We start from the raw sequence: 72,089 nt of genomic DNA, 5'->3' as shown, positions 1-72,089 counted from the left end.
GCACACATTTCTTGAATACACTATTCAAGAAAACCTCCTTTACTTCAAACAAAAATTGTGTGCGACTAAACCTTTTAGTACATTAATTATTCAAAATGCACAAACCACCCTATGCTGGACATAGAGGATTTGCTGCAACTTTTAAAAATTTATGTCATGATTTCTATTGGCCTACTATGAGAATTGATGTTAAATAGTATGTTTCAACTTGTTTGATTTGTCAAAAGATCAAATCAGCAACAGGTAAGAAATTGGGACTTTTACACCCTCTCCCCATTCCTGAAAGACCCTGGGAACACATTTCAATGGATTTTGTTACTGGTTTCCCACTCACAGTGCACAAGCATGACATGATTTGGACTCTTATTGACCGTTTTTCTAACCAAGTGTATTTCATTCCTTGTAAGAAATCACTCACAGCACATCAAGCTGCACTTTTGTTTCTTAAGACTGTTTTCCCACATCATGGTTTGCCTAAAGTCATTATGCTACAAACGGAAACGTCGCGGGGCTTGTAAAATAGCAAAAACAATATACTACAAGCCATGAAACGAACAAATCTGCATACCTCGAATCACACGACGCCTAATCCACGTTGTACACGAGCAGAGAGAGAAAGAGAAAGGATAGAACGAGAGAGCACGTGCAGGCGCACCTCCTAGAATGGAGTGCTACACGAGCACGGTGAGAGAGGAGGGAGGAGAGAAGAGAAGAAGACACAAGCCCTGGGTGTGAAATCTCCCCCCGTGCAAGAGTGACCATTTCCCTCTTGCACGTATTTAATTTATAGATTCTTGAATGGTCAAAGTGAGTACAAACTGGCCGGCCGATCATAAATGGCCAAAGCTCATAAAGAGCACTTGAATAATCAAATATACATAAAATATAATATCCTTATGCATAATCCATTATCTGCTAATGCTTTTGCCACCTGTCAGCTGCGATAAATAGATAAATATCAATTCCATAACATACCTCTCCGTTGGAAATCAACTATCCTCAGTTGCGAAGATAAAAATCTGCAAACAGTACTTGTCAAAAACAATGATTAGAAATCTGTATCAAATAGTAAAAAATTCATAAAATTAGACAATATTGCTTATGCTTGCCGTCATCCACATACTACCTATTCTAGTGTCCCATACCACTAGAATAAGCAATATATGTCATACCCTAATGAATCAGGATATCATTGGTCACGCTCATCATTAATCTCATAATGTCAAGTCTCATCACATAAACACTGCTAAATAATCACCAGATACCAAATCCCAATCCAATTCCAATTCCACAATATAAGTAAAAATCCAAATCACTTTTCATTTTGTACCCGGGTAACAAAATCATACCAGTTACAGTGGTGGCCAGCCACTGCAGCATGATTTTGTGATCGGTGTTGCCTCATCCGGCGAGTCTACACCAATAAAACGTGCTGCCTAAATCGGCGAATCTGCACTAATGCTGCCTAAATCAGCGAATCTGCATTTGGTATAAGTTTAAAAATCATGAATCTACAATTTATCAATGTGCTGCCTAAATCGGCGGATCTGCACCAAGATGAGTATCTACACACTGCCTAAATCGGCGAATCTGTGTGTTCGTGACCAATGGACTAGGCAAGACATAACAGGAAAAAATAAAATAAAAAATATTTACAATGTTGTTGACATCACAGTGTAGTATATCAAAGCACTTAGAAATTGTTGTGCACTATCCCAAAGCACTGTAGGTCACATGAGTAGTTGCGTAGCTTATAGACAAATCTTCTTTCAATACAATTAGAGGGTATGACCTTAGCAGTTTCAGGAGGGTTTGGAATGGGTGTCCTTGAGTATGCGTGTCGAGAGAGTCGTGTTTGTCTCTTTGACTGGTATTTGGAAACACAGCTAGGAGTTTGGCACAATCTTGTATGACAGAGACGGTATAGTCAACCACTAAGGAATAAGGTTTAGATGAGTATAGATATTTGGTTGATAACAAGGGAGAAGTGGATAAAATATGATTAGGACATTAGTACGTAAGCTGTAAAAATGAGTTTGCAAAATAAAGTAAAAAGGTCACTTATCTGACATGCTCGCATTATGGTCTGTATAGGTTTTTTTTTTTTTTGAATCCTTAAATGAGTTAGAGAAATGTAACAAAAACAAATGAAGATCGTAATAAAAATCATAAGTAAGACAGATACTATAATTTCGTTTAAATTGTAGTAAACCAAATAAAGGTCATGGTGTTGAGCAGTGCTACTGTACAACAACCAGTAAAATATAACAATGTGCCATTCAAAGAGGAGGAAAACTAGAAAATCTTCAAAATTTTAAAAATGATAATCGATACAAGAAGCTGCAGAAAGATCATGCAATTTAGCCCAACCGGAATTAGATGAAGTTGCAAAAAGTGGTCACCGAGCAAGTTGGCAGTAGGAGCATAGAACATTTTGTACCAGGTTGTGCTGATTAAAACATTAACCAACTGAAAATAAAATGGTAACAACTGCATTGTTAGGTATTGCAAGAGATTTAAAATATTGTGCTACGTCCCGAAAAAAGATCATGCAAATCATGCCATAAAAAATCCACAGATCATAAGTAAAATAAAGTCTCTGCAAATAGTCTGATGGAATCCATTGAAGATATATAAACATGTCTTATGATCACTTTATGAAGCTTGATTGTGGTCGTCTCCAACATATTTTGTAGTTGTGTTTCAAATACTTTCTGCCATGACCCATCCTCGACTCGATCAACAGAAGGATATTATATTTTATGTATATTTGATTATTCAAGTGCTCTTTATGAGCTTTGGCCATTTATGACTGGCCGGCCAGTTTGTACTCACTTTGACCATTCAAGAATCTATAAATTAAATACGTGCAAGAGGGAAATGGTCACTCTTGCACGGGGGGAGATTGCACCCAGGGCTTGTGTCTTCTTCTCTTTTCTCCTCCCTCCTCTCTCACCGTGCTCGCGTAGCACTCCATTCTAGGAGGTGTGCCTTCACGTGCTCTCTCGTTCTATCCTTTCTCTTTCTCTCTATGCTCATGTACAACGTGGATTAGGCGTCGTGTGATTCGAGGTATGCAGATTTGTTCGTTTCATGGCTTGTAGTATATTGTTTTTGCTATTTTGCAGGGCCCGCGACGTTTCCGTTTGTAGCAGAAGGATCAGAGCTAGCAATACGCTCCTATGAGCACAATAAACATGGACTTGAAGCAATTCATGATGACCAAATACTGAAGCTAAGTTTTTTGTGTTTACTCTATGTGTTTTATTAACCTGATTCTTGATCAAAAGTTATATGTTTGTTTTGTATTTCCCAACCACTTGGATCGTGATGTAATATAGAATTAGAACATGGTTAACTTAATTAAGATCTCGATTAGGGTAAATTAAAATAAAGCGGAGACAGAGATTGTAGAAAGAGGAGAATGCGGAAAAGAGGATATGTTTTTTGTCATAGGGATCACCCGAAGGGACATTGCGAGAATCGTTTTAGAAGGAGAAAGAAGAAGAAAAATAATAAGTTTTGACGTGGGAGGTTTCTAAGATTAATTAGATGTGCTTTAAACTGGCAACCTCTCATCTGAGAAGAGGAAATCGAGATCCTCAACAGAATGGCAAGATAGAGAAATCTTCATGTTCGAAAAGATAAAAGCCATCATTTTTTTAAAATTTGTTTTGCACCCTCCAAACTACCGCAGGAGCCACCCCGGCATGGAGATCAGTACTATCTTATCTATTCTTTTTTTGGCTCTCAGCATAACTTCGCATCATGCAGGGTTGGGCTCGACCTTAGCTTCATTAAGTGCTGAACCAGCACAAGACGATCGCAACATGCAAACCCAACAATGCCCATCACTGTTGCAGCAACAGTTGGAACCTACCCGTCGCCCATGGCATGCAGCTGTAGCATCACCTCCGACTACACGTCACCCACCATCCCCCGTGGTCAAGAATTACCGTACTAGCATGTAGTGGTAAACCCACTCTCTGATCTTTCTTTCTCTCTCTCTCTCTCTCTCTCTCTCTCTCTCTCTCTCTCTCTCTCTCTCTCTCTCTCTCTCTCTCTCTCTCTCTCTCTCTCTCTCTCGCGCGCGGCCATCTACTACCACCAGCTGTGCATGTGTTGCTCCCAATCTTCTCTCTCTCTCTCACTCCACCTGTTCATCCCTCTCTCACTCTCTGTCACTCGTCGACAACTCCTAACGACCACACCTTTTACACCCGTGAACTGCCCATAGCTGGAAACCTTTAGTGAGCGAGACTCACGTGATAACTAACTCTATCATCCGGACGTGGCCCTTGTGGTGCAGCACTACCAACCACACCAGTCAACATCACCCTCTCTCTTATTAGAGCCACCCAGCACCTCCTACTGTCGTCAACCACAGCTGTGACTCCCAGAGGTGCCATACACCAAACTCACCAACTAGATAAGAATTGGTGGCACCATGGGCTCTTGGACCTTCAACCAACCACCCATCTCTACCTCTCTTTCGACCAGTCGTCCGCGCCTTCTCCCTATCTCTCTCTCTGAGTCTCTCTCTCTCTCTCTCTCTCTCTCTCTCTCTCTCTCTCTCTCTCTCTCTCTACCCTAGCTTTAGCCGCCAAACACATTCACTCTCTCTCTCTCTCTCTCTCTCTCTCTCTCTCTCTCTCTCTCTCTCTCTCTCTCTCTCTCTCTCTCTCTCTCTCTCTCTCTCTCTCTCTCTCTCTCTTTGTCAACTAGCGACTGCACACAACCCGTACCCACCCCATCAGCTCGTTCTCATCCGCACAGGTCACCCGCCGCCCTGCAAAAATCTGCATTACGGTTGTTCATGTTGCTACAAACGGCTACAACTCAACCTTTCATCTCCCTCACACATTTTGCATGCACCACCTTTTTACTTCAGTTTGTGAGTGAATGGACCTCATAGGACTACCACCCACTCTACATGCAGCGGCTCTATCTTTCGCCTTCCTATAGCCAATCGACACAAAGATTTAGCTATGGAAAATTCTACCACGTGCTGCAGTGCAGAGATAAATTGTGAGGATAGTGATGATCCTGATATGGTCGACACTGGGAATCTCAAGGAAGTTTCCAAAAGCAGAGCAGTAGGCGGCAGTTAGTGGATTACGCATGCACTATGCACCACAGATAGAGGGAGGCGTAGAACTATCTCGCCCTGACATTCCTACAATGTTGGAAGCTCACGAGCCTGTACTAAAGCTGTGGGAAGCTTTGAATCGACAGCCTCCTAAGTTGCAGCCAAATTTTCATGAGCCTTAGACATGTCAGTATCTGTAGACACTTCTTGCACACCAACTCGGCTCGCATGCAGTCGATTGCACCCAGTTTTGGGTATTTTGTCAGACTACTCCCTTGTCTCTTTCGATCTCTTTCTCTTTCTTTCTCTCTCTCCCGAGATGACTAAATCTCTTCACCAACAACTGCCACACCTTCTTTGAAGACGGCTGCTGAAGGGTGCATTCACAACGATGAGGCTCCAAGATTAGTTTTCAGTCGTTCACTGTAATTAATTTTATTTTGGTACCCCGGTATTGGATCGGATTCACACGGGTTGTCTTGGATTTGCATCATATGCACTCTTACCCTTTTGAAAATTGTAAATATAACAAATCATTTCATTTCTCTCTCCCCCCCTTCCACTAACGGATCCCTACAGAGGCGGACAATCACAGGGTTTTTATTTTATTTTATTTTATTAGTGAGCAGTGCAATACTCTCTCGGACAATGCTTTCATCTTCACAATCTTTCATTTTACTTCATTTTCTTTTTCTTTACCCGACATTAGCTTAGATTCATAAGATTGTATTAGTTTATTCCCATAGTCCTGTCAAGGACGGGTCATATAACATTTCATTTCAGTTCTTGTTCTCTCTTCACCCCTGCTACAAACGGAAATGTCGCGGGCCCTGCAAAATAGCAAAAACAATATACTACAAGCCATGAAACGAACAAATCTGCATCCCTCGAATCACACGACGCCTAATCCACATTGTAAACGAGCAGAGAGAGAAAGAGAAAGGATAGAACGAGAGAGCACGTGCAGGCGCACCTCCTAGAATGGAGTGCTACGCGAGCACGATGAGAGAGGAGGGAGGAGAGAAGAGAAGAAGACACAAGCCCTGGGTGAAATCTCCCCCCGTGCAAGAGTGACCATTTTCCTCTTGCACGTATTTAATTTATAGATTCTTGAATGGTCAAAGTGAGTACAAACTGGCCGGCCAGTCATAAATGGCCAAAGCTCATAAAGAGCACTTGAATAATCAAATATACATAAAATATAATATCCTTCTACATAATCCATTATCTGCTAATGCTTTTGCCACCTGTCAGCTGCAATAAATGGATAAATATCAATTCCATAACACATTATTTCTGATCGAGACTCAAACTTCTGTAGTGCTTTCTGGACTACTGTGTTTGAAAATCTTGGCACTACACTTGACTTCACTTCTGCATTCCATCCCGAATCTAATGATCAAACTAAAGTCACCAATCGCACTATCATTGATTTGTTAAAGGCTTATGTTACTTCTCAACCTAAGCAATGGAATGATTACCAGCATATTCTACAATTTGCATATAACAACACCACTCACACGGCCATGGGTAAATCTTCATTTGAAGTTGTATGTGGTCACTCTCTTCCTACTCCTGCTACACGTCTTTCTAATATTGTGTCTGTCGTTGATGATTTCACTACTGACTTTTATGATGTTTATGCAAGTGTGCATTCTGCCATTAAACAGTCACAAGAACTTTACACTAAACATGCTAACAAGCACCAAAAGGCACACCAATTCAAAGAAGGTGATCATGTTTTACTTCACATTGAAAAACGAAGGATCAAGTGTGTCGATACCAATGTCTTTGTTAAACTTGTTCTTATGGACCTTTTAAAAGTTCAGCTATCATTAATGATGTTTCATTTCGTTTAGACTTAACTGTACATTGGTACATTCACAATGCATTTCACATTAGTCTTTTACAACCATTCAGAGGACCCCTACCTACACATCACATTTATGAAGAACCACCTTCACTTGTAGACCAAGAAGAACAACTCATCCCTGACAAAATAGTTGATCACAAGACCACCACTACACGCACTGGTATGCTTTATAACTGTTACCTTTTGACTTTCAAGGGCCACCCTAGAGAGGATGCCAAATGGATGCCTGAAAAGTGCTTTCGCAACTTCCCAGACCTTCTCCACAATTTTCATCACTCACGGTCCAGTTGATTTCTCTATTGAGCAACTGAGGACAATTGCTATCCTTGGTGGGAGGGATGTTACAAGACTGGGCACCCTCATGTTGTAGTGGTTAGTTACAATTGGGATAACTGGCGTAATGGTTAATTATGTGTTGTCTATTTTATTTTTGATGATGATGATTTTGTAGAGTGGAATACGGGGACTTGACGAAGAGGCGTCGGCAATTACTCTTGGCCATTTATACTCGCACTGTATTTTAAATTTTCATTCAAATAAGCCACTATGGATCTGTAAATAATAATTGTGGTGGGAACTCCCCTTATGGGTCATGCAAGAACTAATGAGCTTCACTCCTTTACAAAAGTGAAGTGGTTGTAAAAGAGGGGCCTTAAATTTTGGCACCTTAAACTCACAAATAATATATTAAATACCAACTCAGCAAGAGAGGTGAGGTGGAGTTTGGGGCTAGATTTAAGCCTTTCTCTTACAGATTTTCTTCCATACTCTTTTATGCTATGCTCTATTTGTTGTGTACTCTCTAATCATACTCTTTTATGCTATGCTCTATTTGTTGTGTACTCTCTAATCAAGTCTATATCCCTTACAATTCTCTTACACACTCTTACAGTCTTGTCTATGTCAATTCCATGTTTTGTGTGTGTGTGTGTGTGATAGTTAGGTGTGTGTGTGTGCTTGGAAATTGGTAAAAGAGGTGGACAAGTTGATGGTGATATTTGTGAGCATGTGTTGAATAGTTTAAGCAACCGGTCTCCCCCTCTTCTTCTCCCAACAAGGCACATTGCAAACTAGCTTACTAGTTAGTTTGTCCCACTCCACGAGAGAGAGAGAGAGAGAGAGAGAGAGAGAGAGAGAGAGAGAGAGAGAGACGACAAATAAACACATCACTAAGGAGAGATTTTTCAAACAAAATAAAGTTCTTGTTTTCAGCATGAAAATTTCAAGGGTTACGTTACTTTATTGGCAAAACGGTTATTGACATATATAGCACTCTCAATTACGCTATTTCAACAAGATTAAGATATTGACTTTGAGCTCGACACACTTCTCTTAAATCTATAGTATATATATGTATAGATGGAAAGGGGGGGGGGGGGGGGGAGGGGCGCTATAAGCCACATTTTTTGGGTAGGCTCATCTTGACATTTTTCCTTTTAACTTAAACCACCAACCACGTGATGGAAACTAGATATTGCGACTTTATACGTGCCGGAACATGATGACTAATCTTTGTTCATTGTTAATAAATATGCTATACCAGGATGACCAGCCAGTAATCTATGTCCATTGTCAATAAAGATGCCATACCAAGAAAAAATAAAAAGGGTGGGGCACTGGGCTAGTCTCTTTGTTTGTGTCTGATACACAGATGGATACATACATAATTAGCAAACAAATATGGTTATGGATTTATTACTAAGGTGAGACACACACACACACACAGAGAGAGAGAGAGAGAGAGAGACGACGTAGGAACAATCCCAAAATAGACCTCGCATTTGATAGAGAGAGAGAGAGAGAGAGAGAGAGAGAAAGAGAGACTACGGACTAGTAGTAATGAAGACGAGTAGGCACAATACGGTAGTCTTCTCTCTCTCTCTCTCTCTAGACTCTCCCTCTCTCTCTCTCACACACACGCACACAGTTCTTACATACATGCACAGATCTCTAGAGCTAGCTAGGGCCGCATGAAGGAGAGGATGGAGAAAAGGCGATGTAAATCATCATCATCGCCGTCGTCATCATCAACGGCAAGCAAGGGCGGTAGAAATGTGTGCGCTAGTCGAGTGAGAGAGGTGGATCAGGCCAAAGAGCAGGCCGGGGGAACTAACAAGCTCGAGAAAATGGCGGGCTGGGTGGGCGCTGGTCTGCACACAGCCTTCTTCTTGTCGCTGGACAGATGCCAGTGCGTGAAGCTGGACACCCTGGAAGAGCCCATCTTGCTGCGAAGGCCGTTGCTGCAGTCACCGGATCATCACAACCGGCACGTGGAGGTAATTCCATCCTCCACCACCACCATTGCGGAAGCGCCCCTTCATACTGATGACCGCAGTAATCGCTCTGATGCCCTCACGACCAATCCAAGCGAGACACGTCCCCCTTTTGCTCACTCCCCTCTGAATGCCCCCTTAAATGCGATACACACAGAAAATTAGTGCCTCTCTCTCTCTCTCTCTCTCAAACACACACACACACACACACAAAAAAAAAAGGAAGGTCAGATCTCGATCTCTCTTCTGTATGTATATATCGACAGAGTTTGTGATTATTGCTTTCCCAAACCCTTGAATAATTTCCAATTTACCGTGTAGTCCTTCAATTGGACTCTTTAAAGGTATCTTCCATGGCTTTCTCAGCATCATCAGTCTTCTTCTGTTCAAATTTATTTGGCTCCATTGCTTGATCAATTTTTTTTGGTTAACGTTAAACTTGGGAAAGGTAGAAATAAATTTATTTTGGTAAGGCTGCCCAAATTCGTGATTATGGGATTAGGTCTGATGAATTGTGATTGCTGACTTTGGTGGACGTCGTCCGATCTCATGTGAACTCATTGTCACCTATTTGTAAACTCTGTCGACAGGAAGCCTGCGTTATTACGCTTAAACTGTGAGCGAACTACGTGTAAACTAGGGCGACGAAGTATCATTTATTCTATGTCGACGAGTAAACTGTGTTATTACGTAAACTGTGAGCAAACTATGTGTAAACTATGCCATAGGTGAATTTTAAAACGTTGTTGATGAATGGTGTACATTTGCCTTTGCATGTGCATTGTGAAGACTGAAACCTTCTTACTTCCTGATTTCCGTGTAAGTGGTACACATTGTGAAAAAGAAATTGGGAGTAGAATCTAAGGAGACTCTCTCTCTCTCTCTCTCTCTCTCTCTCTCTCTCTCTCTTGGCGTTGTAAATCCGCGCATGCAGGTAGATTTGTCGATGGTTATATGGTATCTCTCATGGTATCTGAGAGCCACAGGCCGGAGGAAGGCAGCGTGACTTCTATAGGTTTAGTGTTGCCTTAACTTGCGTAGAGTTGTCTCTCTCTATCGTAGAGATATAGAGACTAAAGGGAGTCAGCATGGCTTTTGTGAATTGAGGCCTGCATAAGCCGGCAGCGAGTAGTTTGCAACCGAACAGAGGAGGGGGGCGAGAGAGAATATTAGGGAGAATCTCGATAGTAATGGATTTTTTTTCAAGACGAGGAAATAGGGAAGACTCTTTTTGAAAAATGCATTTTTCATTGGATCTTTGGTGGTTCCCTTTTTTACATAATCCTTATAATCATGCAATTCTCTCTCTCTCTCTCTCTCTCTCTCTCAAGCAGTTGGAGTGGGCTCAAAGCGAAGGATGAGGTGTTGGTGGGTGGGTGTGTAGTGTGTTCACCATATGGGAAGAGAAGAGAGAAAGAGCTAGAGTAGAGGGTGGAGCAAGAGCACGCAACACAATACAAATGTTGAATAAGATGTTGAAGAATCTTTTCGATTAATGAGTATATTTTTTATAAGGAAGACTCAGTAAGTAGGTGCCCCCGATTCATTAATTTTTTTTAAAAAAACTCTTGATTAGCTACGAACAATTCATGCTTCCAATTTGATGTGGGTGTTTTGCATGAGACACGACTCTTTAAAAGAAACTCTTAATTAGTTACCAAGATTCTAATTCATGTTTCCAATTTAAATGTGGGTATTTTCCATGAGACACGACTCTCCCCTTTTGTTTGAAAGATGCAGCTATCGGGAGCCCTCCTAACCGGCCACACCTAACAAACCTTAAAATTTTGATATAATCCATACCATTTTTTCGAAAAGCCTTGTAAAAGCGACATTATGATGTGTGAGCTGAATGTTGTACATTTAGAGAGTTGTATATTTTTCATCATTAGCCTAAAAGCCTTGTAAGTTCACCATTGGCCATAGGTATAAAGCTCAAAACCCTTAGTTTGAATGTACATTGTAACATTATCTGAAGTTTTGAAGAGCTTTTGAACGTACGCTTGTGATTGACTACTAAACATCAACTTGTTACTGATTTTCTCTTCATCTGGTAATCAAAATTTTGTTTCAAAAATTGCAATGTGTTCCTTGTTTCGTGCTCTTTCATTTAAGTAAAACCATTCTCAATTTTGTTGTGGATCACGATTACTTGTTTGTGAGCTAAATCAGTAGATTTGAGTGCAAAAAATGGTTGTTTTTTGACATTAGGTGAGTGTTCATATACCATAGAGCGACTTATGTGGATTGTTCTATTGTAGTTTTTAAGACCTTGACAATGATGGATCGAGATTTTGGTACCTTGTTGGTCTAGACTTTGTAGATTAGTGCTCTTATGCTTATTATAGCTCCTCTTAAAGTTTCGTTGCAATTCAAGTTCGTTTGGTCGACGAAATTGCGTGATGACTTAGAGCGGTGAGATAGAACATAGCGGATTAGAGAGTGATAGTTTGTTGGTTGCGTTGACGTCTTAGTTCACTAGGTTCACTTCTTGAGGTTGACATCCTCAAAGAGTTTTCGTGCCACATCCGAGTCACTTCCCTAAGTATTGACATTATGTTAGTGCTAGATAGCTATGCTATAGATGTCCGATCGTGGTGACCCCCTAATATTGACATCGTTGCTGGGGATATGATCCTTATGCGCTAAGTGACCTAGTCGTTTTCATAGCTTTCTTTTCTAGAGACTTTATTACCCATTCCATTTTCACCTTAGCAGTGAAGTAGCTAGACATAGGGTTTAGTGCTTGGTAGAGGCTAGAATTCAAGGACTTGCTAAATATACTCTTGATAGGCAAAGAGAGTTATGAGTGAGATACAAAAAGCATTTTATTCTTTAATTTTTATGATGCTTTGAAAGTATTGTTTTGCAATCCATTTTACCTTCAAATTTCATTGTTTTGTCTATTTTTGCTCATAGATTCATTTCAGTACCTAGAAGTAGGGTAAGTGGCAACTACCACCATCAAACATGGGTTGAACGATCGGAGCAAAAACAATCAAAAACCATGCTTTGGTAAAAGAGACCATAACTTTGAAAAATAGAAAATTTGATGGTTAGAGCATTAAAGCTGATCAAAACCCAAAAACTTGGTACCAAAGGGTATCAACAAACTCACAAGAAGCAAACTGAGAATTTTTACCCAGTTTTGTCGAGGAACATGGATCGCAATCTATGTGTCTCTGAGGCTGTTTGAGTAAAAACTGACATCATTTGATAGAGATTTCTTTCATACAATAGAAACTATAATTTGGGGTCAAATTTACATAAAAAACACACTCAAAATAAAGAAATTGGGCAAAACCTTCAAAATCTTGAGACTTTTGGTGATCCAAATTCAAAAAAATCTGAAAATTAGTATCTCTAGGGTATAGACAACCAGTTGATCAAGTTTCATGCCAAAACGTCGTCAAACATAGATTAGAATTCATGAACTTTGTTATGTTTTTTAGTTGAAATTTAGCAATAGATAGCTGAGACCATTTAGAACATTTTTCTCAAAAGGCACATTAGCAAAAAAGTTAAAAAAGCTGGTCAAAAGAGCAAAAGTTTAGAAACTAGTCAAAAAATGCAAAACGGACACAAAATTTGACTTTTGATTGGCAAAAAGTGATCCAAATCCAAAAAGTTTTTGGCAATAGACTATTGAAAACATAAGTAACCAATATGTCAAATTTCAGGTTCAGATATGACGGAACATGGATCGCGATCTATGTACCTTTTTTGAGTTTTTCGACAGAAACTGTACCAACCTATAGCAGAGATCAGTGTGAGCAATACTTTCAAAAACTAGGTGGCCAAAAGAGTTCAAAAAGTGGGTCAAAAGGGACAAAAACACTTCAAAGCCAAAAATCACCAAGATAGACCTAGGGTTTGACTTTTGATTGACCTAAACTAGTTCAAATCACCTAAAAAGCATATAACTAGGGTCAGGTACCAAAGGCAAGTTGTGTGTCAAGTTTCATCATATTTTTCCATAAAAGTACATGGATCGTGATACATGTTCCTTTGTTACAGATTGAGACAAGATTTGCACCATAGCTAGAGCTAGTCACAAGGAGCCAAGTAGTCTTTTTAAAATTGAATTTGGACTTGATTTGAGTATTCTGCAAGCAAAATTGGATTTTTTTACCAAAAGCATGATAAAATCTTGTCGACTTCAGATTTGGACTAGTGTAGCGACTTTAAATTCATAGCCACCAAGTGTTTTTCTTTACAAATTGCAAGGGTTAGAGTGTGTGGCTTAAGGTAATTCAATTCCAGAAATTGGGAGCAACCAAAGAGGTAATAGATCAGGGTTTTGCAACAATGTTTTCTTTGATATATTTGCGATCAAGTAGATTATATTAGAGTAAAAACCTTGTTGTAGGAGACTAGGTTAGTCACATTTCCATGGAGGGGAGTGTGAACTAGGTTTCATCGATGACCTTAGAGCCAATTCTAGAGGAATTTTTTTTTTATAGTTGCTGAGCTTCTTAAAAGTGTGAGTTTCAAAATGGGAACCAGGATGGGGGCAGGACCATTCCAACCCGCACCAACTATGAAACTATTGCACTTGAAATATTAGTTTGAAAATGAAAAAAGTGAAAAATTTACAAGGATGTTATGGTCCGCTATTGCATAAATTTAGAAGAAAGACCTAGTGAGTTCAAGGACATAGTGCCTATAGACTACAGTGGTGATCGTACTTTGATGATTGAGGATTGCACGCACTAAGGAAAATTTTGACTTAGAGACTGAAGATAAGCCGCCTAAGCTAGATATCCTTAATGCAAAGCTAAGGCAAATGAACGAGACAGCTTGAATCAGCACAAACAACATGTATGTGGGTTATACAACATACTTTGTTGTAAGTGTGACAAGCCTTATATTGGAGAGTTGTCAAAGAAAAAATGCTTGTAGATTTTTACATACAAAGAAGGTAGAGATACTCATGTAATCATGCTTGATAAGTATGGATGAAGATACTCCGCTATAGACCGTAAAGAGCTAGAGACATATACATACTTTGGAGGACCACTCTACCAGTATTATGTCATTCCTAGCATGTTGAGGCCTACTATCTCAGATACAAGGCCAGAAACAAAGAGAGTGAATCATGTTAGAGCCAAAGTGCGAGAAGATTCATATAGTCGGTCACAATTTTCACTACCAAGACTGATGGGATCCTTAAGTTCAAGGTTTCCAATGACCACACACCGGGGCACTGAAGCTCCAAGCATAGTCCATACTACAAGAGTTCCAAATACTTGGACTAAAGCAAAGGATGTGCGGCCATACAAGAGATCTATGAAGAGAACTCTAACTAGAGTTCCTAGCAAGGAATATGAAGCTAGAGATGTCATTTTAGGAGAGCCAAGAGTTATGAGAATGCAAGCCAAAACACAACGGATACAACCATCTCAAGTGGCAAAGTGTGTTGCTAAAAAGTACAACGGTTTGGGGGATCCATATGCACATGTTTCACTCTTTAAGCAAGTCTTGAGAGCTTAACAAATTTTCACACTCAGTACAAGGGTTTTGGGCTAGCTTTGGAAGGAATAGCATTGACATGGTTCCAGTCATTGAATAGTAGGAATTTTCCAAATATAGAGCAACTCATGCAAGAGTTTGCAAAGGAAATTTAAAAAGGGGAGTAAAGCATAACATGGTTTCCCAAATCTAAGAGTTTAACAAAGAAAACAAAAAGGTGAAGGAAGCTTCAATTCGCTTCAAGCAATACATCGAGATATGTCCTGTTAGAGAGTTACCACCAAATGAGAGATTATTAGTTCTCTTTATAGAGGGCTTGAGAAACAAAACTCTCAACTAAAAAAGCGTTGTATCTAGTTGAAAATTGCAAGATTTATGGAGAGGTTTTGAAAGATGCAGATACTATCACAGTAGTGCCTCAACCTTCCAAGTGAATCATCAACAAAGCGGAGTGTTCCAACTTTAAATGCACCAAATGTGGACCAAATGGTCTAGGAAGTAATCAAAAGAATGAACCAAAGCTATCCATAAAATCTAAATCTACGACAACAACCACCATTGGCAATTAATATAGTGTGAGCTTTGAAGTGGTGTATGATCAAGAAAAAATATACCAATTGTGAGACAAATGAGAGTTTTGGAGCAAAACTTACGCGAGGAAAATGCTATATAGACCTCTTGGGGTGCAACCTTTGCCACCCCCACAAAGGTACCAAAAAGACCCAAGTAACACAACACAAAGGGGAGATAATCCTCAACTTGTGTTAGGCCAATAGTCTCCTCTACCTCAAGACAATAAGGAAATTGTTCAATATAGGTAGCCTATAGAAGCACTCACAAGTCAATAAATATTGCCACCAACTTCGTGTTATGAAGAGCCATTGGAGACATATGGAAGAGAGCCATAAGGAATGGTGTATGCAGATGAGAGATATCCTTCTTGGATAAGCTCAAACAAGGCAGCATAGCCTTCATACATTGCTCAGCCAACACAAAATCATTATATGATGGACAAAAATACGCTCATGTTCATAGCAAATCAGAACTACAAACTGACTCCTAGGATACGACAGCCAATGGGGGCACGACAAGCCACTCAATCAAAAAGTCCTTGCTATGAATGTTGAGGTAACCACTAGGCAAGAGTTTTTCCACATAAGGGTGAGTGCACAAAGATTTTTGGGTTTTGTGATAGTTGTGCGACAAACCATTTACTTCCAAACTACCCCAAGAATCCTAAAAATAAACAAAAAGCAACTATGAATATCATTGGAGTTTTGCCTTGTTCAAGTGGATCAAAGATCAAGTCAACAATTCCTATCAATGTGGTAACTAGAGCTCAGGCTCATGAAATTGTACAAAAAAGTGCTAGAGCCCTTAGAGGCTCTATTGCAATCATGTGAGACTAAACTAAAGACCAACCAAACTTTAGAGAAAAGATGGTTGGCATACTGACATCTTGAATTCAAAACAAAGAGATTGGAAATGTGTAAACGGATGATAGAGACAACTCAAGCTCTAATACAGTGAGAAAAACCAAAGGATAAGGAAAGTGAGCACAAGGAAAATAAAGTGATTGATCAAAGGAGACTTAGAATCAAAACACGATTGGACACAAGGATAGTGGAAAATAACACTAATGATTCTAAGTCACAAGGGTTGATGCACATTCCAAAAGTGGAGGAGCCATGGATGCAAGCCTTATGATAAATGATCAAAAACCTCAAAGATGGGAGTGCAACTTTTAAGTCTTCACCTATCATAGAGATTAACATGGATAATGAGTTTTATCCTGGGCATATACAATCGTTGTATAGTGATGGAGGGACTCAAGTATCTACAAAGAGAAAGCCTGAAATGTTAAAGACTCTATTGTCTTTTATAGGAGAGCATAAAATAAAATCACAGGTCAAGATTGTGCCCTTTCAATGGAAGCCACTTATAAAGATGATGGATACCAAGAGCCTCCATGAATTAATGTTGACTCCTATACAAAATAAAATAACTCTCTCAAAACTTTTGCAGATCCAACCGCATCTGTTGAAGTTGACAAAATCTTGGAAAAGATGCCTCAAGACGTTCTTGTAGATGAACACATGGGTAAAACTTTTCTAGAGAAACCAAAGGCGAGACTTGTGCCTATAAACATGGTGGGTGATTACTGTGAAGGCGAAGAGGGAAACACCACCTTGTTGCTAGAGCATCAGGGAGTGAAAACCATAGCTACAAAAGAAATATGTAAAAAATGGGGAAGACTAGCTCTCAAAAAAGCACGAATGAACTTGTAACGAGCAGATCATCGTATCTTCATGCAAAATTGAGTATGAGCATACCTTCATTGTAGCAGACTTTGAAAAGAGAAACAACTTTGACGTGATTTTGAGGCAACTATTCATACATCAACTTAAAATAATGCAAGATTGGCTATGACCATCTCTACTTGCAGCATAAGGATGTTACCACAAGCATTAGCATCAAGAACTATAGTTCTCGGGGGGGGGGGGGGTGTCGGTCAGTCACTATGTATAAATTGTGTATATTGCGTGCATTCAAGGACTATTTCTAGAACTCTTTATCTGTGAATTTGTAACAAATAAAATGCCACCCTTTTCCCATTCAATCTGTAAATTTCTTTTTCAATTCTATTTTATGGGACCCTTCTGTATGTGAAAATGTGAGAAAAAATAAAATTTTATTAACCCCTTCTGCTGCATGCACGTGATAGTCACATAATTCTTAAGTGACCCCCTCAAGCTATAGCTATAGGGATGTTAGTCAAGCTGTTGTAAAAGAATTTGACTCAACTACGATCCATAGAAAGTAAATACCTGATTTGTTGCACAACAAAGTGTATATTTGAATATTTAGAGCACATGAATGTGGGAGCATGATTAAAGTAGATTGCATCCTAGATGGATCAGTGGAGGATAAGGAATACTTCCACGAACCATTTTTTGAAGAGTTATTTGAGCCTTTTGGATGGGACCAAATATTGGCTACTATAGATGTGTGCATAAACAATACAAGCCCAATGAGTTATTGTGATGAAGAGGATTTTAAAAAAATAACCTTTCATATAATAAGTGTTATCTTGGAATCTAAATAAAAAATTGAGGACAAAAGATCTCAAGAAATGGTTGAGTGCAAACTCATAATTGATGAGGTTTCCATTTGAGATATGAAGAAACAAAAGTGATGAGGAGTTCAAAGACTCACAAGACAATGATGTAGAGATTGATGTTGAGGACGAGCTATAAAGTAGATCCAATGATGAAGCAAAACCATTTACCAGAATGAGGTGTTCTTCTATTATTTCTCCAACCAAAAGTCTAAAAGAAAAAAGAGGTATTGAGCAAAACAACGCGAAGAAACAAAAGAACGGGCAAGAAAAAACTAAGCCTCTTTTAAAAAGCAAAATGTAGTATTTGATGCTCTTCAGAGAAAACGACTACGTGAGGGACAAAAATACATGAAAACTAGTGAAAAGAGCTTAAACAAGGACAAATCCAAAGAAATAAAACAAAGGAAAACCCAAAGACACAGCTGAAACATCATCCACAATAACCAAAAATGAGCACAAATGTAAATACCAAAAGCTAAATCAAACCTTGAAAGAGGTTTGGACCAAAAAAATGGAAAGTCAAGAGGGACCTAACACCATTAAATTTGATGCACCCTCTCACTACAAAAAGTACACATTACAAAATAGAAAAATCATAGTTCAATAGCCAATGATGGAACTTAAGGAATCAAGAACATCCTATGATAGACCTAAAAAAGCCAAACGCATTCACCTAGCTGAACCAAGAGAAGAGCCAAAACCAACATATATTTCCACAGATCTCACTGAGGAGGAAGAGCAGCTATTGATTGCTACTCTCAAACAGCATAGAGATGTGTTTGCATGGTCATGCAAGGACCTTAATGGAATGGACCCAAGAATTTGCCAAAACACGATACCCCTTAAGAGTGATGCAAAACCTTGCAGGAAAATGCCTATGCATACAACAAAACATTCAACAAAAAGATCAAAGAGGAGAGACAAACTTAAGGAAGCGAGTTTATCTATGACATTAAAAACACATAGATTGCGGGTCACTGATCATGGTAGTGCCTAAGAAGAATGGTAAATTGCAAGTTTGTGTCAATCTCAAATAGGTAAATGTTTACACCATTCAAGATAACTATCCCCTCCCAATTATTGATCATGTGATTTATAGAGTTGCGGGCAAGGAAGCTTACATCTTCTGGATGGCTTTTCAAGCTACAACCAATTTTCCATAAAGCCGGAAGATCAACATAAGATGGCCTTTGTAATAGAATGGGGCATTTTTTCTTATAGAGTGATGCCATTTGGCTTGACTAATGTACTTGCCACATTCCAAAGGCTGATGAATCATGCGTTCAAAGAGTATCTAAGATAGTTTCTAGAAATCTACATGGATGACTTATGCGTGAATTCTCTCCTAAGAAACGCGCATTTAGAACATTTAAAGAAGATCTTTGAGAAATGTAGGACTTATTGTATTTACTTAAATACTGAGAAACATATCTTCATGTTAAGACATGAAAATATTTTGAGATATATCGTGTCCAAAAATGGCATTCCTATAGATCTTGAAAAGATATAAGTGATTTTTTCTCTTCAAAGATCCGCAAAAGTTAAAGAAGTACAAGCTTTTATGGGCCATTGTGGTTACTTAGAAGATTCATTTATATATTTGCAATCATTGCTAAGCCTCTCCATGCTCTCATCAAAAAATTTGAGTGGACTGATGAATGTGAAGAAGCATTCTAGAAATTGAAGCAAAGATTGATTTCTGCTCCAATTTTGAAGGCTCTTGGACTAAGATATTTCATGTCCACGTCAATGCATCAATATATGGTATCTATTGCATTTTAGCATAGCCTAGAGAAAACCACTACTCCAGTAGACATCTTAATAGTGCAAAAAAGAATAACATGATCATGGAAAGAGAAGGATTAGGAAGGGTCTATGAGGTAAAACGTTTATACACTATCTTTTCATGAATAATTTTTTATTCTTTGTGGATCATTAGGTACTATTAGAACTGGTGAACAAACCATGCAATACAAGACGTATTGTTTGATAGTTTATCATATTGCTTGAGTTTGATTTCAATGTGGTAGTCAAAAAGGGGACTACACATCAGAGGGTGGATTATTTGTTTAGACTGACTTACGGGAATGCACTGAAGGGAGTTAATGATGACTTGCTCAACTCTTATCTATTCAATATCAAGAAGGTACCATGGTGTAGTGAACATGCCATACCTTTGCCTACCATTGGTTCATTGCAAATTGAGAGGCAACCATCAATCATTGATTAGACACGAACATTTGTGTTAATAGTTGGAAGGCTATATAAGCAAGAGAGTAATGGATTATTGAGGCTATGTATAGAGACAATAAGAAGGAATGTGTATTTGAGTCATGCTCATGTGAAAACAACAAGAATTCACAATGGAAAAGCATAAACATTTTGAAGACTGATGCGACTTGGTGTATATTGGCCTAACATGCAACGAAGAGTTTATGTGTACATAAGTTCATGTGAAATTTGTGCAAACCAGACACCTGTAGAACATGCAACACTGTACAAATTTCACCAGACACCTGTAGAACATGCAACACTGTTTTGCGTGGTAGTTGCACCCAAGTGGAGTTTGTTTATTGTGGATTACCTAACCAAAGATGAGTTATTAGAGGGGTTAAGTAAATCCAGGAGCAGATATGTTTAGGCCAAAATTGAAAGTCACATGATAATCGAGGGTCACCTCTACAAGCAAGGAAAGGATAACCAATTGTGAATGTGTGCCACGGAAAGTGAATATATACCAATTCTTGAGCAAGCTCATACCGGACATGCACGCTTTTGCCAAATGGAAAATTGTCTTTTTTGGACCTATCACACCTCCCGCATCTAGAACGCATACTCAATATATCATTGTGGCCACATACTATCTAACCAAATGAGTAGAAGGCAAAGCAACACAAAGAAACGATGTAAAAACGATAGAACAGTTCTTGTATAAAAATGCCGTCAAAGGAATGGAATAGTGAACAAATCAAGAGCAAATTGAGAACAAAAGTTACATTTAGCTCTTTCGGCATATCAATTTGATTACAAAATAGCAATAGAAACAACACCTTTCAATATGGTGTTCGGGCTTAACGCCATATTGCCCATGGAATTTTTTATTCCTGCACTTTGCGTAGCCAAGAACTTAGAGTGGAAAAGACAAGAAGTATATGTCATAAATATTAATTTCTAACTTTCTAAAAGTATTTTCAAACTTACTTAAGTCCAAGAAAATTAAAAAGTGAACAAGTGAAATTGATGAAGTGCTAATGGACCAACCTTGACAAGGCTTGAGATTAAAAGTGAAAAGTCCACAATAAAGCAAGGATAATTGCTAATTAATTCTCTCAGACAATGTCTAAATTTTGCAAATCTAAATTTAGTAGGTTTTGGAAGTAGCTTGGCGGCACCTCCAAAGCAATGTGCTAAGATATTTCACAAGAGGTGGAAGTTTTAAAACCCAAAGGGTGAGTTTTTCTTTTACCAAAATTTTATCCTAATTTAGCAGGTCCTAAACTAGTAGGTAGGTTGTAGCCCTAGGTTAGCTTCATAAGCCTCCAAAATTTGTGCAAAAGTCTTAAACCCAAGATAATTAATTGAAAATTAAGTTTATGGTTTTTATTAAATAAAAGTAAAAAGCTAAGAACTAAGGTTAGATCAGTCCTTCTTCATTTAGTAAGTTGACTCTAGTCTTTGTTTACTAAGCTTAGCTAGGCAATATGTTTGCAATAGCACACACTTGCTTTGTGTGAACTTAACACAGGTGTGTAGTATGTGCACTTGCCAAGAAGAGTCCAAGAGAACTGGAGACAAGTTCTAGCATGCAAGGCAAGAGGGGACAAGTGCTAGGCATGCTTGAGTTGCATTAGGAGGTGTTCCCATCTCATTGTTCAAGTGTGAATCATTCTAAAGACTAGTTGCACACTTTCATGGCTATATAAGAGAGGGCTCGTTGGATTTTTGAAACTCTTGCTCCTCTCACACACTCTTTCAAGTATCCAAGATTGGCAAAGCAAGATCTCTCCCTCTCTCATGGGAGATCTTGAGACGGACTCTATAATCAAGCTCTTGGCTATGGATGCAAATCCAAGCCTATGTAAGTTTCTTCTTCTCCATCTCTACTATTCTAATACTATGCTATGCTAAGAGCTTAACCTGCAAGCGTTTAAATATATCCATTCTCTTGCTTGCAAAATACTTCTCAGCTCCACCTTTATCTTCCTCTTTCCCCATAGTTCCTTTCTCCGTGTTGGGGTGTTTCGGGTTTGGAAAGGAGGGTTATACCATGGAATCTTGAAGACAACATCTCCTTGATTCAAGAAAGGCTCTACAAGAGCACAAACATGTATTGTAGCAAAGCTATCTTTTGAGAGGATTATAATACAAGTCCTTTTGGAGGGAAGACCGGCTCCAAGAAAATCAATTGTCAATCTTAATTAGTTAATCTCTTTGAATTATGTGCATGGCTAAAGTGTTTTTAATGTGTGTTTGTATAAATAAATCATCCCAACACAACCTATGGTCTCCTTCCTATCCCTCTCTTTAAGGAAAACTCTCTCCTTTCCTTGCTAATTTCCATTGAATCTAAAAGTATGTATGTAGATTCTTTCACATAGGTATCAGAGCCAAGTTTCTCTTTTCTTGCCTAAGAAGAGAGGTCCTTGAGTAATCTAAGAAAGAATTATCATACACATTTAAAGAAATTTAATCATGGCCCAACATAATCAAGAGAATGTGATTAATATTGGCAATCTAGATCTGGCTCATGGTATAACATTTGATGATGGTTATAGAGTCTTCAACTACCTTGTTGAAAAGTTACAAGAAGCAATGGGAAACACCAAGTTGCAAGCGGAGGTTCTAAGACAAATTTAGACTCTTCAAGCCCAGGTTCCCCTAAGTTCCCAAGAAGAGAGAATTCTTGATAGGCCTCCAAGTGAGAACTCCAAAAGAGGAATCTCTTTTTGGGTAATGAAGAGGAGATATTGGAAGGACCTCCAAGGCCAAATTCTCAAGAAGAAGAAGTGGGCCATGAACTTTCAAGGGAGAGGTATGAAAGTGACACTCCACCTACCTTTGAAAGTGATGTTGTCCCAAGAAGAAGAAGGGCAACCTGAACTTTCAAGGGAGAGGTATGGAAGTGGCACTCCACCTACCTTTGAAAGTGATGTTTTCCCAAGAAGACGGCAGGAATGGCGGTCACCTACTCCTCCCAAAAAGAAGAGAAAGTCTTCAAGAACTCCCTCATATGCCAATCCAAAGAAAGGAGAAAGAAAACTATGTAAGAGGAGGGAAAGGAAGTGGTACCATCTTTCCTTCTTCCTCCTCTTCCTCTTCCTCTTCATCATCATCACCGTCTTCTGACACAAAGGATAGCGACTTGCCACCCAAGAGAGAGAAGATAAGGGTAAAATAGAGGAACTGTGCAGCATGGAAGAGGTCACGTAAGTTGAAGAAATTCAAAGAGGGAGGAAAGAACAACATAATTCTTACCTATGATGGAACTTGTGAAGCAACTGACAAAGTACTAGCCTTTATCCACAACAATTTGATGCGTCTTTTGGAGATGAAGATTTCTTGAAATCGTCAAAGCTCCGAAATGTTTCTATGCATTTCCAAAAGTCAACCCATCTATGGTGGGCAAGTCTACGTAGTCAAGGTGAGGCTCCAAAGACTAGTAAAGCTTTGAGGATTTCTATTACAAAGCAATTCCTTCCCAATGATGCCAAAGAAAAAGTCCTCACGCAATGGTAAATCTTGAAGATGGCCCCATATGAGTCTGGACAAATTTTTTGGGAGTTACATCTCAAAGCCATTGTCTACAAAAAGCTAGACTTTGAGAAAAAAAATCAAGAATTTTGTGCTGGCCTATCTGAGGAGATAAGTGAGTATGCCAACTCACATAGACCTAAAACTATTACAAAGGTTATACATCATACTATGGTCCCTTCAAGGAATCATTTCCAACAAGGGACCAAGAAGGGCTCAGAGCCAATGGAAGCCAAGGAATCCACTCAGCCAAAGGGAAAGAACAATGCCATGCAGAATTCTCCCGAGGCTAACAACAACAACAAAAAATCAAAAGGCAAAAGAAAAGGGCTACAAAGGTAAAAATAAACTTTCTCCTAGAGGTTGAATGTTATCATAAAGACAACAAGTGTTTCAAGTGTGGAGAGCACCCGAGAGAGCAAGGTCATATTTCTCATGCATGTCCCAAGTGAAGTGAACATAATGACTCTCCTAGAGCCACCACGGTGGAAGCTTTAAAAGAGAAGGCCATTGGAAAGGAGCACCACTCTCTTATTCTTGGGGAAAAGTAAGAGAGCATAATGCTTTCATATTCCTTGACCGTGGCTCTATCCACAATTTTTATTTTTTTTGGAGCTAGCTACCAAGCTAGGAATTCATGACTTTAAGATGGGAGATGTGCTACAAGATAATTGAGCTTTCAAAGGGTAATAAGTCTCAGCTACTCCACTGAAATGGAATCTAAGGCTTCATGTAAAGCTATGTTGATAAAGAAGATATCTTCATCTGTCCACTCAAGCATGCAGATGTTATTCTAGGGGCAGCATGGTTTGATTGCATCATCGCTACCACTTTGAAATTTCTTGAGAGAAAAGTCCTCTTTTCGTATCAAGGATTTTGTGCTTGATGTTGGTAGTGTGGGCAACACTATACCTCTTGCACAAACTCAAAGTTTAGACAAATTTATAAAAATTTCTCTTTCTTGTTACATGGTTTTAATAAGAAGTCTAAGAAAGATGCATGTGTTCCTAATGAAGTTAAAAATGAAACTAAAGAGGAGCTGGAACTTTCTAGTTTCCTAAATGATTTTCAAGATGTGTTTATGGATGACATTTCCAAGGACCTACCTCCCAAAAGGGGACAAAATGATCATTCCATAGAGATCTACCTGGTAGCTATTGTTTAATAAGCTATTTATGGTCAAGTTTTATGGTCAAATTTGTGCTATGTTGAATTTTCAAGAAATTCTCAACCAGTTTCCAGGCCTAAGCAATTGAATTTTTGGTAGCATGATGTCTCATCGTAAGGTTCAGAAGGAGTGGAAGGGGCCCCGTACAAAGTTGCGGTTTGGAAAAGTTTAGGCAGTGAATGGGACAAAGGTGAAAACCAATTTTTTTCCTAAAGAGCTATGGACCTTGCATCAAAAGAGAGAGAATTAATTGAGGGAGAAAGATGCCTATAGCTAGATGGATTTTTCAAACTACTACCTTGGGGAACATACTATGAGAGAGCCCACGAGCTAATGATCTCAATACAACGCAATGGTGAACCTATCCTCATAGATAAAGATGGGGAAACTGTCAAATTTCAAGATCACAAACAAAATCATCAACCAAGCCCTCCACTTACTAGGTGGGAGCCACTCTCCTACACAAGACAAAGGCAATAGTCAACGACAAAGCCTTTGTGAAGTAGGAGGGGCATAAATTGACTTACAATGACCTTTTCTAAGCAGAGAAGGATTTAATTGTGCTAGTTGAGCACTGAGCATAGGTTATCAAAATAAAATTTTGAAATTTGCTATAGAAAGACAAGCTTGGGGACGATGACTTGAGGTGTCAAATGCACACACCTGCTATATTTAGCGGTTTGGAGCAAATAGCTATTTTCATGGAAATTCAAGACAGGGTAGATTTAGACGAGACGGTCGCGTCTAGGTGGGTGTAAGCACCTCAAAACTTACTATATTTGGACAAAACTCACAAAATTTAAATTTTTCATTTTTGAAAATCTTACATCAATATATTCATCATTAGCTCATCAAAGGTGGAAAAATTGCCAAAATTAGAAACTTTCTATTTATGACCAAAATGGCATGATATTAATCCTTTGCATGGGAATTCCCTCTCCAAGGGTGCCAGAGACCTTACATTAGTGATTCCAAGCCTTTCTTGCACCACTTATACCATTGCTAGTGCCTCTACTAGTTCAACAAACGCACCTGCTACTACATGAGAACCCATGATAGAATACTTGTCATTGGTAGGGTTGATTATATTTTCATTCTTTTATAGATTCTAGAAACTATTATAGTAAGGTAATAGTCCTCTCTCAAGTCAAAATTTTATGTTTTCATTAAGGATTACATTATGATGATCAAGGAAGGACATTTGTTGGCAAAGCTCCTCTCAAAGTTAAACACCCTATGAAACATGGAAAGCACCTCTTGGTGGCAACTAACTTGTCACATGTGATTCAAGGATGACTACTCTGTGCCTCCTTCATTTTATCTTGGTGGAAACACCAATTCATCACATGTGGTTGAAAGCTGACTACCCTCAACCTCCTTTGTTGTATCTCGGTGGTTGTTTATATTCAAATTCAAAAAACAGTATGAACTCGGCATAGTATCCCGCCACACACAATACTTTTGATTATATACAAAACATTTGATGCCATTCGTATGTCAATGCACTGGTCGCTTGAGATTGCTCACGTAGAAAATATTTTTCTTAAAATGGTCGGAACTGATGTTCTTTAGATAGACATATTGAGAATCCTCAAACTCAAACATGTTGTTTGTCCAGAAGCCACCCACTCTTGCAGTGAGAAGACAAGGATAAAGATTGGCTTTATACCCACTGGTTAAGGTCAATTCAAGAAAGAAAATGAAAGAGTTTTTCCTTGGGTGCCCCATTAGAGCAAGGCAACTCTAGGAAAGTATTGGCTATGATAGGAGAGTACAAGGATGTGAAGAAAGAATCTCATATTTATAGACATCTCTTAAATTCCATCAATTCATGCTAATGATTGAGTGAATATCGGTGCATTAAATATGCTAGCACGTAGCCCAAGGCATGCTCAACAATACCACATGACACATGTATTCCTAGGGTGTGTTATGTAGCCATAAAAGTAGCTTATAAATTACTAAATCTCTAGCACATATAAAGCACCTTGAGTGCACAATCCAAGCCTTGCCCAAATCTACACATAGGGCAAGAATGGAAAACAAGAAGCAGAGAAATTGGAAGCTTTCTGAGAAGATGATGAAAAACTTAAGGGAGGTTTAGAAAATGCTATATGTGGCAAAAAAAATTCATAAGGATATAAAGAGAAAGATCAATGAATTCCAAGATCATCTTTTGTACTTGTTTTATACCATAATGGAGAAGTGTATGTAGATTTTTCTTTGAACCTATATCATATTTATATCAGCTTGTTCCTTTCTTTGTTCCTCAGTGTTGAATTTTTTGGTCCTTGGTGATGATGTGAAAGTTACTGTTAATTTATGTTGTACCACAATGTGAGAAGGACTATACCTAATAGACCCCCTCTAGTCTCGTGTTGCAACATGAAAAATTAATTATTGTACCATAACACGAAACAATCATTGACCCTAGGAAGACTACCCTCTATGTTGCATTGTGGCATGACAAATAAATGTCACGCCAAAACATAGGAAGGATTTGTACCTGGTAGAGCCCGTGCATTCTCTCATGTTGTGCTATGACAAAGTAGTTGTTGCACAACACAAAACAAATATAGACACTAGGAAGGTCACCCTCCATGTTTCATTGTGGTATGACAAACATATGTTGCACCACAATGCAAGAAGGATGTATACCTGCTAGACCTCCTCTAGTGTCTCGTGTAGTGGTGTGACAAAGGTTTGTCAGAACACAAAAATAGAGAATTGATAGAGTACCCCCCATTCATATTGTGGTGTTGTAAATAAATGTCATGCAAGAATGTGAGATTGAGGTGTTTCTACAAGACCCCCTTATTTCTTTTGTATTGTGCTATGAAAAAAACATTTGTCGTGCCACAATAAAAACTAAGTGGTTCAGCTGATAAGTGCCCCACAAGTTTTTGTGCATGGTGTATGTGGTGCACGCTTTCCGATGCAATAGACCTCCCCAATGAACAAGACTACTAAATTCAATTGCCACCTTTTAAATACCCCTTAATTTGTAATGACGATGATGTCCACTTGCATATATAGCATTGCTATTTCCATAGACCCCATTGTTGCTAGACTTCCACCCTCTCCTCTCAGAGCTGTCTTTTGCAGTACTACTCTCTTATTGCTCAATTATTTCCCTTTTATCTTTGATTTCTATTTTCAGCAAAATTTGCACTTCTCATGGCTCACGCAAAGCAAATAGCAAAAAACATATACCCAGATCCTAGCCAACCTTCTTCTTCTCGCACTATAAGCAAAAATCTACCAAATCTACATGCAACCATGCAAATTCAAAGGTATGAGAAGATTTGAGCCATTCTACAAGAGATCCAACCTCAATTTCAAGTGAGACACAAGTACAATGGGTAGCCTTCATAAGAGGCAACCTCAATTTGAGGTGGTCTAGAAGCACAAAGGGTCTCCTTCACGAGTCTCTGGTTGCCCTTACAAGGTAATCAAAGACTTCCTTATTAAGCTTTCTCAAATAGACTCTAAGCCCATGAGTGATTGTGATGCCTTCAGATATTAATTTCCGAAGGCTTTTTTGGTTCAAGTATGACAAGAACCTTCCACTAATGTCAATTTTCAATACAAAAACTGCCACCATTTTGACAATATTGCCGATAAGTAAAGGGAAGGTAATGGATGTGAGTACCACCCAGCACGCTTATTGCGCACGTCTAAATGTGGAATGGGTCCAAAAACCAATAGCTAAAGAGTCTTATGTTGAGTGAGAAGACATAGAAATGGTGACAGCCATTGATGAAGACAAGAGGCAAGCCCTGGTCTTTCTTGGTCCCAATTTTGATGTTTCCTTTTTTGTGTGGGGAAGCATTTTTCTATTTCCCTTTCCATTACAGGATTTCCATATTGGGAGACCGTAGAAGGGAGCTAACATACTAAATTATAAATTTTGGTCCATGATCACTTGATTGGAAATCCCCTGATGCATGTATCATATCAAGCTTCAAATCCAAAATCGAAGAAGATATCCTTAAGGCTATGTCTCTAGGTAGGATTTCAAGAAGGACTAAGGTTCAGTGGTTCTTGCCTATACATGTCTTGGTGGCATGTTTCAAAAAAATGGATTTGCAAAGGACAAGGAAGATGTGGCTTAACACTAGAATGGTAACCTAACAGGACATAAAAGTGTCCTTTCAGGGTTTTGGAAAAAAATTCAAAAACCATAGTAGATCCACTCATTTAGAAAAATCCTTTCATGAGCTTATAGTTCAAGGACTACTACATATGGAAAAATTGAGAAACTTGTAAGATTTTGCATCTCTGGTCACTATAAGCCTCCAAAGTTGATGGGCCAGTGCATTTTGCCCAAAACAGAAATTTCTTACGGTTGATTGCATATAAATAAGAGTGGAGATTTTTGTAGGACATGAGATAAAATCCCCTGTTAACTTCAATGGGTTAGTGATCAAAACATATGGTTGCTTTCACCTCACTAATTTTTTTCTGGGCAAAAGAAAAGGTACAAAAAAGTTGCATTTTTGCCATTCTGCGGACCTATCATCAAAGTTTCTATAGTCACGCTGTCGGGGAATAATTGTGTGAAAGGTGAGTCGGGAAGGCACCGGGCCCCTGGCTGTGAGAGGTGCGGGGAAAAAAGGTGTAGCAGATGCAATTAACGACAACAGACTTTAAAACAATTAGTCCGTTTAATTTCTAGCTAATCGACAAAATCCATGTTGAATCAAACACTAATGGAGGTTTAAATCTCCTTACAAGAAGAAACCTGGCTTAATCCAGGTGCTAAAAAAGAAAGTGAAGATGTTCTGCTTACTCTACCTTCTGCTTCCCGATTCGAATGGTTAATGGGCTTCGAGCAGGTTTAGGATGGCTAATGGAAGTTAAGCTTGAGGGTTTAAGGTTGAGGATTCGAAAGGCTAATGATGGCTTTCAAGCTTTAGTTGGGATTAGGGAATCGGCTCAGAGAGCTTAGAGAGGTTTGGCTTATGGGGTTTAGGATTAGCTTGATTAAGGGCCCAATTAAGCTAAGCACCTTGTCTTAAGAGGTTAAGAATATGAAGTTAGAGAGGTTTATGATGGCTTATGAGGTTAAGGTTATGGAGTTCGAGAGGCTTAGGCTTGATGTTGAGAGCTTTTGATTCCTGAATTTGAGAGATTTGGATTGCTTAAGGAAAATAGGATCAGATTGGGCAAGAATACCCATGTGGTTTGGCTTATGGAGGTTTTAGAGCTTTGGTCCCTTCTCCCCAAAGAGAGGATGCTCCACCAGATGATCAAGAAGAAGCCCCCAAGAGCCGCCCCTTTTTCTTTTTTAGTTTGCATGGGCCTCCCTTCTTGCTAAAAAAAAACGCCTACCCATTAGCGATATCGCTAATGGGTAGGAGGCCCTGAGCATTCTTCGTGTCTCTGGAGGGGCCATCCGAGCAGTCTACTTGCCGGCGCAAGAGAAAACACTAGTGTCTTTGCTACCGCTACGGCTCAGCTTGCCTTGCTTATCTTCTCTTCACACCCTTTATAATTAGGGTGCCCATTGTTTAAATGGGCGGCCCTTTTTAATGGCACCCCATTGCCTTGGGCGGCCATTTTGAACTCGGGTAGCCTTTGCCTTGGGCGGCCATAGCTCCGTAATGGAGGGCACCACATTTGACATGCATATCATGCTTTTGTAAAGGCATCACAGTCGCACATATTGGGAAAAGCATCACGAATCTCAACAACTCCCTCCACAGTAGGTATCGACTAACATTATCATCGTGAGTTTTTGTTGCCCATTTCAGTGTTGCGGACATTGCCACAGCCCATTAAGATGCAAGTATAAGTAATTGCTTTTGCATCTGCTTAAAATAGCCAATTTCTTGGCCTTGCCTCTGTTGGGTTTATCCCACAATCAATGCATTCCAAGAGATCGTATTCCGAACATGAAGCTCTTCAAGCACTTTTTTGTACTTTATGAGAAGTACACCAAATTTGGCGTACATGTAAACTGTCGTAGTGCCGCTGGTGGCAGTATACCCTGCTTAGCAATGCATTGCAGAGATAACATTTTGGACAGATTCTCTTTGAGCACTTACTCTTTTGCATTCCAAAATCTCGGCTGCAGCTCATTGATCGAGCGGACCGAAGTGGTACAGAAACGGCCCCCGGTGCATATTTACCGGCCAATATCTTGGTAACCGGAACTCCGATCACTGATCTGAAAAGACCGACGCGCTCCAGAAAGTGAGAACTTCAAACCCATGCATTCATTTCAACTCTGTCTCCTCAACTGCAGTTGCCCAATCCGGTACAGATCTGCAATCGACTTGAACTTTAAACTACCATAACTTCTTCACAATAGCTCCAATTGACGAGCCGTAACGAGCGACAGGCCGGTAGAGCACATCGAGCACTATAGTTCTAGGGCACAATACCCCATCCATGTTCACTTCAAGAATAACACTTTTTAACATCATTAAGGCATGTTTTGGCCCTTTCAGCCGCATTTGACAAGTACCCAGTCACCATCTTTGATAGAATGTGGTCGTAGTCTATGCTTTCCATCAAATGCTGCCTTATTCTTCAATCTTGCCTCCTTAAGCTTCTCTTTAGCTTGCTCAATATACTCTTGACGCCTCTCAAACTTCCGAATACGTAGAGCAAGCAAGTCTTCAGTAGACATACCTTCTTCCCATGGCATTATGGTCCAAGTTGTAACTGCTTCCTCAGTAGGCATAATAGGTTTTTGCCGATGCATCAATTCAAATGGCATAAATCCTGTAACTGAACTGTGTGTAGTGCGATCAGCTCACAAAGCAAATGGCAAGAGTTTAGTCCAATCACCAATATGTCCTTCACACGCCTTTGCTAAAGCTTTAGCAATAGGCGGATGTCCTCTTTCACTTTTTCCGTTACCTTCTGGATTATATGCTGTGGTGAGGGCGAGTTTAATGCCCATACAAGAAAAAAACTCTCGAGCTTCATCTACATCCAACTCTCCTCTATCTGTAGTAATTCTGCCAACACATCCATACTTAGAGATAACATCTTCTAGTAAAAACTTGCATACTGAACTGGTAGCTTTGGTACGCAAAGCTCTGCCTTCAACCTGATTTGTAAGATCTTCGCTGGCAAGGACAATATATCTCATCTGCCACACTCCTACTGGCATTGTAATAAGTTCCACCACCCACTTGTAGTGCATAGCCAACAGATAGGTGGGATTCAATCCGTCTCTATATCGCACATTAGAGTATTGTTGACATATGAAGCATGATTCCACAAATTTAACCACATCTTTGTACATACCTCTCCACCAATATCGGTCTTTAATCTTGACAAAGGTTGCCCAGACTCCTCTGTGTCCAGCCCATAGACATTCATGAAACTCTTTAATCACCTTCTGTTGAGTTGCTTTGTCGCAAATAATTCGTTGTGGTACCCCTCCTGGGCGCTTCGGTTGCTTCCATAAATGTCCATCTTTCAGGAATTATCCATAGGCCTTTTTCCTGATCTTCTTGAATTCTTGATCACTCCATCCTTCTTGTCTAGTGAGAGTACTTAGGTAGCGGCGGCCAATCATAAGCCACTCTCCATCATAAAACTCTTCAGAAAAGACTTCAAAAACATGAGCAATACTACCACAGTTGGCATGTAGATAAGAAGACGTGTAGAACTTCAAGTCAGCATCTCTTCTTTATCTTCAAACCTTGCTCTTGATAACATATCTGCAACAGGGTTATCTCTACCTGCAATATGACAAAATTCAGGGTTAACGGATTTAATATAGGCTATCCATCGTAGCATGGCAATATCTGGAGTAGAGCAGTTTGCAATCATCCCCATCAGTGGCAAGCAATCTATCTCTACCACAATAGAAGCTCCAATAAAGTATTCTTTATTGGTCCTTAGAGCAGTAGCAACGCCCCAAAGTTCCCTCTTCACCTGTGGATATCCTCGTTGACGAGCATTGAGCACCTTGGCTCCAAATCTCACTGCATACATGTGTCCTTCAGCATCATCTTGACCTATAGACCATCCAATACCTATCCGGCTAGTGTCAACTGTTAAAATAACTGGCCTGTCACATTTATAATCAACTTTCCTCAAGGTCGGAGCCTCAAGAAGCATCTTCTTTAATTTCTTAATAGCTTGTGTGTGAACTTCTTCCCAAACAAACCTTTTACCTTTTCATAGCAATTGATACAGTACCTTTGCAACATGAGCAAAGTGTGGTAGCCAAATCCGATACAACACACATGCGCCTAAGAATCGACGAACCTCAGTAACCGAAGAACATGTTTCCTTCATCTTTTGGATTGCTTCGACTTTTGCTGGACTTGGCCTTCTTCCTTCAGAATTGCACATGTGTCCCACAATTAAGACCTCCTTAGCTCCAAAAGAGTGCGAGAAGAAGAGCACGACGATATGGTGAACTCACTCTACTGTAATGTGTAGAGCATAGTGAGTTCTTATTAGGTTTTTACAAAAGAATATGTGTACATACCTGGCAGCCCGCCCACTTACCTGGGCGACCACATTGGGCTTTATACCCCAACAACCTCCCACTTAAAGTCCAATGTGGTACTTTAAGTGTGAGAGAAGCTACTATACAAGCTAATATACAAGAGATGTAGAGAAGTGATGTACTACCCTACACCTAACTGCTTGCGAAAATGCGCAAAGCTCTCTGAGGGAAGTCCTTTTGTAACTAGATCAGTAGGATTTTCTGTGGTGTGAACTTTGACAAGCTGAAGTTGCTTATCCTCGAGCATTTCCCTGATGAAATGATACTTCACATCCACATGCTTTGTCTTTGAGTGATAAACTGGATTGCGAGCCAATTGTATAGCACTTTGACTATCACAATATAACACAGGCATCTCTTCTTTGATTCCCAAATCTGTTACTAGTCGATTAAGCCAAATTGATTCTTTGCATGCCTCTGATGCTGCAACATATTCAGCCTCTGTAGTAGACTGAGTAACACAATCTTGTAATCTAGAACTCCATGATACTCCTCCACCAGCCAATGTAAAGACATACCCTGACGTAGACCTTCGCCTCGGTTGTCTATGTCACCTGCATAATCTGAGACTATAAAACCCTTTACACTTAGCTCCTGACTCCCATAGCATATACGCATACTCTTTGTAGCTTTCAGGTATCTCAATATTCCTTTCACTGCCTCCCAATGTTTCTTGCTTGGGTTTGACATGTATCGACTTACTACTCCCACTGCAAATGCAATGTCTGGGCGAGTAGCAATCATTGCATACATCAAACTACCCACTGCAGACGCATATGGAATCTTATCCATTTCAGCCTGTTCTTCCTCAGACACAGGACAATCTTGTTTGCTAAGTTTCACATATGGTGGCAATGGAACACTTAGTGCCTTTCCCTTCTCCATATTGAAACGTTGCAAAACCTTGTCAATATACTCTGTTTGAGATAACCAAATCAACTTCTTTGATCTGTCTCTCTCAATGCGCATACCAAGTATATGACTTGCCTCACCCATGTCTTTCATGTCAAATGATTTTGCCATCTTTGACTTCAAAGCTGAAATTTCTTCCAAGTGCTTGCCAGCAATCAACATGTCATCCACATACAAAATAAGGATCAGCCAACTACCATCCTTAGCCTTCTTTGTATATAGACAGTGATCAAACTCACTACGTTTGTAGCCTTGAGAAAGCATAAACTTGTGGAATTTATGGTACCATGCCCTCGGTGATTGTTTTAAGCCATAAAGACTCTTTAACAACTGGCATACCCAATCTTCCTTGCCTTTCTCAACAAACCCTTCTGGCTGCTGCATGTAAATTTCCACATCTAAATCACCATGCAAGAACGCTGTCTTGACATCCATTTGGTGCAACACCAAATCTAATATGGCAACCAATGCAAGAAAACATCTCAATGTAGTCATCTTGACCACCGGAGAGAAGACTTCATCAAAGTCAATGCCTTGTTCTTGCTTAAAGCCCTTGGCAACAAGCCCTGCTTTGTACTTTGGCGGACTATCATGAGCGGTGATCTTATACCTGTAAACCCATTTACAAGGTAGATCCTTTTTGACCTGTGGTAATTTAACTAGCTTCCATGTCTTGTTTTTATGCAGAGCTGTCATCTCTGACTGCATGGCCAATTGCCAATTCCCGGAGTCCTTCATTTGCACTGCTTCCTTGTAACATGAAGGCTCATTGCAATCAGTCAACATGACATAGTTCATAGATGGAACAAACCTATCAAGAGGTCGCGCGACACGTGCATATCTACGCACAACAGGTGGCTCAGGCTTAGCCACAACCTGTGGTTCCACTCTATCCTGTCCTTGCTCCTCTTGAGCCCTGACATTTTGTCGTGCATGTGCAGGTCCATCTTCTTGGAAGACAACTCTTCTAATCTCCTCAACCCTCTCTGGTTTAGAATGATATTTGGATTCATTAAAGTGAACATCATTGCTGCGGACAACCTTTCTGGATTCGGGATCCCAAAGTCTGTACCCCATCTCACCAGAATTACCATAGCCTAGAAAGATGCACTTTCTACTCTTTGGCTCAAGTTTGTTCCTAAATTCCTTTGGAACGTGAGTATATGCCTCACAGCCAAAGACTCTGAGATGCTTGTATGAGGGCATTTTGCCTGACCATACCATCTCTGGCACTGAATCCTTCTGCAAAACCTTGCTAGGAGATCTATTTACAAGATGAGCAGCTGTTGATACAGCTTCAACCCAAAACCCATTTGGCAGCTGTGCATTAGACAACATACTTCTGACCTTCTCTTGTATGGTCCTATTCATCCTCTCAGCAACACCATTTTGAGGAGGATTGTAAGGAGCAGTAAGTTCACATTTTATACCTTTTGACTCACAAAAGTCCTGAAAGGCCTTTGAAACATACTCTCCACCATTGTCAGTGCGTAAGCATTTAAGCTTCTTGCCACTTTGATTCTCCACAAGTGTCACAAACGTTTTGAAAACACTAAACGCTTCATCCTTGTGCTTGAGAAAGTAAACCCATACTTTCCTCGAGTAATCATCTATAAATGTCATAAAGTAAGAAGCTCCCCCTAGAGATAGGTTAGGCATAGGTCCACACAAATCACTATGAACAAGTGCCAACTGTGTATCTCTTCTACTGCTTCTATGCTTATGTGGCTATTGTGTTTGCTTACCATACAGACAATGTTCACAGAATTCAAAATCATTAAATGAAAAGCCAGGCAAATAACCAGAATGAGACAAGATTTCCATTCCCTTCTTGGACATATGTCCTAACCGGCTATGCCACAAAGAAACGTTCGGCTGCTCAGTTACATTGATTACATTTTTAGAGACATTTGATACATAAATCATGTAAAGTCCTCCAGACTTTACTCCATGTGCTACTGTCATAGAACCCTTGGATATCTTCCACATGTTCTGTCCAAAAGTGGTGACGTAGCCAGCATCATCAAGTAAACCTGTGCTGATCAAGCTCTTTGTAATTGCGGGAACATGTCTCACATTCTTCAGCGTGAAAGAAGAGCCATTCTGAAACTTCAATTGAACATCTCCAACACCTAAGATCTCACATGTCTGCCCATTGCCTAGCCGAACATGATCTTTAGTGGTCACATAAGAGGTAAACCACTCCTTGTTTGGAGACACATGAAGTGATGCCCCTGAGTCTATAATCCAGTCACTCAGTTCATTTCATCAGATGATGTAAGAAGAGCTGAGTCCATTGTATTCTTCAAGAAGTAGATGTCTCCTGACACTAGACTATCATCCTCTGCAACAATGTTTGTCACATTTATTTCTTGAATCTTCACTGAGGACTTGTTCTTCTCACCATGGTCTTCAGCTTTCTCTTTGCCTTTTTCTGCTTTCCATTCTCTGCAATCTCTTTTCATGTGACCCTTCTTGCCACAATGGTAGCATTCTGTGTCACTCTTGCCTTTAGCACTGCGGGACTTGCTACGAGACTGATTCCTCTTTCCACCTTTGTACTTTTCTTTGGTCCTTCCCCTGACAACTAAGGCTGTTCCTTTGCCTTTGTCCATTGTCTTTCTATTGGTTTCTTCAGTAAGCAGACTTCCTTCTACACCTGCTATGTTCAAACCATCTGGAGGTGCAGAATTACTCAAAGCTGTGTGAAAAGTGTCCCAACTTTCCGGCAATGTGATCAGCAGGAACATAGCTCTAACAGGTTCATCAAACTTGACACCTTGAGCTGACAACTGACTATAGATTGTGTTGAATTCATTCAGATGATTGGACATAGGTGTCCCTTCTTTCATCTTCAAGTCAACAAGCTTCTTAAGCCAGTATACCTGTGAAGCTGCACTCTGCTTCACTCAGCTTTAATCATGCTTGATAAGCCGACATCTCGTCTGCTACATTGAAGTAAACTCTTTCTGCCAAAGTCAGCATAATGGTAGAAAGTGCCAATTCATCCATTTCGCTCCATTCATCTTCGTCCATATCTTGTGGTTTTATCCCCTTGAGCTTTATAGGTTTTATCTGCTTCTTTTGTACCAACACGTGCCAAATCTGCTTCTTCCACAATGGAAAATTGGTTCCATCCAGCTTCTTGATATTGTAAAGAGCAGTGTCCTGTGATCCAGCCATAGCTATGCTTCACAGTAGTTTACTTTTCTGGGAAAAATTCGGCAGAGTTTCCCTTGTAAACTGACCTCTGAACCAATATCTACCTGTCAAATGAACCAAGACAGCTTCAGATTCTGCATAAATTTTGGCAGAGTCTCCTTTGTAAAATGGATCTGGTGTACTCAAAAACAGACCAAAAAACAGCTCAAAAAACACTGTCTCTCTGACACTGTAAGCTGCGGGTAAACCTGTCCTGCACCTGTACTGTCCTGTCACTGTCCTGTAAGCATAGACTGTGACAATGCCTCAACGGCAGCAAAGCAAAGATGCAATCCCAACTGTCTAACTCACAGTCAATACATCCTAGCTGCCTATCTAAGGGTGCTCGAGGGATCGCTCCAAGACCTGTATCACCGAAAGGATCTCAACATTCGAGAATCCCCCAGCTCAATAAAACCTCACTCAACCCTCAACAAAGGCTGCAGTAAATCTGATAGTACATAGACTTCCCACAAAGTCATACATCCACAAATTTCCCACTATATGATGTAACCGCTGCGGCGGTTGTTTGCTGCGTGACTCATAGCCAGCAAACCCTCAACAAACATACATCATCTCTGACAATACATCCCATTTGGAAGTACCTGCAATGTCAGCATGAAATCTGGAATATCAAGCAGCAAACACAAGCTACCTGATGAACTAGTGGATGTCGCCTACAGTCTGTGTGTAGATGCACCCGTGTCGTATGTGACACACCTCCAAGAACTGTGAGCCGTCCTTCGATGTGTAGACAGCCACAAATCAACACTCTGGGAGTGTCGATATCCTCAGCACCTGCAGTCGTAGGCTGAAAACCCCAAATTTGCAGAGTCGGATCTGCACCCGTCGAGACCACGTAGTCGAAAATGGCCTGCGCAGACCTTTGTTGAAGCCAAACGGTGGCCGAGATGACCTCAGAATGAACGAGATTTGGGGCCGTGTCTTTGCCTGTCGAATTTCACTCCAATCTGAGTTGGTGACTCTAGCCTCCTGCAGTGCTGCCCTGAGCCTCGATCTGAGCTCTGATACCGGTTGAAGGAGTACGAGCGGAAGTGCGACGCGAGAGAGAGTGCGAGAAGAAGAGCACGACGATATGGTGAACTCGCTCTACTATAATGTGTAGAGAATAGTGAGTTCTTATTAGGTTTTTACAAAAGAATATGTGTACATACCTGGCGGCCCGCCCACTTACCTGGGCGACCACATTGGGCTTTATACCCCAACAGTTTCCATGTATCGTTGAAATAGCAGCAATGAGCTCACAAGAAAATGTACATGATGAACGCAACAGCCAGGCACAAGCGCAGTTTGAAACAAGAGCAGTCATGCGTTTCTGAAATACGCAGCAAGACCATTTGTCTGCAAAGAGACGAGCATGGCAGGCAAGCAAGGCAGTGAAGAAAATAAAGCCCACGTTCCCTTCATTGTTCATGAGTGGTGATATATAATCTGTGTTTGAATGTATGGGTCTCATCAAGTGTCCTATTTTCATTGGGCAGAGGGATTGCATTCAAGGGTAAGTTGGTAAGTTAGGATTCCCATAACGTTGCGATTGAGCGCTCATATTGTGTTTCGGTTCTTGAAGCAAACCATGGAGCATCTGCAATGTGGGGTTTTTTCTCTTTGCATGTGCTTGCAACCCTCCTGGCCCGTTGCTCATTGTATTGATCTCCGACTAGTGCTGGGTGATGCTCGTACACTTTTTACGTGTCTTGCTTTCATTCTCTTGCACTTCTAAGTACTTGCAGTTCAATTTCATTTATGCAAGATCACTGTTGTGCACAGCTTGGAGCTCATACTGCATGCTCACTGCAGATGTCCTTTCAGATATGCTTGATAAATTTGCTTATATTTATTTGCATCCTGATTTGGCCGAGAATTATGCTAAGCCAGGGTTTTATGGTGAAGGTTGGTTCTTTCTATAGTTAACCTTCACCAACCTCCTCAACCTCCAACTCCTCTCTCTGCTCAACCTTTGTGCTCTATCTCTGCAATCCTAAAGCCCCCATACAAGTGCTGCAAGCCAGGTGCGGCTTGAATCTGTTCAAGTTTAGGCTTGCCCTACTCTAATCAAATCAAGTATGTCTGTCGGCTTGTAAGGGCCTTCCACATCAACATTGATGTAAGCAGCTTGATCCTTGGACAATTTGATTAGCTTGGTACCAAGCTTGGCCAGATGCAGTGCAACAACCTTCTCGTTCAGATGCTTGGGAAAAACACATATAATACTTGCTTGGCATATGTGCCAGGCTTCCTTTCATTCCACAACTCCATTTGAGTAGTCACCAGATTTGTGAAGGAGCATGGCATCAACACATCTCAAATTATAGAAAGTCGGATGAGGTTATTGTAGAAGTATTATCTCTCTTGTACAAATCACTTCAATGTACTTCTAAAGTATGATTCTCTAGACTAGTCTACGCCAGTGTCCAAGTTTATGTAGTGGACCATGCGCCCCAACACTGTCATCGACTTTTCTTGACAGCATATGTATGTATGCATGGATGCAAGTATGTGGTTCATTTTGGAAGAGGATACCCTTGTTTCGTGGCAGTTCAAGTCTCTTGGATATTTATTATCTCAGTAACATTGTTGCAGATCTCTAATATGCATGTTTCTAGTTAAGGTCTATGATGTCTACTTCGGTAGCTTTAAAGGTGACACAATGAGTTTTCACAGCCTAGAATTGGTGACTTAGGAAAATAGATGCCCCATTTATCTTTCAATTCAACTGACAGCTCAGTCTCTAGGAATTTTTCCCATCTTCAAGCTAAAAGCAAATGGTACCATGCATGTATGTTCAAAGACGGGTGCATGTGTGCTTGTGTGACCGATTGCTGTAGATGCATGTGGCTACATCATCTAGATTCCAAAGTCGTCGGTCTTTCCCAATTGTTATGTTCATTTCAGAGGGACGATGATAGCATGTCTGATGTTGATTGGGACAATCTTGGGTTTGAAATGAGGGAAATAGACCAAATCAGATGTTCATCATGAAATGTGACATGGTTGATCTTTCCCAATTGTTGTGTTCGTTTCAGAGGGACGCTGATAGCATATCTGATGTTGATTGGGACAATCTTGTGTTTGAAATGAGGGAAATAGACCAGATGTTCATCATGAAATGTGACATGGCATGTTCATCATGAAATATGACATGGTTGGAGAATGGCATAAGGGACAACTAGAGCCTTCTGGTGTCCTAGAAGTGAGCCCATTTGTTGGAGTGCTGACTTATGGACACGTAAGTGCTGGGGTGCCTAGTGCATGTCTCAAATTCATCAATGTCCCTATGTCAGCACAATGATGCCCATCTTTCTTTCAGGGAGGATCGAGCACAATGATACCCTCCTGCCAGCACAATGATTTCCGATTTTGTTTTAGAGAGGATCCAGTGATCAGTTTGAGGCCCCAGGTAAGTCTTCAAACCATGCATGTCTATCAATGTTGCAGATAGTAGTGTTGTTCTTTGTCTTTCTCATGTAGCTAGCCATAATAAAATCCTAATTTCTAGTAGTGGTTACAAAAAATCTAGAGCCTCAACCACATCCTCTAATATCAAGACATGCAAACCCTCCATGAGAGCTTGCAATCTCAGTGATTACTACTTGAGCTTTAATGGCTGAAGCACAACGTTTGCCAACATCACCATAGTCAGACAACAACGACCTTCCCACCAATCATGACATCTATAGTGCTTAGAAATGATCAAGCAAGGAATGATGACACAACCATAAAGATTGTCAAACTTGCTTTTGGTCACTGAGTCATTCACATTAATTGCAAATAATATTAGTTTCATTAGTTTGCATTTGGTAAAGGTGGTGCACTTCAGTGGTAAGTCTCTTTAAAAATACCCACAAGTGTGTGCTTCATTTTGTTTCGGGTCTTTCTTAATGGCATCTTGAATAATTGTGAGAACTTTTTGAAACTCCTGGTTCTCAATGGAGGGATCTAGCACGGTGCCATCCTTGGCATTAGCTTCCTCTACCTTCACACTCTCATAAATAAGGATTGGCATCACCAACATCATCATTAATCAGACCTGGTCCACCACCAGGACCCTAGTCCAAGGCCCTCTCAGTTCACCAATAGTATTCTTGAAGATTCTCTCCCTTCCAAGCAAGACAGATGCACTATCATGAGCAGTGGCCGTCACCACAGCTTAGTCTTGAGTAGAGAGGATATCACTTGTTTCATCTAAAGTTGAAATTGTTGGAGAACATACTGGCTACTCTTAAAATTAAGGGCAAATTACCAAAATACTCCTAAAATTTGTAGAAATTTTGAAAATAACCTTGAGATTTCAAAAAGTTTCAATATACCCTTGCTTCATTTTGGGATGGAATTGTCCCAATTTTTGCATAGTGTAATGTTTATCACAATGGGGATCTATCTTTTAGCATTTTAGACAAGAATTTTCACCAATAAGCTCAAAAATAGATCCATATGCATTCAAAATGATGAACAACTTCATATGAAAAAGCTCAATTACCATCTAAAATCCTAGTGGTATCGTCTTCTTTTGATAAGAACCACTCTTCCTACGAGGAGCTGCAAAAAGAAATGTTTTAAGAGATGTTTGTGAGGTTAATTAGGGAAATTTGAGAAAAAACTCAGGGCATTTGGGAATTTTTTGGCCAATATAATAGGGGTACATTGGGAATTTTTGAAATTTGAGGGGTATTTTGGAAACTTCCACGAATTACAAGGGTCTTTTGGTAATTTTCTCTAATTTTTTTTATTGTTGTTTCGTCCTCTTTTAGAAGATATTCTCCAAGGACGGGCCTTGTGGTTTTATCACTTGTTGGTAAACGCTATTCGCTATACAAATTTCCTAGCCATTACATACACTTCATATACTTGCTCATGTTTTACCTTATGCACTTCTCATATAGTTTCTTATCTTTTATCTTGTAGGCAGGCCTTGTGATTTTATCACTTGTTTAGTTTGCATGGGCCTCCCTTCTTGCTAAAAAAAACACCTACCCATTAGCGATATCGCTAATGGGTACCTTCCTTATGACGTGGCAGCTGACGGGGCGAGTAGCACGGAATTCGATGCGACTAATTCCGAAATTGAGCGCGAGGAGGCCCTGAGCATTCTTCATCTCTGTGGCGGGGCCATCCGAGCAATCTACTTGCCGGCACGAGCGAAAATGCTGTTGTCTTCGCTACCGCTACGGCTCAGCTCGCCTTGCTTATCTTCTCTTCACACCCTTTACAATTAGGGTGCCCATTGTTTAAATGGGCGGCCCTTTTTAATGGCACCCCATTGCCTTGGGCGGCCATTTTGAACTCAGGCGGCCTTTGCCTTGGGCAGCCATAGCTCCATAGTGGAGGGCACCACATTTGACATGCATATCATGCTTTTGTAAAGGCGCCACAATTGCACATATTGAGAAAATCATCACCAAGCTCAACAACTTCCTCCACAGTAGGCACCGACTAACATTATCATCGTGAGTTTTTGTTGCCCATTTTAGTGTTGCGGACATTGCCACAGCCCATTAAGATGCAAGTATAAGTAATTGATTTTGCATGTGCTTAAAATAGCCAATTTCTTGGCCTTGCCTCTGTTGGGTTTATCCCGCAATCAATGAATTCCAAGAGATCGTATTCCGAACATGAAGCTCTTCAAGCACTTTTTTGTACTTTATGAGATGTACACCAAATTTGGCGTACATGTAAACTGTTGTAGTGCCGCTGGTGGCAGTATACCCTGCTTAGCAATGCATTGCAGAGATAACATTTTGGACAGATTCTCTTTGAGCACTTACTCTTTTGCATTATAAAATCTCGGCTGCAGCTCATTGACCGAGCAGACCGAAGTGGTACGGAAACGGCCCCCGGTGCATATTTACCGGCCAATATCTTGGTAACCGGAACTCAGATCACTGATCTAAAAAGATCGACGCGCTCCACAAAGTGAGCACTTCAAACCCATGCATTCATTTCAACTCTGTCTCCTCAGCTGCAGTTGCCCAATCTGGTTACGGATCTGCAATCGACTTGAACTTTAAACTGCCATAACTTCTTCGTCGTAGCTCCAATCGACGAGCCGTAACGACAAGCCGGTAAAGCACATCGAGCACTGTAGTTCTAGGGCACAATACCCCATCCATGTTCACTTCAAGCATAACACTTTTTAACATCATTAAGGCATGTTTTGGCCCTTTCAGCCGCATTTGACATACACTCAGCATTGAACTTGGCCTGCAACCAGCCCTTAATCACTGTTCATTAAACATATAAGCTTCAAACAAACTTGATGTGCATTTTTTTGGCATCTTTCTTGGCATAGGAGCGAAGCTGCACGACAACGCTCAATACAGATACTATATACATGTTTTCTTAGTTTCCTTTGGACCTTTGGATTCAAAAGGAGCCATGGAGCATGTCAAAAGAATATGGATCTCTTACTAAGTGGAACCTTGGGGGCAATGATAAAGTGCTAAATACAACAAACATGAAAAAACTGGGTTGAGCATTATGACCTCTAGAAACCCATAGAAACTACTCAATATCTAGCCAAGTTTGTAGTTTATGATTAGATATGGTTACTACCTACAAATACACACAAATTGGCCTAAAGAAACTAGCAATATTGAGAAAGTTATAATTGCTACTCTAAAATGTCTCGTATTCTTCAGCAATCAAAAAACTCAACCATCATCATATACTATGCTATATAGCGTATTAGGTCCCCCAAAACTCAAGGAAGATTAGCTTTATGTTATACATTACACTTACACAATCAAAATTGAATTTGGATATCAAGAAAGCCACCAAAAAAATCATAAAAGGGCTAATTTTGGCCAAAAAACAGCATTATTCAATTCTTGTAAGTTGGTCATAACTTTCAATTTTGACACTTAGCTCTCCCTACAAGCATCAAAACATGTTGAGAACTATGAAGGATTATCCTCTAGCAATCTAAACCTCACAAACATGAAGTTTAGAGTGGTATAGTTGCAGAAAATTGAAAAAAGGCCAAAAACAGGACCCGTTTTTTCACACAATTTAAGTTCAAAAATGTTGTGCAAGAGATAGATTAATGATGAAATCGATACTCTAAAAAAAATGTCAAGTTTTTTTCAACTCATAAGGCAGCTTTGTGGATATATAGCACCTAGAAATTCATTTTCATACTCTTCAAATAATTCAAGCAAAATGGTCACTTAACTGGACACAAAAGTGTCCAAGGACATAAAAGTGTCATGCTACCATTCTAGTGTTAACAGAATATTGTATATGCTTGAACTGGATACTGTACTTGGAGAAGGTTGCAGTACCAAAGAAACTTTCCATATTGGTGATAATATCATTTGGTACAGTAAAGTAAGCCCAAACTCTATCTATCTAATACCAACTATTTCGTCAGTCATTAGTTTTGGGCTATGACCATAGAGACGGAGAAGCAAGTTAGGTAGTTGGGTTCCTCTCAATTCTGAGGAAAATTGCTCCAGATTTTGGACTAAAGGAATGGATAATTCAACCTCATGTCTCCCCCCAAAAAGAGTTGTATTTGAGCCACTTGAAAAAAGCGGAGTTCAATGTTGTAATCATTACATTTTACAAATATACATACTTTTGCTTTTCCTTTTGCAGGGCTCTTCTTCTTGGTAGAGTTCTTTCTTTTGGCAGGGCTCTTCTTTGAATGGTTCTTCTTTGGAAAGCTCTTTGTAGGGCTCTTTGCATGTCTCTTCTTCTTTGTATGGCTTTTCTTCTTGTCCTTCCTTTTCTTTGTATCTACACCCTTGGTGGCTCTACCTTTATTTGGTGGCATAGGAGAGTCTCTATTATTTGGGTTTGACATAGGAGAGTTAGGATCATCTAGGTTTGGTGCTAGAGGAGAGTTTGGATCATTTGGTTTGTTGATCTTTCCAAGACCATGGAAACATCCTTCTCTCTCACCCACATGACCCAAGACTCTAGATATTCATGTAACTATAGCAAATAGAAAAAAGGGAAAATTACCAAATAACCCCTCTAATTTGTGGAAATTCCCAAAATACCCCTCAAATTTCAAAAATTCCCAAAGTACCCCCATAATTTGTCATAAATTCCCAAAATGCCCTTCAAATTTTTCAAAATTCCCAAAATACCCCTGGTTGTGAGAGTAAATTTCTCCAAAAACAATTTTTTTTGTAGCTTTTCATAAGAAGAGCGATTGTCTACCATACAAGAAGCTATTTGAGTTGGTTATGTAGGCTTTGGAGATGAATTCCTTCATTATTTTTAGACATAAGTGCCTTTTTTTTGCGAGGTAATCTACAAAAAATTACATGCTCAGCACTCAAAAACGATCTCAATTGTCAAACAAGAATAAAGATTAGAAAATCTTGAAGATCCAACGAAAATAGATACAAGGGTATTTTGGAAATTTTTGAAATTTGAGGGGTATATTGGGGATTTCCACAAATTAGAGGGGTATTTTGGTAATTTTCCCTAGAAAAAAATGAAGAACAAGAGTGTTAGGTTTCAGGCCAGTGGCAGGTGGCCGAATGCCTATCTCATATTCTTTGGTTATATGGAAAGAATAAGGAGGAAGAAGTGCTCTTCTCCAAGCTCCACCAAATACTGTGTGTTCATCTCCTCCTCCTCCTCTTCTTCCCTCTCTTTCACTAACCATAGCTTCCCCACAAGTGGTATCAGAGATCAAGGAGCTTGTCAACATCCCCGGCTAATCTGCGTAGTAGCAATCCCAGTCGAGCATGGAATCTTAGAGAGCTTTGGTGGATCCGCAGGTGAATCAAAGCTCGTAGCAGGCAAAGAACACAAGAAATCAAAGCTCAGCATTGAAAGAAAAGCTCAGAGTGGTGCAAATGAAAGTGAATCTTACAAGTGGAAAACTTGTAACAGATCGGGTGAAGTCGAACAGTGGCAGTGAGCAATTGATTGAAAGCTTGTAAGAGCACCTCTGTAGAGTGAGAGCAAGATTGAAGATAACGAGTTGGCCATTTCGCAGCAAGGCATCAAAGCAATTGAAGAGCTTAATGAAAATTGAATCCAAGCAACATCAGACGGACTCGACCGACGGGCTGAGAGCAGCACACTAAATCAAGCAAACAGTAAAAGCTTGGAGCATAACCACACACGCACACTCCTCTGAGTCAAGATCTGAATTGGGTCGTGAGCTATCGTGTTGTGCAGACAGAGAGAGTCTTGAAGGCTTGAAGCACTCAAGCAAGGAGAACCAAGCAAGTCCCACACTCCTCCCATCTCGGCAAACTTTCTGCAGCTCGTCAGTCGGTTCAATTGCTTGTTGAACAAGTGTTCAATTGTGTGTCTGCATGTGTGCGAGAAAGAGGGGCCAGTTGAAGAGAGATTGGGAATCCTGCTACTATGTTATTGTGAGCTGATCTACTTGCTTATTGTACATTGTAGGCCATGGATTCGCAAGGTTGGGACTTGAACAGCGATTGCTCTCAGTTTGACAGTGACAGTTTCATTCCATCTAGTCAACTTGAGCAGCTTGTTTCTCCTCCCTTGGCTGATGGTGTTCTTGTGCATACGCCAATGCTTACACTTGTGTGCAAGGCATTGTTCTCACAAAGAGAGAGAGAGAGAGAGAGAGAGAGAGAGAGAGAGAGAGAAGTTTCTCTCACCGCCAGAGATCTTGAGAGATAGAGCAAAAAAAAGCAAGCAAGAGAGCTTGAGAGACAGGTGAAGACATAGCTCAGCTTGGCCTTCGAGTATCGACGACCTTGACTTTGGTGATTTCTCATTGACATTCAGCTAGACAGAGCATCTTTCGGATGATTCTTTCTCGGCTTCGACGCTCTTCCGGACATCGGCAATTGCTTCTATCAGGTGGCAAAAGGAGACGTCGGTTTCACTTTTCAACATCGACCCGGGTTTTTTTTTACATTTGGCATCGGTTTTGGCACCGACTTCAGCGACTACCACATCTCTTGAGCACTCATACCTGGGAAGGGCTTCCATCTGGCGTCAAAGGCGACATCGGCTTCAAATTTGTTCGGTACCAACTTTACCAATGATCTACCGGCAACTTTTTCTTGGCATGCACGGGTGAGGAACCTCTATCATAGATAAGTGATGCCCGGCACCCGCATCAAGTGTATTTCCATCTGGCGGTGCAAATCAGCACCAAAACTCCCAATCTACATAGACATGCAAATTTACAGGGGTTTTTGGACCTGGCCTTTTCATGAGCCATCTCTACAAACAACATAAATCAAAACCGCACCACATTATGAGCAAATGTCCCGTTCACACACAAGGGGCCCCAAGAGACAATGGTCAGTACCAAGTGAAAAAGAGCACCAAACATGGTTCTCCTACCCCTATTTGCTTGGTACTAACCTCACAAAATAACATTGCACAAAACTATAATAGCATATCTCTTTAGTGTGTGTAGAGATCTGCGCCATGGGGTCTTCTAGTTCGCTCACTATCACTCTCCTAGGCTTGGCCTTTTCACAAGCTATCTCTACAAACAACATAAATAGAAACCACACCACATTCTATGAGTGAATGTCTCTTTCACAAAAGGGGCTCCAAGCAATGATGGTCAATACCAAGCAAAGAGGAGCATCGAACACAGTTCTCCCGCCCCTATTTGCTTGGTATTGACCTCACAAAATGGAGCTGCACAAAATAATAATAGTATACCTCTACATTGTGTGTAGAGATCTGTGTCAACAAAGCACTGCAAAACAAGACATAGAAAGACGGATGGGAGCACTAGAGAGGAAGAAAAGGATGCGAAAAGTGGGTTGGGATCACAAGCGGGAGTTTTCTCACTATGTAGCACCGGTGTGGGGGTAGAGTTAAAATGCTAGGCAAGATGGGAGCACCAGAGAGGCAGAAGAGGATGCGAAAAGATGGAAAAGAGCACTCATGATTTTACTGTTTGCACACTAAATGAATGCTCAGTTGGGGCGAGGGTAGAGTTGAAATGTTTGGCGGGGGTAACTACCTCTAAGTTAGGACCATGCGCCTCTTTAATGAGCATCATTACTAATTTGATTGTGGCTAGTTGATCGTATTGCATGAGAATCAGCACCCGTTTATTACTCCCAAATCGGTTCTCCTTGTGAGCACAACCCACGTGCCTTTTTTAAGTTACCGTTTGGCATCATAAACCGATCATCATTGCAATCTCCATCGTCATCTCCAGATAGGAGAAATAGATCACCCTTGCCTTTTCGTCTTCTGTGATCTTCCTCCCTGGACACCTCTTGCGATAATGCACTGAGCGACCTCCAAAGCATTGAGTCTGTTACTTCCCTGTTGCCATCTACCCTCGTCACCTTTTTGCGATCTTGCTCTCAGCAACCTCCGAAGCTTTGAGGTTGTTACCTTCCGCATCACCATCCACCTCAGTGCCATTGGATATTGCAGAGATAGTCTCTCTCTCTCTCTCTCTCTCTCTCTCTCTCTCTCTCTCTCTCTCTATCCCCTCCCAGGTCGCTCTCCTCTACATGTGTGTTTCACCTCTGTGCGCACCGAAGCAACTGCATCATGGGGTTAGGGCACAATCGGCACAAAACTTCAAGGGCTGTGAGTAGTCATTAGGGTTAGATTAGAAGGCTCGTAACACCAAAATTGGCATAGTTACAAATCGTACAAACTAGTTGATATTCTCCATGCAAAGTTGTGAGGTTCAGGGCATAATTGGAATAATAACTTCTTGCGTGAGCGTGCAAGGCTATAGTTGTTCATTTAATGCTATGTTTGGGCATAATGAGTGGGTGGGCCTAGATATCTATTGTTGATACCATTTAATACAATGTTCTAGCCCATATGTGCCAAATGGACATAGGTACAACGTGAATTCTACTAACGTTATCACTTGGATCAAAACCAAGAGAATAGGGGCCTTGGGGGATTCCTCATGCCCTTATTTACTTGGTTTTGACTCTCATCATGTGGTGTGTTGAATCACATGGTTCAAAAGCAAGCAAATAGGGCCAATGGGGGATTCTTCAGGCCCCTATTTGCCTGGTTCTAACTCTCATCACGTGACTTGTTATGAACTCAGCGCACGGGTCAAAACCAAGTGAATAGAGACCTTGAGGGATTCTCCAGGATCACTATTTGTTTACTTTTTACCCTTCGGCATCATTCCAAGATGGATGACTAATCCATTTGGTGCTTGGAAGACGTAGTTGCCGCAAGCATGTCTTCTCTTTAGTCCATGTCATTCTTCCAAAGTAGAGTGATAAGTTCTACTTGGTTTTTGGGAGACGTCATCATCAAAAACATGATTCTAAGCATGCATACTATTTAAATTTGTGCACAATAAAAAGAGATCTAGTCTTATAAGACAAAAACATTTTTCATTTAAAATGCATTTTCATATGCTTACTCTAGTGCATCATTGTAAGAATTGACAAGGTTCATATTATCCTTAAGCTAGGTTCTTTGCATCCATCTAGCATCTAGAAAAGAATAATTCTTAAACTTAATAAGATATCATCAAATAATCTTACTGTTTCTTAATACCTTCTCTTCATGTCATAGGATGGACTCAGGTTGAAGTACTTCTTCTTGATCTTCGATTTTTGGATGGTCTGCAACAACTATTGCTTCTTTTGGTGGCACTCTTTTTGTAAGGCTTATGTAGGTTCTCATGGAAAACATTGTGCATGAGCCAATGGTTGGGACAACTTTAATTGATAAGCCATCTCATTGATTGGCTTAAGAATTTAAAAAAGGAACATAGTATCTTTTTGCTAGTTTAGCATAATACTCTTGGTGGCCCATAGGATTTTTGCCCATTGTCATGCAACTCCGCTCCCATGCTAAGAAACTTTGCCAGAAAAATGCACATCAAGATTCTTTGAAACCTACTTGATTAATGGTCAATGATCAAGGCTTGTTAGCAGGCCAAGTTTAATGATTAATGTATGCCATATGCGGCTTAAAAGAGCCAACATATGCCTTAATGATGCCAATAATGAGTATTCTTGAAGTGAGAACAAATGACAGATTATGATGTAGAACTGTAGTGCTTGAAGTGCTCTACCAGCCTGTCTTTACGGCTCGTCGATTGGAGCTACCGTGAAGAAGTTATGGCAGTTTAAAGTTCAAGTCGATTGCAGATCCGTACCGGATTGGGCAATTGCAGCTAAGGTGACAAAATTGAAATGAATGCACAGGCCTAAAGTGCTCACATTGTGGAGCGTGTCGGTCTTTTCAGATCGGTGATCGGAGTCCCGATCGCCAAGATATTGGCCGATAAAGATTCATCGAGGGTCGGCCCTGTACCAGTCCAGTCCGCTCGGTCGGTGTTCTGTCTGGGAGTTTTTATAGCCTCAGCAGGGTTTGTATGCATTTTATGCTGCTTGAGAGGTCTACAGGGATTTACGGCTCGTCAGACAGAGTTTTTCTTGATCAAATAATAAGGCTTGAGGCTGGTGTTAGTTGTTGCCGGCACTACTGAGCTGGATAATTTTGGCATTATCTGAGAAGATGATACAAGTAATAAACAACCGAGTGCAAAGGAAATGTCTTTCACCAAATGCGATCACTTATACTTCCATCTTGGGGGCATGTGGCACTATTCAGGACCTTGTTACGGGCAAGTAAATTCACGATGATATTGTTAGCTGAGAGCTGTTGAGAGTAAACGTCGTGCTTAGCAGCACTGAGTTGGTCAAAATGTATACCATATGTTGTGCTTGGCAATGCTTTGGCCGCTATGCATGTCTAATGTGGTGCCCTTATGAGAGAAGCAGGCCGCCCAAAGAACAAGGGCATGGCCGCCCAATGGTTAAAACCTAGTAGGGTTTTTGTGTGTGAACAAGAAAGAAAGAAAGAGAGGATGGCGTGCACAGGCGGCGGCCAGGGCGCAGAGGAAGGGGAATGAGCTCCGACGGCGACGCGCAAGAAACGAAGACTGAGCAGCAGCCTAGAGCAGCAGCCCATGGTGAACCCTTTCGGTGCCAGTCCCGTCGAATTATGCACTAGTCGAAATCCCACCCTACCACATCATAGGTTAGATTCCCGCGCCACGTCAGTGACGCCCGACGCCACTGCTTAAGAGAGGGTACACGCTATTATTAGGAGGGTAACAAAATAAAAACCAAGGAGTATTGCAAGAAAATGAGAGAGCTCAAGGAGGAGACTACGATGAAAGAAGAAGGGAAGGGAGAGCTCACAGAACAGGAAAAAACTCCCTCTATAGGATCTCTCTCTCTCTCTCTCTCTCTCTCTCTCTCTCTCTCTCTCTCTCTCTCTCGCTAGTTCTTGAAGCCAGTGGGAAGCTCTTGAAGCTTAAGCAAGCCGAGAAGAATAAGGTTCACTAGAGAGCTTGGACGAGAGTCCTTGAGCAAGGAGCTTGAGCAAGTAGCTCTCGAAACTTGAGCAAGCTGAGGAAAAAGGACACTCCAAGCAAGGTGGAGATAAAACAAGCAACCGAGATCAGAGCAATCAAAGGCAAGTAAACTTGTCAAGGTCAAAGCGAGTAAGCTTGAGAAGGCGAGCTTGGTCTTGAACCAAAGCAAGAGAAGAAAGCAGGAGAAGGCATGCATGATAAACAAAGCAAGGTAAGAAGCAAGAGGAATGCACGATGCAATGCAAAGTGCACAAAGCAGGATAATTGATAACTACTGAAGCTATATGATTGAGGCAGTGAGCAAAGTTGGAGCTTGCAGACTCCACGAGGTATTTGAAGCAGATGAAGCGACATGAGGAAAATTTCCATCACCGTCATCTGTTAGAGATGGAATTAGCATTTTTTTAAGTCCGGTGTTGTTAATGGCCCGGTTAATCCTGTAACGGGAGCTTAAACTCCTAGTTAGCAGTTGATCCAAGTGATGGTGTTGTTAACAGCCCGCCTTGGCTAAAGATTAAGTTGTACTTAAAGTAATATTCAGTTAATTGATGATTGCGGTGATTGCCAGAGTCAGTTGCATCTGTTGTTCTTGTTCTCTCTCTTTCACACCTCCCAGAGCCAGAGGCCCGACGCCTGCCCGGCTCACATAGAGAACACATATCCCCCGACACCGTAGTATGCCTTGGATGAGCCTTGAGAAACTTTAGCAAGACCCAATCATGTTTCTTAAAGGCTAAGGCTCTTCTATGCTTATTAGCAGTAGCCCTTTTTGCCTTTGCTTTGAGATGGATATAACCTCTTTAATATTTGGAAAAGATTCTTGTGATTCTCGGCTATATTCATCAGCAGTGAAGATCTTCCCATGTACTTTAAGTAGTAGGGGACTTTTGTTCTTCCCTCTTTAACCTCGGAAGGTGCTTTCCCCATAGAAGTATGTACAATGTCATTGTACATATACTCCATAAGAGGTAGGTACTTCTCTCATTGATAATGTTGATCCACTTCCATGACATAGGCTTTAAGTAGATCAAGAATCTTTAGATTAGTTATTTCACTTTGGTCATTTGTTTGTGGATGATAGGCCGAAAGAGAAATTTAATCTACTTCCTAGGCTCTCAAAGAGACCCTTCCAAAAATTACTGGTCATTCTAGGATCTTTGTCTGACACTATGGATGCTGGCAAGCCATGATACTTGAAAATTTGAGATCTGAAGAGGGTTGCCATTTGATGTGCCTTAATAGTCTTTTTGACAAGCATAGAGTGTGTTGTCTTGTTAAGCCTATCGACTGAAACAATCCAAGTTATTTCCCTTGATCAAATTTCAACTTTTGGTATACCACACATTTTGAAACATAGTCTTGTATGTTTATATTTCATGGCAGACCAACAGAAATACATTTCTACTCCTCTAAGAGTAGACTATGGAATCCCTCTTTGCCCCCCATAAGGAGAAGTATGGGATTCATACATGACTTTTGTATTGTTTGGGTGATTAACACATAGCCTATTACTGCTTGCAAGATAACCATCCTTCAAGGTGAATGGTTCTTTTTTCTTCCCTATTGCAAAGGCTGTAATTACGTATTTAAAGTCTTGGTTAGTAGCATACAGGGTAGATCATTGTGAGTTGCTATAGACACCACATTTACCCTTGGTTGTTTTGTGAAAGTGCATTGACCACTTGATTGTGCTTGACAGCAATGTGAGCAATATGAAATTTAAATTGCCAAAGAAAATTTGCCCACCTCATTTGTTTGTCGGAGAGCTTGGTTTGTGTCATGAAGTTCTTGAGGCTTTGTGATCCATTCGTAGGATGAATGGAGTCCCCAAGAGATAGTGTTTCCACGTGTTTAGGGCATATAGAATAGCTAGTAGCTCTTTTTCGTATTTGCCCAACGCTCACTTATCGGAGTTGAGTCTTTGACTCTCATACGTTATGGCATGCCCTTCTTGAAGCAAAATAGCTCCAAGGCAATCACCACAAGCATCACATTGGACCTCAAATGTCTTTGAGAGATCTAATAGTGTGAGCACATGTTGAGAGATAAGCTTCTCCTTAAGCTTCTCAAAAGCTTCTTGCACTTTTGCAGTCCATGAATACTTAACGTTCTTTTTTCTTAAGTCATCTAATGGGCTTGCTATTAGCGAGAATGTTTTCTATGAAGAATCTATAGTATGCACACATACCTATGAATCTTCGTACCTCCTGTAGATTCCTTGGATTAGGGCATCCTTTTATTATCTCTAACTTTGTTGGATCCATACGGGTGCCATCTTTAGAGATAATGTGACCTAAATATTGAATCTCTTGTAGGAAAAATTCACTTTTCTTTTGATTAATGAAAAGATTATTCTCTCTCACAGCTTGAAAGATTACCTGGAGGTGTCGCTTGTACTCCTCAAGAGAATTTGAATGGCCTGAAGATTTTTATCCATCATGAGTTTGAATGTGTCTGGAGCATGTGTCAGGCCAAAACTTGTAGCTTATCAAATAGATCTTCTACCTGTGGCACGGGAAATCTATTTTTGATAATAATCTTATTTAGTGATCCATAGTCAATACACGTGTGATATGTGTCGTCTTTCTTTTGCACTAAAAGTGATGGTGAAAAAAACGGAGAGGAGCTAGACCTCACCATCCCTTTTTTCCACCAATTCATGCACTTGCCTCATGATCTCCTCTTGTTGAGCTTGTGAAACTTGATAAGGAGGCTTGTTAGGTAGTGAGGTTTCTAGTAGGAGCTCAATTGCATGGTCATCATCCCTCATTTTAGAGGTATCTCACTAGGGATGTCATCAATGAAAACATCTTGGGATCCATTTAGGAAATTAGACAAATCTAATTCCTCTTGATTTGCTTTATTGCAAGGATATGGTGTTCCCCGACTCATTAGCATCTATGTACATGCTCTTTTCCCTGTAGGTGAAGTAGATTCTCCTTTCAAGGAGCTTCATGCTGGAAGCCATGCGGTTAAACCATGGTGCCCCAATGATAACATTCTCATGTTTTGAGAGGGGAGATAAAGAAATCCTTTTTGTCCACATAGCTTTGGACATGAAGCCTTAATTTTCCAATTAAGGAAGTAACTAAGACGTCTTGTCCCTTGATAGCTCCATTGGATTTCAATGCATCTCCCATCTCGTGGGCTTGTATGCCTAGCCTAGTGGTCAACTCTGTGGATATGAAGTTGTGAGTTGAACCAGGGTCAAACAAAATTATGGCATCATGCTCTTACATCTTTTCCCAAGCATAGAAATGAGAAATCCTTGGCAATGAGCATCCTCTTTTGGAGCTTCAACATATAGGCTCTAGGAGTTTCATTGTGGGCAATTCTCTTGGGGCAAGGACGATAACCATGGCCTTGATCCCCACGCTTTAAAAAACTTGTGGTCCTTACAAAAAGCTTATAGCTCTTTAGGAGAGAGTTTATATTTACCTTTGTAAACTCCCTTCTCCTTTCATCGATTGTTGTTGTTGTTGGAATAGCCTTGGTAAGAATTTTGGGCATTGGTTTTCCTCTTGGCATCACTTTTGTCTTTATTTTCCATGGGCTTGACATTCTGTCAAGCCCCTTGTTGAAAATTGATACGCAAAGCAATCATGGTGTGGTGGATTACTTCGGTGATAAAACCAAGCTGTTGAGAGTTGACATACTCGGCCATCTCTTTGGGTAATCCTGCACAAAATTGTTTCTTTTGCATGATAAAGTCTATCTTTTAAAAGATAGTAACTGCCTTGAGATGTGAATCCCAAAACTTGTCCACATATTTGTGGATAGAATCATGAGAGAGAAGCCTCAAAATCCGCCATTCGGTGATCACTTTGTCCTTTGCATCGCTTGCAAAGGATTGCTTCATGATGGAAATTCATAGAGTTTTCCATGTCTTTTGGGCTTCACCATTGCCACGAAGGCTAGCCCATCATTGACAAGCCAATTTTTGGAAGTGCATACTACATGGTGTAGCTTGGAGGACTCTATGAAGCCCTCGTCTTTAAAGGCCGCATCAAATTATTGGATGAAGGCAAATACTTTGTCGGTAGCAGCCAAAGGTGCCATCATAGGTGAGAAAACATATACTCTTTCCTCCCTCTTTGAACTTCTTGAGCTTTTGGGACCTTCTCCATGCAAAGTAAGCTTTGCAATGTCCTCCCCCTTGTATTCTCTAGGAGAATAGCCATAGCTTTCATCGGTAGAGGAGGAAGGTGAAGAAGAAGGAGAAGAGGGTGACCTCTTTCTTGCCCTTTTCTTCCTTTGTTTCCTCTCTTCCTTTTTGAAGTGACAAGGAGAAGGACTATGGGTTAACTATTTCCTCTTGGGAGGATTTGGCGATCGTTTAGTCTTCCTTCTTTGTGGAGCCACGTCTTCGGAGGAATTTAGGGATTCATTACTTTCTTGATCTTTGGATTCCTCCTCTCGTATGGGAGAGAGTCTTCTTTTGGGGGTCTCATCAAGAGGCATCCTGAGCTCTCTCTCCTCTTGGAGAGGAAAGGAAATCCCATAAGCACGAAGTTGCTGAGGAAGTTCAGCTTGAAAAGAGAGTTTTCCAATAGCTTGTTGCAACCTAGTAGCAACAAGCTATGGAAACCTAGTGAGGCGGTCCGGGGCGGGCAACAAGAAAGGTGACCTCTAAACACCCCTCAAGGCTCCCGTGCTGCTCAATTGGGGCTGGGGCAACCACAAGCACAACAAAACAACAAACCCATAGCCAAACCCAAACAAGATACGGGCACCACCTAGTTATGGTATGCGAACTAGGACGCAAGAGAGATTTTGGTACAACCAAGAAGATGCACCACACAACACACACAAGCAACCTCACACCAAGACACACACAAAATGGACCAGAGAGAGCTAGAGCAAAGGGAAGAGAGAGAGAAAAGGATCTTGCGTAATACCTTATTTGTGACTTGCAAATGGAGATGGTTTGTTATGATGCTATCGTAGAGCTTGTACAAAAACTCACTCAATGCTTAGTGATTGCTAATCATTGCCAAAACACATACACACACTGTCTTAGGGTGTGGGAGACCTCTCACCACAATACCCTCTTACAATGGACACAAAATTGGCAATGAAAAAAACACTAAAACACTTTCTAAAATCAAGATCAACCGATAGAAACTCAAAATACACAAGTCACCTTGAATTCACCAAACCGTATTGCACAAATGGAAGGACGAAGATTTGAACGTCGAATCATGCCTTTGATGCACCAAACCTCAATTTATTGATGATGAAGGAGCATATACAATAGTGGTTTTGAGATTTGAGGAACTCACGCTCTCTCACTTGCAATGTGTATCTTGAAGGCTTCTCTCACACCAAGAGTGAAGCTCACAAGTGGTTGCTACACCTAAGTCTCTCCTCGTGGATAGAGTGTTGGGGTGCTATGTGAGATGTTGGAGGTTGTTTTACAAGAAGGAGAGGGGCCTATTTATAGGTTGGAGACCCCTCATAAAGATTATTGGAAATCCTAATTTACAAGCTAACAAATCAGGATTATGATTTTTTTGAATATCAAAACATTGCGGGCCTTCTTTGTCTACTTGAGTCATGGGTGTGGGCTCAAAAGAGAGCATTATTGATGGTGAATAAAGTGAAAGTAGAGTTTTAAGGAAAAGGAGAGAGAGAGAGAGGGAGAGAGAGAGAGTTACTTTGTACATGTCTTGAGGTGAGGTGTCTTTTATGGTTAGGTCAATGCTATTTTGTGTTAGTATGTTAGTGGTTAGTGTTAGTAATCACTAGAAAGTTAATGATATATTTACAATGGGTAGAATGGGGTGGATGGTTGGAGTAAGATGGTTGAATGAAGTGAACAAATCCTTGTGATGGTGAAGCTTGAAGAAGTTTTGGACTTACTTGTGTAGGTTCTCAAAATGACTATCGATCTTCTTCTTCGTCTTCTCTTCTTTACGCCACCGCCGCCAAGGTTGATCATCGTGATGAAAATGGTAATTTTGTTGATGAGATCTCTTGATTTGCAGAGGTTAATCATGGTACACATGCTGAATTTATGTATATATATAAGGTTAAGATGGAATTGTACTTTGGAGATAATAGAGAGAGGCATAGAGATGGTGTATGTACATGTGGAGCTCATATGAGAGCTATGGAAGTAAGTGGGGAGGTTAATGGTGAAGAAGGTGAGAGAAACCATTAAAGGTGCAGGCTTGAGTGAGGGATTGAGAGGAATGTGTGTGTGTGTGTGTGTGTGTGTGTAGAAGTGTGGAAAGAGGTGAGAGAAGACTATGGGCTACTTGTGAGAAAAGTGGGCAGACTGGGGTCCACTCAAAAAACCATATCTCACCGGTGGTTGCTCCAAAAATCATGAAAAAATTTGAGGTAATTATTTAGAGCGTGGGCTACATTTTCTCTTATGACCACCGCTCCAAATTCGGAGTGGCGATAGGTGCCAAAATTCTCACCAAAAGACCTGTTTTTATGCCTGCAAAAGTCTTTTAGTGGCCCCCTCCTTTGTTGAATTTGTACAATGCATCCAAGAGTGAGCCCCTCCTTTGTCATATCATAATACAAAGCATCCAAGTTGCCCTTGACCCATGCATGGAGGAGGATTATTGGTGAATAAAGAAATATATACATGGTGGGACTAGTGTATGGACTATTCATGGACTTTAGCTCAATGAGCACATGGTGTTAGAATAATGAGTAAAAATAATAATAAAAATATGGAGGAGTTATGGATATGGAAAGATATTGGAATCATATGATATGGTCCCTCTTTGAATTATTTTGGGTGAAAGAGGAAAAGGTATGCAAGTAAATAATATAATAAACGTGACCAATGAGTAGAAATCAATTTTTTTGTTTTCACGAGGGTGAGGGTGAAAATGTGGGAGTGATTTGTATAAAGGAAAAATATGAGGTTAGAGTATGTACATATTGGCAAAAAATATACTTATGGTGCAAGAGGATGAAAGAAGGTAAATTTAATAAAACACACACCTAGGTATAAATATTTAAATAAATATCAAAATAATTATAAAAATCCCTATATTTAGGCCACATATATAATGAAATATTTACACACAAATGGGCCATAATATTTATTATTTTTTATTATTTTTTATTTTTTTACTCAACTAGCCTAGTGACTAGCTAATTTAGGGTTTTTAAGAAAATATGGAAAAAGTCCCCTAACTCACACGCGCCTATTTACAGTGAAATGGTAGGGATAGCCATAGTGTTTGGGTGATTTTGGTAGAGTGAGGTAGCTTACTATGGAAATTATGGATAGCCGAAAAACGGCTATCACTAGTAGCAAGATAATTAACAAAAATGAGGGCATCATCATTAGCACCTTCATGTGCAAAATCAAAGTTATCAATGTTCATTCTACTCTCTTTGTTATTGTCAGCCATGTTAATTAAACTTATGTGTTTACTTGGTGTATGCTTTGGAAATTCAAAACCTTAGTTGCTACTCCTCTTAGCCTTTGAAAATAGGCACTTAAGTATCTAGACCCATGGCTCGAATTGGTTAATTATAGAGAGTAGTGGGGTGGGTCTAACATAGCGAAGTTGCCAAAGGATAGCTCCTTTCGGACTTCTTATGGCTCAATAATGGTAAAGCCGTCGGCAAGTCTAAAAAGACTCCATTATTAAGACCAAAGCTCTCGAGGTGTGCACCATATCCCACATAGTGGGATATGGTACACATTATCGGTTTTGTTGATCCCACATAGTGGGATCAACAAAACCGATAATAGATCCCAGTCCCACTTACCCTAATATGATTAAAAAAATCAACCATTAATAGGCTACTTAAGGACCTCTCTTCTTAAGCAAGAAAAGAGAAACCAAATGCTCTGATACCAATGTAATGGAAATGGCCTATGAAGTTTGAGAGTAGCGGAATTAGGAAATTAGATGAAGCACTTTTGTGAGATTACTTTGTGAGCATAGCGGGTAAACTTAATTGATGGTAGCAACATAAACATGGTACTTAGTTAAACTAGGATGAATAATACTTTTGTAAGAGAGAGTTTAGAGAACATGACTACAGTTGAGGACCGGATTCATACGGATCCGGTCCCCCCTCCAATAGGCATTTGTATTATAGTTTCTCCCATCAAGAGAGACTTGGTACAATACATTCTTTGTGTTCCTTGTGACCTAGGTGGTGCAATGAAGATGGAAAGCTTCATGCATCACAAGCATAGCATTAACTTTGTAGCAATCATTAACTATCCCAAGTCTTAGTCCCAAGGTCTCAAATACCTTCGAAGGTGGAGAGAGCTAGCGGGGAATGAGGGTAGGGAAGAGGAAAAAGAAACATTCCATAAGAGAAAGAAATAGTTTCTCACTTATCATCACTCTTATTGCTACCATACATAATAGCATAGTAATGAAGATGGAGAAGATGGCAAGATTAAGCATTGAAGCATGGCTCTTGGTTGGATTTGCATTCCATAGCCAAGAGTGTTGGTGTAGGCTTTCACTTCTCACAAGCTTGGAGAAGGACATGGAGTTCCTCAGCTTTCACCAGGTGAGAATGAATCCACAAAATGAGTGTGTGAGAGGTGTATACCCCCCAACACACCCCTTGCTTGCTTGGGGTGAGTTCTACTTTTTGTACATGCCTCAAGCTCATTGAACCCCTCTCCCCCTAGCCAATCACATGCAGCATGCATTTCAAGTACATGTGTAGTCTTTAGACAAGTGTCCTCCTTACCCCGTAGAGAGAGAGAGCTTGCAAATATCTAGATATTGTTGGATGAAACTAGAATCTCATTGGACCCCTCTTTAGCCCAACCAATAGCATTCAAGCACACCATGTGGCTAAGCATAGGGAGAGTCTAACATGTGTCCCATGTGCCCCTTGGGAAAAGGGGTGCCCTTTGGGTGAGTGGGAGGTTAAGTCAAAGATTCCCCTAACTTTGGGAATTTTTCCCTCCTTTGTAGGGTCTCTTTTTTACTCAAGCACCTTACGTCCCATGCATGGGAAGCTTCTCAAGCACCTTCCTCATTAAGTTTCTAGGGTCTCTTTGTGGCTCAAGCACCTTACCCCCCCATGCATGGGAACCTTCTCAAGCACCTTCCTCATTAAGGATGACATGTACCTCAAGTACCTTAGTCATCAAGCATGACAAGCACCTCAAGCACCTTAGTCATCAAGCACAACAAGCACCTCAGGCACCTTAGTCAACAAGCACCTCAAGCACCTTATTCAATGGCTAGTGGCCGGTGGCCGAATTCAAAAGCGGATTTGTCTTCTCAAGGGCGGCCACTGGCATGGGTGGATTGGAGGGTCTGCTTTGGACTTATCTACACAAGGGCGGCTACACATGGCTGCCTCTCATGAGAGAGGGCAGCCCTTTTTGCCTATAAAAGGAGTCCATTTCTACACAAATTTCATAGTGTGAAGTTGATGCAACAAAGTGGGTGTGAGATGGTGAGAGTAAAGCAAGGCGGGAGCTCTAAAAGAGTATAATCCCTTTGTAACCTACTTCTTGTTTTGAAGTACTAAAGCACCCTAGACCCATAAGATGGGAGCAGATGGCCATGATTTTTTGCAGGGGTGGTTAAATCCACTAAATCCCTACCCGTGCAATGTTTCATGGGCAATTCAATCTGTCTCGAAGGGCTACGGTGGCGCAATCGCCAGGCAAAGTTTCATGTGTGTGTCTATGTGTGTAGGAGGTGTGTGTGTGTGTGAAAGAGGTTTGGCTATGGCTTTCTTAAACTTGCTCTCAAGTTTGCACCTTGAGAAAATGGAGAGAAGTGAAAAATGAGAAGAGAGCACTTTTTTTATAAGAGCTTTGATAGCTTATCTTCCTTATCTTGATAACTTATGTTTCTTTGATAATTTATCTTGATAACTTATTTTACTTATCAAAACTTTCTCAACAAGTTACTTACTCACCTTATCCTTATCTTCTCCTTTTCTCCTTTATCTTTTTCTTTTTCCTTTTCCCTTATCTAATATTTTCCTTTATACTAATTTTTCTCAAAATAAAAACCTATTTTTCTATGCATTGGTTATGTACATGTTCCCATGGCATAAGCTGGAAGTGTCTCGTGAGTATAATTTGGTGCTTAAATTGAGCCCGAATTTTCTCAAACATTTTTTTCTTTCTATTATTTTCTTTTCCTTTTCCATCTTTTAAGTCGGTGGCTTAGATGTGTTGGCCTTGTGTAAGGGCTAGAAGAAGGCCCTTAAAAACTCCCCAACAAAAAGAAAGAGACGTCCTCAACTCAGAACAATAAAGAAAGGTGGTAAATCTTCAACCGCAAGTTACACCTTCAACTTTTTGGTAACACTAATTTGTTCTTCTCTAGCTGGTTCATCTATATAAGGGATAATCTATCCTCATCTCTTACGATATTCTTACCTTCCTCTTTCTCTTTTCTTCTCATCTTCTTGTCAAGAACTAAATCTCAGGACTGTCTCTTATAACCTTTCTATTGTCTCTTTTCTCAATACCTTACTTTATGGATCAATGGCAAGAGTTGATCTTACATGTGGCCATTCCTCATCTGCAACAAACAAGAGAATCTATGAGGAGAGATTTTGTGAAGTGGTATGGGCACCTGCTTTTCCCTCACTTGGGAACTTCAGTAGCTCAAACAAAATGGTGGACTTTCCGAGACATAACAAGAGTGACACTTTGGGGTCGGGATCATTTTTGCAACAATGTTCGCTTGGCTATGGTAATTGAAGCAATGGGTTTGGGTCCTCGATACTACTGTGTGATGAGGTCAATGTATTGTGGGTTCTCTGAGCGAGTCTTTTTGCTTACATATTTTTTTCCTCATCAAAAGATATATCTTTACCCTCACTTTGGTTTACCTCTTAGAGGGCCCTTTAACTTCTCACCTCATACTCAAGAGATCAGTGCAGCAATGTCATAGCAAATTCTTCTTATAATTGAAAGGCCTAATGTGTGTCTCGCTTGTGATAATTGATTTTGTGATCATGTGATGGATGGGCTTATTGACTTGTAAAAACATCCATCTTTGTTGTATCTCTTAACAAGTTTGTCGTTTATTCAGATCTTGGTTCTTGTCTTAAATCCTTCTTTCTCTGATTTCTCTTGACAAATGCAATTAAATTTGTTCTTAGCTTCCTCGAGAGAAATACAAATGTAGCTAGCTTTGTTATTGCAAAGGATAACACTAATCTTATTATTATGTAGCAAAATCGTCAGGTTACATCTCTTGGGTGACACAAACATTTAGTAAGATAGAGCTTGTCGTGAGGTAATTACATGGGCTAGAAGGGTCCATTTTGAGCACAAAAAGAGGAAATTTCTCATCAAAAAGCTAAGAAATTTGAGAAGTAAGGCATTCCCAGTTTTCTGAGTAGTCCCAATAGTCAAAAAGTGGCGATTATGCAACCGTAGACCGTCAAGACGGATAGCGATGCCCATGAAACTTTGCAGGGATGAGGATTTAGGTGTTTTCCTTGCCCTTGCAAAGTTTCATGGCCATCTCCTCCCATCTCATCAGTCTAGAGTGGCACAATTGCCAATTTTTTTGTTTTGGCTTCGTTAAGCGGCCAATGGTAAAAAACTGGCAATTGTGGCCACCATAGACCGTTGAGATGAATTGCAATGCCCATGAAACTTTGCAAGGGTGGGGATTTAGGTGCTTTCCATGTCTCTGCAATGTTTCATAGCCATACACTCCCATCTTGTCCGTTTAGGGTGGCACAATCGCCAATTTTTTCGTTTTGGCTTCGCTAAGGACCCAATAATAAAAATCTGGCGATTGTGCCACTATAGCCCATTGAGACAGATTGTGATGGCCATGAAACTATGCAAGGGTGGGGATTTAGGTGCTTTTCTTGCCCCTACAAATTTTCATGTCTATACGCTCCCATCTCCTTGGTCTAGGGTCGCACAATCGCTAATTTTTTCGTTTTGGCTTTGCTAAGGGTTCAATGGTAAAAAAACTGGCAATTGTGCCACCGTACATTGTCGAGACGGATTGAAATGTCCATGAAAATTTGCAAGGGGAGGGATCTAGGTGATTTCCCTGCCCCTGCAAAGTTTCATGGCCATCCGATCCCGTCTCGTCGCGGTCTAGGGTAGTTCAATTGCCAATTTTTTCGTTTTGGCTTCTCTAAGGGCCCAATGGTCAAAATTTGGTGATTGTGCCACCATAGCCCTTCGAGACAAATTGTGTTGCCCATGAAACTTTGTAGGGGTGGGGATTTAGGTGCTTTACCCACCCTTACAAAGATTCATGCATCCGCTCTCGTCTTGTCTGTCTAGGGTGGCACAATCACCAATTTTTTTGTTTTGGCTTTGCTAAGGGCCCAATGGTTAAAAACTGGCAATTTTGCCACAGAAAGACCGTTGAAACTGATTGCGATGCCCATGAAACTTTACAAACATGGAAATTTAGGTGCTTTCCTTGCCCCTACAAAGATTTCATGGTCATCCGCTCCCGTCTCGTCGGTCTAGGGTGGCACAATCACCAAATTTTTCGTTTTGGCTTCGCTAAGTGCCCAATGGCCAAAAACTGGCGATTGTGCCATCGTCGACTGTGGTGTTGGATTGCGATGTCCATGAAACTTTGTAGGGGCGGGGATTTAGTTAGTTTAGCTACCCTGCAAAAAGATTCATGGCCATCGGCTCCCGTCCTGTCCGTCTAGGGTGGTAGAGTCGCCAATTTTTTCGTTTTGGCTTTGCTAAGGGCCCAATGGTCAAAAACTGGTGATTGTGTCACAATAGACCGTTGAGACAAATTGCAATGTCCATGAAACTTTGTAGGAGTGGGGATTAAGGTGCTTTCCCTACCCTTGCAATGTTGCATGGCCATCCGCACCCCGTCTCGTCGGTCTAGGGTGGCACAATTGCCAATTTTTTTGTTTTGGCTTCACTAAGGGCTCAATGGTAAAAAATTGGCGATTGTGGCACCGCAACCCATCAACACGGATTGCGATGGCATGTATCACCCAAATATTTCATAGAAAATTGATTGCCTAAGGCATCCTTGAGAAATGAAATCTCATCTTTTGACTTCCTGGCTATGAGCATATCATCCACATACAAAATCAAAATGATAAGGGAGCCATCGTTCAACCTCCTTGTGTACAAGCAGTGATCCTCTTGGCTACGTACGTAATCCTAGGACTGAATGTACTTATTGAACTTGATGTACTATTGCATTGAGCCTTCCTTTAACCCATACAAAGCCTTCTTGAGTCTACATGCCAGTTTTGCTAGTGTTGGATTCTTAGGCTTTATCGCAAAACCTTTTGGCTGTTTCATGTAGACATCCTCTTCAAGATCCCCATGAAGAAACACTATCTTCACATCCATTTGGACCAATTCCATGTCCTTGATGGCTACTAGACCAAGCACAAGATGCAATGTAGTCATCTTGACCACATGAGAAAAGATTTCATCGAAATCCATGCCTTTTGGTTGCTTGAAACCTTTAGCAACCAATCTAGCCTTGTACTTAGGTTCAGAATCATTCGCGGTATACTTCTTCTTGTACACCTATTTGCATGGCAATTTCTATTTACCCGCAGGTAACTCTTTCAATTCCCAAGTTTCATTTTCTAAGATTGAATTATATTTAGATTGCATAGCCTCTTCCCACTTCATGGTATCGTCCATTTGAATGGCCTCTTTGTAGCCCAGGGAGTCCACTATGTAAAAATTGCATATAGCACATGCAAACAAGAGGTATTTAAATAATCCCTTACCTGTATATTTTCAAGTATTATATGTACCCCTTACGTATGCATTTTTGTAAAAAAAAACTAGCCCTTATGTATGAAAATTTTCACTTCTCAAAATTTTAAAAACCCTTTATGTAAGTATATATTTTTGTAAATGTACCTAATTATAAATCCCTTATTTTGTTTGCACGTGCTATCTTACATATTTCCTAGTGGACGCCTTGAGCATTGTAGCAAGTGGGCTCATCACAGTCAATGACTAGAAAATAGTCCAATCTTGGCTCAAAGTGCTCAGGTGCATGAGATGTATGAGTAGATCTCCGAAGTGACTCACTGCTAGATGCTGCTCTCTTTGGAGCACCGTGTGTGTGTGTACTAGTGAAAGGTGCATCACTAGCACATCCAACATTCTGTATAACTGGTGGTGAGGCAACATCCTCAAACCATACTTTGCGATACTCAATGTATTTCACTGGCTTTCTCTGCATCTTAGACTCGTTGAATATCATCTGTGAGCTGCGTATAGCCTTCTTAGATTCCAAGTGCTAGAGACCATATCCCATCTCTCCGTCTATGTGTGATTTAGGATCCAAATTTTTTCTAAGCTCTTTTGACACATGTGAGAATTCCTCACACCTAAATACACATAATTTGTCATAATTGACCTCTTTGCCCATCCACATCTCCTACGGAACCTTGTACTTTGGTGGTGTACTAGGTGATTTGTCATAATTGGCCTCTTTTTCCATCCACATCTCCTACGGAACCTTGTACTTTGGTGGTGTACTAGGTGATCGATTGATCAAATAAGTAGCCATCGTAACAGCTTCTCCCCAAAATTCTTGAGGTAAGCTGGCCGTAGACAACGTAGAAGTGACCCGTTCCTAAATGGTTCTATTCATTCTCTCAACCACACTGTTTTGGGCGGGTGTGTAAGGCGTGGTAAACTGTCTTCTAATAACTCTTTTACTACAAAAGTTCGTGAACTCAAAGAAAATGTACTCGCATCCATTGTCACTGCGCAAAGATTTAAGCTTTTTATCGGATTGGTTCTCTACCAATGCTAAGAACTTTTGAAAGACATTAAAGAGGTCACTCTTTTGCTTCAAGAGATAAACCCACACCTTTCTAGTAGATTCATCTATGAATGTCAGGAAGTATAATGCTCCCCCTCGAGACTCAACTGGCATAGGTCCGCAAAAGTCACATGAATGAGATCTAGAGGACTCCCTAACTCCTTGTCCAAAGGTGCTGATGGAAACCTAGTCTGTTTGCCATAGATGCAATGCTCACATAAAGAGAAGCTAGAGGAATCTAACACAGGGATATAACCAGAACACTACAATACTTGCATTCCCTTCTGACTCATATGACCTAGCTGACTATGCCACAACTTTGTAGATGGAAACTTGGCTACAAAAATAGAATTCTCTTTCACAAGAGAGACATAAAGTGAGTACAATGAGCCAGACTTTTGGCCTTTAAGCATGACTAGATTTCCCTTCTTGATAATCCAAGAACCATGAGCAAATATGGTAGTGTAACCCAAATCATCTAGCTATCCACGACAGACATCAAAATAGAGATCATAACTCTTTGTCAATTTGGGTACATGTCTAACATTATGCAACACAAACTCAATGCCATTATGCATAGAAACTTGATGCTGCCCACACCGCATATATGAAGCTCATAAGAATTTCCTAGCTTCATTGTTCCATGTGTGGCAGTGTATGTAGAAAACCACTCCTTGTGAGGAGTCACGTGAAAGCTAGCACCTGAGTCCACAATCAAATTCTGTGCATAAAACTCATCAAGAGCTAACAAAGCATCAAGACTCAAATCCAATGTGAAATCAACAAATCATTTGGCAAGTAAAAAATTGTCTCGATTGCTAGAGACTCAACCACATTAATCTCTTCAATTTTTATGTTGCTTTTAGGTTTGTCAGACTTCGCTTTCTCTTTGCCCTTATCACGCTGCATTGTGCGAAAATATTTCTTCAAGTCCCTTTTTATGGTAGTAGTAACACTCAACATTTCTCATGTCTTTGCTGCGACTCTTGCTATGACCTTGCCTGCGACCTTGAGAACAACCGCGGCTATGATCACGCTGCCTTTGCTTGTCACAATTGCCACTAGCCACATACGCATCACCATGCCCACTCGCATCAAGACATTGACATTGAATCTCCTTAGTGAGAAACACACTAGCAACATTGAGAGCTCAATAGCACAGGTGTGCTCAAAAGAACATGTCTTTGATTCAACGCATTTTCGCGAGGAAATTGCTATCAAAATGACATCCAAAATTACATGAAAGGCGTTGTGCTTGTAAGTGTTTGGAAACCTGGAAGAACTGGCGTAGGTGGGCTCGAAAGAGCGATAGGTCAGTCCTTGCATGCTCAAGCAAGAAGACCCCAATACGAGGGGCACATATGCATCCTATAGGAGTTGCGAAGGATCGAATGGCACATGCAATCGGCCATCCCACGGCTTCCATTTTGGCGAGTAGTGCAAGAGATTTGTGGCATTGGAGAGTGGGCATGCGATGGGCCAGCACTACACTTCTATGCCTACAAGAGATTGCAGAAGACTACCTCATTGAATTATTCAGTGATGGATATATCCTAGCTACCCATGCCCATCGCATCATAATTATGCTAGAGGATTTTGACACACTTCAGAGATTGCATTTCTACTACGATTGGCTGCTTTAGCTAGTACCTATCTAAGACAGTAGAACCATGGATATTTTTAACATCCTCCCTCTCCATCTTCGTGCATGGTAGACAGAGCCTTCAAGGGAAAAAAGCAGCAAAAGAATCCAATCACGGGTCGAGAGGAATGATGGACATGAAAATCCCAATCCTGAGGGAGTACCCTGCCTTCTCCTAGACCTTATGCAAGGCCAACACATCTAAGCCATTGTCTTAAAATATGGAAAAGAAAAAGAAAATAATAGAAAGAAAAAATGTTTGAGAAAATTTGGGCTCAATTTAAGCACCAAATTATACTCACGAGACACTTCCGGCTTATGCCATGGGAACATGGACATAACCAATGCATGGGAATTAGCTTTTCATTTTGAGATAAATTAGCATAAAGGAAAAGATAAGATAAGGGAAAAGGAAAAATAAAAAGATAAAAAAGAAAAGGAGAAGATAAGGATAAAGTGAGTTAGTAACTTGTTAAGAAAGTTTTGATAAGTAAGATAAGTTATCAAGATAAGGAATATAAGCTATCAAGATAAGTGAAAGAAACTTATCAAAAATGTGCATAAAAAGAGGGTTTCTCTTCTCATTTTTCACTTCTCTCCTTCATTTTCTCAAGGTACAAACTTGAGAGTAAGCTTGAGAAAGCCATAGCCAAACCTCTTTCACACACACACACCTCCTACATACACACACACACCCCTCTCCAAGAGAAGCCATGGCCAAAACCCTAATCAAGCTTGTCAAAACTTGATCTTCTTCTTCACACTACACTCTCCCTCTCCTCTCTCCTAATTCTCAAGATTTCCATAGATTGAATCCCCTTTGCCTTTTATATTTATCTCATTCTTAGCCAAATTGGTGGTCTTCAAGCGAAGTGAAGAGACGACTACATTCAAACCAAGGAGAAGACTAGACCATACACACACTAAGGTAATGTTTTCTTGTTCTTTTTATGCTATTGTGTTTACTTGAAAGTGATTTACTTTCATGCTTATAGAAATTTATGCTTAAGCTCTCATTTTTCCATAAGCAAGCCTTTTGCTTGGTAAGAAGAAATAACTGTTAAGTATGGAGCCTGATTTACCCCTTATAATTTTTTGTGGTAAAAGCGCACATTTGTAAGGCCCCCATTATGAGGAGAAGCCATCGTGCGTGAAGGAAAATCACTCACCCAAAACCAAAATTTTCACATCCAAAATTCAGGGGTAACTTTAGGAGCCTCGGGGGCGGAAGCCCCCGAGACTTTTTTTTCCCTCGCCGGAATATTATGACCGGACGGCGGCCGGAAAGTGGTCGAGAATCGACCGGTTAGTTGGCCAATGGCCGGTAGTCAATGGCCGGTGGCCGATGGTCGGAAGTCAATGGCCGGTGGTCGGTGGCCGAATTCAATGGCCAGTGGCCAAATTCAAAAGCCGATTTGTCTACACAAGGGCGGCCACACATGGGCGGATTGGAGGGTCCGATTTGGACTTATTCACACAAGGACGGCTACACATGGCTGCCTCTCATGAGAGAGGGTAGCCCTTTTGGCCTATAAAAGGAGGCCATTTCTACACACATTTGATAGTGTGAAGTAGATGTAACAAGGTGGGTGTGAGGTGGTGAGAGTGAAGCAAGGCGGGAGCTCCATTAAGGGTATAATCCCTCTGTAAACTACTTGTTTTGAAATACTAAAGCGTACTAAAGCCATTGAGTGGCTGCTTTCCCGTGGACATAGCCCACATTGGGTGAACCATGTATATTGTGTGTACTCTCTCTCTCTCTCTCTCTCTCTCTCTCTCTACTCTATAATCTCGTGTATGTAAATCTGTCTCTCTCCATTAAGTAATCTACTCAATTATCTATTTAGCTACGTCTTATTTCCTAACAATAACTACTTAATTTTGTTGTTTCTCTCTAATTATGGTTCATTACTAATCATAAGTAACCATGTTGCTAACAACTAACCCCGATGTTATTTCAAGTTTCATCGCTTCAAGTTCTCTAGATACCAGACTAATATGAGATAGAGAGAGTAGAAAACACTCTCTTTAACCATCGGTGACTAGATATCATACTTATGTTTCAAGTTCTCTAGATTACCATATTAATATGGTATAAAGAGAGAAGAAAGAACTCTCTTTAACCATATGTGACTGGAGATCATATTTATGTTTCAAGCTCTCTAGATTACCAGACTAATATGGCATAGAGAGAGTAGAAAGCACTCTCTTTAACCATAGGTGAGTGGAGATCATATTTATGGTTCAAGTTCTCTAGATTACCAGACTAATATGGCATAGAGAGAGTAGAAAGCACTCTCCTTAACCATAGGTGATTGGAGATTATACATATGTTTCAGGTTCTCTAGATTACCAGACTGATATGGCATAAAGAGATTAGAAATCACTCTCTTTAACCATAGGTGATTGGAGATCATACTAAAATAGCATGCATGTTGGATGATGATTAATATCTATGCGTATCCTTAAACCCCGGTAGAAATATCTTTTTCTATTTTTAAGATGCATGAGATAATTGACACATAATCACGGACAATTAAGTTTGTTTTTTTTGGAATTTACTAGTCTATTCAAAGTGGCATTATAATTTACTCTAAAAAGAATTCTCTTGTGAAAGGTTCACAAGTTTTTCTTTAAATTTAAGAAATATGATTTTTCTTCTTTCAAAGAGAAAAAGAGCATGTGTGTAATATTTGTTTGGTGATACCAATAAAGTTAAAACTAATTCTCCAAAGGAGAGTTAAGTTTTGAAGGGTAGCTCTATCTTAATCAAAGGAGTTTTTCCTTGGAAGTGAGAATTTCTTTCCAATTAAGGTTCCCCCCCACCCTTATCAATTGGAAAGTCCCAAAACCATAAGTTATATAATTAATCCTCTCCACTGTAGCAAAGGTATTCCTAAATCCCTTATTAAAGAAGAATTTGTTAATCATTCATACACTATTACATGAGCAGTTTTCACTACACTAGCATGTCCACTCTTAGGAATGTCGTATTTTCACTCTTACACTACCATGCATGGAAGGGTTTCACTCTTTCACAAGCACTCATAGGAAGTTTCTTGATTATTTGTGTCAAGATTGCAAGTTGATGCATTCCAAAGTTTTGTGTTTACCACACATAGATCACACCAAAGCAAAAATTCATTGTAGAAAGCATATGAATTGTTCATTTCAAGTTTGTTACAAATTCCAAGGGGGGAGTAAGGAGATAGCTTCACGGATGTCGTGACCATGTTGGTTGAGCATGAAACTCCCATCGCTGCCATGGAGATGCCCCATGGATGAAAAATGATGCAAAAGGACCAGGATTCGTCAAAGTTGGGGTTAACTTGAAACTTACGTCGAGAAAAATTTTAAACTCCCAAGAGACTCGTTGTATTTTTTAAGGTCTTGTTTGATTAAAGATTAGAATGAACTAGGAACTAAGAGATTATGACTCGAGGAACTTAATTTAAATTTAAACTAGGATTAAAACTTTACTGAGAAGATTTGGCGTCGATAGCCCTAACATAACATAGAAGATTTAAGTGTGAACTTTGTCTTACATGGTTGACGCAGGTTTACCTGTGGGATACAACGGGGGATGATCCTTTGCGACTAGGATTGTGGTCGTTTTTTTGAGCTCGGATTCATTCACTACCGTAGAAAATGGGATTGAATGGGAGTGAGTCTCGACTGGGTGATAGGCACGTGCGGATGCCTTTGGAAATCCACCTAGTCCGGGTAGTCCTGATGTCGATGAAAAAAAGGAAGAAGGAAAATGGATCTATGAAGGGATCGAGATAAGGGAGTAGGATGTGATTTAATTAAGGAAATCTTTAAATTGTTTGGTAAAAAGAACCTTGGAAAGGCTAGAAACCTAAGTGGGCTATTCCGCAATTGTCCTCATTAGCCGACCTTTGCTGCAATTCTCGGATTATTGATTTAAAAGGAATCTAGAGTATATTATTTTTGTAAGACTTTTCCACACAAGATAAAGAATTATAAGAATTGGAAATTGTGTCATAGCGTCGCCTCCACAAGTGGCGGAGGAGACAGGATACCCAAGTCCTGGGACGA

General features: G+C 40.4%; 1 protein-coding gene and 2 pseudogenes across 1 annotated transcript; 2 read left to right on the top strand and 1 right to left on the bottom strand.

Moving 5' to 3' along the window:
• The first annotated feature begins 8,819 nt into the window (after positions 1-8,819).
• Positions 8,820-9,582, top strand: LOC147431086 (uncharacterized). Its single transcript, XM_086494529.1, has one exon. It carries the CDS (start codon positions 8,933-8,935, stop codon positions 9,398-9,400), a length of 468 nt encoding a protein of 155 aa, XP_086350655.1. The 5' UTR covers positions 8,820-8,932; the 3' UTR covers positions 9,401-9,582.
• Positions 9,583-38,505: 28,923 nt separating this feature from the next.
• On the top strand, positions 38,506-39,013 carry LOC147431085 (uncharacterized; annotated as a pseudogene).
• A 1,730-nt stretch (positions 39,014-40,743) lies between these two features.
• LOC147431084 (adenosylhomocysteinase pseudogene) lies at positions 40,744-42,456 on the bottom strand (annotated as a pseudogene).
• Positions 42,457-72,089: the final 29,633 nt, after the last annotated feature.

This window comes from Adiantum capillus-veneris, chromosome 21 (genome assembly GCF_014529385.1).
Source record: "Adiantum capillus-veneris isolate H3 chromosome 21, ASM1452938v2, whole genome shotgun sequence".
Lineage (NCBI taxonomy): Eukaryota > Viridiplantae > Streptophyta > Polypodiopsida > Polypodiales > Pteridaceae > Adiantum > Adiantum capillus-veneris.
Note: the sequence above shows the minus strand (reverse complement) of the source record. Positions and strands in the feature narration are given on the sequence as shown.

Coding starts and splice junctions, on each gene's coding strand:
- LOC147431086 (XM_086494529.1), top strand. CDS start 8,933: ATGAAGGAGAGGATGGAGAAAAGGCGATGTAAATCATCATCATCGCCG.